The 65,797-nt window shown below is 33.1% G+C and overlaps 2 protein-coding genes and 1 long non-coding RNA gene across 3 annotated transcripts; 1 reads left to right on the forward strand and 2 right to left on the reverse strand.

Moving 5' to 3' along the window:
- Positions 1–13,534: 13,534 nt before the first annotated feature.
- Positions 13,535–14,040, reverse strand: LOC123661372. The gene is made up of 2 exons (XR_006744332.1): positions 13,870–14,040; positions 13,535–13,611 (listed from the first exon to the last, which is right to left on the reverse strand). It is a non-coding gene; the product is annotated as an uncharacterized LOC123661372 (long non-coding RNA).
- A 362-nt stretch (positions 14,041–14,402) lies between these two features.
- LOC123660629 (parafibromin) lies at positions 14,403–32,837 on the forward strand. Its single transcript, XM_045595688.1, has 12 exons — positions 14,403–14,751; positions 14,834–14,939; positions 15,010–15,129; positions 15,214–15,359; positions 15,500–15,725; positions 15,867–16,038; positions 16,441–16,575; positions 20,050–20,218; positions 20,915–21,032; positions 21,149–21,290; positions 22,437–22,578; positions 32,164–32,837. Exons 1-12 carry the CDS (start codon positions 14,621–14,623, stop codon positions 32,198–32,200), a joined length of 1,644 nt encoding a protein of 547 aa, XP_045451644.1. The 5' UTR covers positions 14,403–14,620; the 3' UTR covers positions 32,201–32,837.
- Positions 32,838–35,451: 2,614 nt separating this feature from the next.
- Positions 35,452–58,822, reverse strand: LOC123665149 (b(0,+)-type amino acid transporter 1-like). Its single transcript, XM_045599495.1, has 13 exons — positions 58,493–58,822; positions 48,869–48,978; positions 47,240–47,336; positions 44,758–44,859; positions 44,421–44,527; positions 44,179–44,314; positions 43,524–43,649; positions 43,052–43,199; positions 41,829–42,056; positions 40,963–41,059; positions 40,315–40,464; positions 38,528–38,696; positions 35,452–37,593 (listed from the first exon to the last, which is right to left on the reverse strand). The coding sequence occupies exons 1-13, from the start codon at positions 58,620–58,622 to the stop codon at positions 37,526–37,528; spliced, it is 1,668 nt and encodes a 555-aa protein (XP_045455451.1). The 5' UTR covers positions 58,623–58,822; the 3' UTR covers positions 35,452–37,525.
- Between the last annotated feature and the right edge of the window lie 6,975 nt (positions 58,823–65,797).

The following is a 65,797-nucleotide window of genomic DNA, read 5'->3' on the forward strand; positions in this document are numbered from 1 at the left end:
ATTATATAGTGATTTAATTGTCAAACATCAACGTATTCAAAGCTTATAGAAAGCTACACTATTATGTCATAAGAACATTTATTTACAAAACGAACGCGTTGGAACTCCTACTTTCTCTGCAAAAACAAACAGCAAAATTCAAATAATAAATTCAAACTTCACTCAATCACAGAGAATTATAAGTATGTCGTAAAAAATATAGCGAGGAGTCCCCTCTTAATAAGCACTGTTACAGTTGTTGCTCTAAGTTACAAAAATTCACTATGAATACCGACCCGCACTGAGATAATTTTATGTAAGAATGCCTTAATAAACTTTTCTAAAAATAGTTAAAAGATTTTCACAACAATATCTCGATATGAAGCAGATCAACATGTAGGCAAGGTAACGAGCAACGAAGCGTACTATTAGCACAGGATGTCGAGCTGCGGATCGGTTAGCAAGATACGCGGTAGGTGCGGCGGCGCGGACGATGCGGCCGGCAGCAGCGGCGCGAGTCGCGACGGCACTGCGCCGGTTGCCCCCGGGCCGCTGCTGTCGCACCAGCGAGAGTGAAAGTGCCAGCTCCATGCATCTCCCGCACTGCGCCCGCGCCTTGCACGCCTGTCCTCGCGAACGCTTCACGATAATATACGATACTTAATTTCTGTTATCTAATACACGTTACGTTTCCCGCTCCTAACGTTTAACTATTGACTATTATTACAACTGCCCGAGAAAATAAATATATAGTAAATTTCAATAAAATATATAATTACGAAACAGTATGCACATTTGCAGTTTTTGAAAATTATGTTAACTAGCTTAATGATACTTCTTACTACGATTACTTTCAAATTTCAGTTAGTGTAGTAAAATGTACAAATATGTGACGTAACTTAAAATATTCTAACTATTCATATTCATATACATAATAACATCTATAATTTGTAAATCTTACCAGACGGAATCTTGTTTACAAAATGATTTATTGGATATTTATCATGTTAGATCTAAATTAATTAAAAGTACCTGGGTGACCGAGCTTAGCTCGGTATTTTTAGTAAATCGTGTTTTTTGGAAATTATATTTAAATACGAATTACATATTGATAAAATATATATAATATTTTCCGATTTTACCGACATAATAATAAGAAAAATATGAACTGGTTATTTAAATAAAAAGTCATGAGTGCAATTAGAATAAAAAAAGGAAAAAAATAATCGATCCCGACCGGCCGATTTCCCACCTGAGCTATTATAACTTTATTGACACTTGCAAAATTTACCTTCCCATTCTAACGATATTGTAGCAATTTTTTCATTGCCTAAAAACAGCGATAAAACGACATTTTCTAAAAATGAATCCTAGCTATATCGATTTATCGCCCCCGAAATCCCCTGCATACAAAATTTCATTAAAATCTTTGAAGCCGTTTCCGAGATTCAGATTATAATGTACAAGAATTGCTCGTTTAATATTAAATTAAAATAAAACTGAACGTTTTATACCTTAATTCCATGATATACGACGATAACTGAAATAGAAGCGTGCCAAAGATCTGTGTCACTTGACCATTACCAGACCGCCAGGGTTACACGCAAGGCAATTGTAACCGTATTAAACACGCAATTTAATTGAATACGATAGAATATAATTAAAACAAGAAAAATAGTGTTTTCATAAAATGTTATCTTATTATTAACATTTTTAAGACAAGTTATCAATGTGTATTAAAAAATAAGCGTATTTATTTTTTAACTAGCTGAGTCCACGACTTCGTCCGGGTAACGTAAAAAAAAAACGTTTGTTCAGCTCGCAGTGCTACAAAATAAATAAATTTTTAAAATAAAAGTAGCCTAAGTTACTCCTTATTACATCAGCTATATGCCAATGAAAGTCCCGTCAAAATTGGTCAAGCAGTTTCAGAGATTAGCCGGAACAAACAGACAGACAAAAATTGTAAAAAAAGTTATTTTAGTATATGTAATACATCCATATGCATTTAGTCAAAAATCGCTCATTTTAATATTACAAACAGACACTCCAATTTTATTTATTTGTATAGATACAGAACATAACATGTGGCGTGACCTTATCCTGCAGCAACAACATTTATTAATAAAACGGTAATCGGAGACAGACGAAATAACAAATAAATAAAGCTCTAGTCACGAAGATCTTGGTCAGGCCGTAACTCAACACGTTCAGTGCCACCGACTCGCCCTGCGTGTTTACGTTAATTTTATTCCAGTGCCGGTGACTCGCGTGGCGAGTTCAGTGCTTTTCGGTAATATTTTCAAAACGCTTCTGTATATTCTGTTCAAAATTACATTGTAGACTTAATATGACATTATTTAAACATTTACATGGTGGCCTGGATGTAAAGAACATTTTTACATTTGAAAGAAAAAAATATATTCTGCAATGCCATGAACTCGCTAGGCGAGTCCAATGCCGCAGATTCTCAAACTTTAACGTCATCAAATTAATAGCTTGGATACTACTTATAATATGAACCTAAAACAGAATGAAAGCATCACAAACATCTAAATAACAGATAAATTACGGTTTTATTAACAGATATGGTTTTATGTTTGATTTTTAGTGGGTTGATGTGGCGTTCACTGTAAATCTAATATCAAATTGGATAATTCTTTTTTTTTGTGTTTGTTATTGTTAGAACAAGTTTCGTTTAGAAGAAAATTAAAAGATTTTTTTTTACTAACATAAGTTTTTTTTTAATTTCATGATATGAAATGTGAGTGAGTGAAATACACTCGAGAGCAAAGAAATCGCACACCCCTACATTTTAATTTTGACCGCAAGTATTTTTTTAATTTAATGTTGTTTGCAAATACAACTTGAATTAAATTGAAGTACACATTGTTAGCTTTCTAAAAACCCATATGTGCAGCTTTGACCTTCGAAATCATTACCATAGCAACAAAACAATAGAATTACCCAAATTCACTCGTTCGGGTAGTTCGGTTTGTAAGACGTTGAGCAGGTATAAAAGGTTAAAAAAAATATATTTTTTCGAAGACAATGATTTGTTAATACAAGGTATTGCCCCCCCCCCCCGCCTGAATAACCGCTTCCATTCGATTTTTCATTTTAGAAATATATTTTTTTACAAACACCTGCGGTATGCTGTCCCATTCTTCCTTGATTGCGGTTTGGAGCTCTCTTAGACTTGTCGGCGGTGCGTTTCTTGCCCTTACTCTTTTTTTTTAGTTTATCCCATAAGTGCTCAATAGGATAGGAAATCTGGCTGTTCAGAAATATTATTCGTATAAAATATAATCTTAAAATTAACCACTGTATCAAAAGTTGAGAACCACTGCCTAAATTACGAAACAAATTTACCTTTTATTTTATCCTTTGAGTTTTTTGCCATGTTATTAAGTTAGAACACACTGAATAGTCCTCAAATACTTTATACTTCCCATACAAACGTTACAGAGACTAAGCCGGCCACAATAATAACAAAAGATAAATTTTACCCTTACATAATGCCAGTGAACTCGCGTGACGAGTCCATTCAAATTATATTGCAGTGCCAGCGACTCGCTTAGCGAGTCCAACGTGAAACGTATGCGGCATCCGCGAAGACATCATGAAAATCGTAGTGGCATTGAACGTGTTAAATTAGTGATAACAAAATTGAAATATATTATGTCAATTGTAAAATATATATTTTTTAAATTATTTTAAAGCTCTCGTTGCACTAAAACAAATATGAATAAGTATATTTACAAAGTAAAAACAGACGTGAAAGGATACAAATAGTTTTTCAAAAAAAAAAGCCTTTATCGCGTTGGATAATACAAGCTACCATACGGTATAATATCATGCCTACATATCGGATTAATTTAATACTAATTTCCTATTATCTCACCCACTAGCTTTCAACCGTGTTAATTTGAGGAAAAAAGATACTAACATATAGCATAAACTAACCCTTCCTTGGTGAATGGACTATCAAACACAAAAATAATTTTTCAATTCGAAATAGTAGTTCTTGGGATTAGCGTCCAAACAAACATTATTATTTATAATATAATTTGACTATACTGAATAAGCGAGTAATGAGTATCGTTAGATGTTTTTCTTCCGAGTGAAGGAAACTCAACAACGTTGACTTGGCCACCGGCCACGGTCCAAGCAACTCACTTTCCAATAAACTAGCCTGATCGCGATACCTAATCTAACGGGATCGTATTACACCTAGCCTTCTACTTGACTCGCCCAGCCATTATAGCTGGGCATCTTTCAATTATTCTACTTAGATACATTAGTATCTGTGATTAGTATATAATGGTGTCAAACTATAAAGCACTTCTCACACGATTAAGAAACGCATTCGTCATGTTTTACTCAACATTGCGATGGCATACCCATCACGACTCGTAATGATAGTAAATTACGTCAAACCTTGGGTTGGATACGGCAATGAGTGGATGTAACGAAATCAGCTAGCTACCTGTCCCGTAATAACAAAAGGGTGTGTGTGCTACAAGAATAAGTTATATATTATTTTAGTTATTATAAATAACTGTTAATCAATTCGTTTACGAATTATTTATTTTTTAATTTATTAAATGATTATTATGAATCACGAATGTGGTATATACAATCCAAGTTCATTTACCTCATATATTTTAAAAACGAATTCTAACAGAAATTTATAACATTAGAAAGTTTCTACATTTGAGAGCTGAAAAATAGAATAGTACATTTTTATTATATTTATCTCAAAAGGAAAATAATTTTATCAGAGTTTACGCCCAAGCAACAGTTTAAAATACACATGAAAGATTATTTCAAAATAGATCACTTATAGTATACGAACTATATATACGTGATTTTCACCCATCTACTTAATGGATAAAAATTGAATAATTACACTGCACAACAAAATCGAACTTGTTTTTTGCTGCATGAGATTTTTAACTGTTGTTTACTAATTTAGGCTCGCTTATTTTAAATCTACTCTCAGATTTTTTTCTAGCAGCTCTAGTTTAGGAGATACATATTATATTTACTTCGTTATAAGTATAGTATTATTTATCATCATCATCATCATTTCAGCCTATCACAGTCCACTGCTGGACATAGGCCTCCACAAGCTCACGCCAAAATTGGTATGAACTCATTTGTGTTATCCATAGTCACCACGCTGGGCTGGCGGGTTGGTGACCGCAGGACTGGCTTTGTTGCACCGAAGACGCTGCTGCCCGTCTACGGTCTGTGTATTTCATTGCCAGTAGTTGGACCCACGGGAAGAGAGGGGGTGGCTATATTCTTCATTGGCGTAACCACACAGCATTTTTTATATATATATACTGTATTATTTACGAGTATGCGTATGTTTATATATATATATATATATATATATATATATATATATATATATATATATATATATATATGTATGTGTGTGTGTGTGTGTGCGCGTGTGCGTGTGTGTATGTGTTTGTATGTATATATTTGTACTCGATAATTGATATCGTTCTAGGTGACATTAATCGTCACTTCTCTGTGTACACTTCCCTACCGCTTTCCCTACGCTGTGTCCTATATGCCCATGGTTGTCTGGAAGAGATCGCTCTTCTAGCGATAAGACCGCCTTTGTACACTCTTTTTTATTTGTAATATGTTATTGTGTTGATTGTTGTTGTGTACAATAAAGAGTATTATTATTATTATTACAGGTACCCCCTTAAAATGTACTCTACATTTGACTGTTAATGTCGCTATCGTCAACGTCTTCCTAGTTTGTTTTTTTTTTCAAAAACTTCGTCCAGAAGGACCTGTGTATACAATCCAAATAGATTTTGTCATATTTGTGGCGAATATACATTCAAAACATTCTGTTTAAATGTATCGGACTTCTTAAAAAATGCCTACATGGAGTAATATCAACGGCCATTGGAAACAAACGACAAGCCCTGGATGCCGAATATAGTGTGTAAAACGTGTGTGAAGTCTGCGATTATGAAAAAATAACAAGAGGGATCCCTTGAACCTCATTAGTCCTATGATTTGGCGTGAACCACTACGACGACTGTTATTTCTGCGTTGTACACAGAACAGGAATTAACTGCCAAAATCATTCCAAGTTGGTTTATCCTACTGTGCCGTCAGTTACTAGACCTGTCCTACGTTCAACTCATACATTAGATACAGACCAATAAACGTGATAAGCATCAGAACAAATATAAATTAAAATATTATACATTAGAACCCCAACCAAGTAGGTACATCTCAGTACAGTATATATCCAGATAATTTCCAAAATTTAGTGCTGAGAAGTTAAAAGCTAGAATTTTCGAAGAACCACAAATAAGAAAATTAATAAACCATTTAAAAAAAATTTGAAAGTATGACAACCGCTGTAAAAATGTCTGGAATGAGTTTGTTTGTCTCGTAAAAAACTTAGAAATAAGAAGTCCATAGACTTTCCTGACCACGTCAAGCAGTTACTATTATACTTTCAGCAACTTGGATGCAACACAGCCATCTAGATCGATTTCCTGAAAATCTTGGAGATTTAGCGAGGAGCAGGGAGAACGCTTTCATCAGAATATTCGCTTCATGGAAGAGCGCTACTGTTGGATTGTCCAGAATAGTAGTAAAACTCCAACTTATTCAAGAAAGTCACATAAAAGAAAGTTTTGTTCTAATTAGATAGTTAAATAAATTGTTATGTATATGACGGGAAACCATGTTTTTATTTTTAATTTTTTTTGATAAAAATAGCTACCCTTCATATCTCATAAAGTAGAGCTGCTAGCAAAAATCTGAGTACAGATTTAGAATCAGCAACATTCCATGCAACAAAAATGCTGTTGTGCGGGATATTATATTCAATATTATTGTATATTATATTCGGCAACCTCAGACTTTTAGCAGGTCATCGTATACCATAAAGGGGGCGTTCATAAAATACGTGAGATGTTTAAGGGGGGGATGGGGTAGAGTCAAATCTCATCTAATCTTACGTTGGAGAGGGGGGCCTCGGCAAATATCACGCAATTTTTTTTCTGACTGAAACAAAAAAGAATTATACCATTTTGGTCCATTTAATCCAGATTGTACATGCTTAAGATTTAGTCTTAAGCGTAATCGTAATACGATTAAGATCATTCTCTAATCCGTTTGAAAGAAAATAATTTCATTCATACTTCGACGTTATACATCTACTGACTGTCTGATTTGTTGATTGTGTCTGATTACTAGTCTTAACTAGTCATAAATAAAAGCACTTTTTTTTTTCTTTTTACAATAACAATCCAACGCGTTTACGTAAGAAACACGCATTTTGAAAAATCTCACGTGACATTGGGGGTTGGAGGAGGGGGTTGAATAAAATCTCACGACATCTCACCAGGGGGAGGGGGGACAGATAATTTAAAAAAACACCTCACGTAATTTATGGACACCCCCAAAGCTCTTAAGAACTTAGAAAATTATCTAAGATTAAATTGAATATGATTTATGAATAACTAACGGATCCATAATACAATGCAACAATATATTTAAAGAATAAACTGTAAGTAATTACACATTGTGTATTGCGTGTGTAACATACTAAGGGCTTGTTTCACCAGTTGTGGATAACGCTATTTTACCGATGATGATATACAACAAAAGTTTTTTAATGTTCTTTTTTTTCTATTCGTAAAAATGAATCTAAAAGCAATAGTTTATTAATTGACGTGAAACAGATCCTAATGGCATAGTCTACCCCCTGCTGTTAAAGCCTAAAAGTGACTTATTTGCTGGATAAATGTTATCCACAACTGGTGAAACAGGCTCTAAATATGAAATATAACGATAATTATGTGTAATATCATAAATTTTTACATAAATATAATTGTATATTTACGTAACAAAGTAATGCCTGATGATAAAGTATCCCGATGAATATTATAGTGAATATTGCTTAATAACGCATCGTTCTCTTTATTTAATAAAACGATAACCGAATCTACAATGACATTTAAAATGTTCTAACAGTAATTTAATCCAAACGACCACTTCGACGGATAATCACAATAAGAGGTTAGTATTTGATTATGATGATACATAGCGTATAACAATCTTTTATCCTATTCAAGAACAACGCACGAAACAATGTAACGAGCACAGCAATTACATATAACTCAGTAAAAACAAAAACATTTTACTGTGTCGACATGAGAACTGCAAGCGAATTAATCAAAACAGTAACCATGTCGAGTATCATTTATTTTGAATTTGATGTTGATAAGTTGATGATAATTCGAGACCAGACTCAAAGGACTCGTTTTGCCTTTCACTTTCGTTAGTAAATATGACGATGTTATAACGGTCCTTAAGCTACCGATGGAGTCAAGGCAAAGTAGTCTAGCACCTGCTGCGATAATTCTATAAATCAAGATCCACGCTTGAGTACACCGTAAGATACAAACAAACGATTATGCAAAGAGCTTAAGGTAATTGAGGAAATAACGACTTGGGCCGAGTACAAATCGGTTCCCTATAACGGATCCTCGGAAAAGAACTTTATGGAATTCAAATGGCCGTAACCGCGATAGATCAGCTGTATTATAAAATTTTACAAATAAAAATATTTTTTTATAAATTTTCTATAATTACTGAGATATTATAAATGTTACTGTACTCGTGAAATGCCGGAACCACAACCAATATTTATAAGATTTTTTACAACAAGCTGTTTAAATAGAATGGCCATATGCAACTTATATGCTATGCTATAATAGCTGTACAATTATAACAAAATTAAAACGATGTCAAAAATATAAACATTTTTAGGGGGACGTCAAGAAATAAATAATAACTTGAGCTCATTAATAACTATCAAATCAATTATGCGAGTCGAATACTACTTAAGAATTTAATAAACCGCAAAGACGAGCACTAGATTCTATAAAAGAAACGACATTGAGATTTACATAAGTATAACGCATACAAATTACGATAATTATTTAAACAATCTTGATAATTATTTTAATCAATAGCATCTTGTAACCTTGAGTTAACATTTGTTGTAATGTTTAAAATGTTCAAATGAATTTCGTGAGAATATTTTGAGTTCTTAATAAGTGTGGTCGAAGAGCTTCGAATATAATAGCACGTTCAAACAGTAAGGAAATGGAAGCTGCGCATTTGAACTCTTGTCGACAGTCGAGGTCCCGTTACAGTGCCTTAGCAGATAGGCCAGAGCACGTTGAGCTAGAATCTATTTACATAATGTGTATTGTGCATATCGCATTAAATTCAATTTGTAACCTATTTATTCAAACAGTAGGTATGGTAATTCAATTAGTACGTTTTATTTTTTAATTAGAAGAAGTTATGTGTGTTTAAAACCTTATTATTAATATATGAGTTTGTTTGTTTGAACGTGCAGAGTTCAAGATCTACCGGTAAATTGTAAAAATTACTTTTCTTTAGTAAGCAGTTTAGTACAATATACCAGTATATACCATTATAGTAGGTAATTATACCAGTAGATTGCGTTCTAAAAAAAGTTTTCCACACTTTAGTATTATATGTAGTTTAATTGAGGTATGTATATACAGTATTCTATAGAATCGAATTGTAAAAATGATCGTTGTTAAGAACTCGACCTCTTTTCGAGGAAAGCAAAATATCTTAAACGCTATTATATGAGCCGTCGGGCGGGACCGGCGCGGCGGCGCGGCGGTTTCAAGCGCTAACCACAGGAATATTAATAAAATAAGTCGGACGAACAGCGCTACGAAGCGGGCTGAATAGCATACATAATATAACGTCTTCAACCTCAGAAAGTAATGTCTAATTCCGATAAAACCCTATTCAAGAATAGTGCCGTTACAAATGGCGAATAATACAACTTAATAGATCCGACATTTGACATTTGTATGTATTTCTCAGCATAATTAGTAATAATTACATCATTAAATATCAAATTAGACTATTGTATTATATATTAATGATATTGCATATAACATTTAGAGCACCGTAAATATTGTTAAGAATAATAATGAAATTGATGTTACACATGTATTTACAAAAAATGTTAATAATATTTAAATGTATTTTTTATTTTTATTATAATAGCATTGATTTTCACCAATAAAGTATTATTTGCGGGCATTCTTCAAGAGTAATTTCACCTATTATAAAGCGTCATGTATTATTTTTAAATTTTATTTTATTATCGACAAATCGTGTCTTTACAAAAACATAGATGTCACCGCTTTTCACTTCACGGCTAATTTAAGTGTCCGGGGAACTACGAATAAACGAAACTTTCACAACTGAATAGAAACTCAAATAGCCCAATCGAATCCGGCAATGCATTGGCACACAAAACACTTAGATGTTTATTTTACTTCGAATGAATCGATTACGATTCCACGGGTAATCGGATGTGACTGTTTTTATAATTATTGGACCCAAAAAATGGTTTACAAATTATTTAAAATTGATTTTAGACTTCATTTAAATACTTTTTACAGATGAAAGTTTTAAGTATACTTTGATTTTGTTTTTAAATATATATCGATGGCTCCTAAGTATACTGAGTCAACTCTACTTCTAATAACTTTATTTTTTTCTTACATAGGTAGATAGGAAATGAAGTAAATGTTATTAATATCTTAAAAAAAATTAATAGTCAAAAGTTGTTAGTTGACTCAGTATACTTAGGAGCCATCGATATGTATTTAGAATTTAGATCATTAATTATGAAAAAAATGTACTAGTTCGTTACCTAACTGTCCAGTTATTTAGTTTGCTTTTTAGAATATATAGTGTACGATGTAGGTATGTAACATAATTTTAAAGATCGAAATAAGAAGTTAGTCCTTTTTTAGTCGATAAAAAAAATTGCGAGTTTATTTACGCGAAATATAGTATTGAGCGTTTGTGTATATTTGTGTATTACATACAATTAGAGTACCCAGTATGTTTTAACTATTACAGTTATTTATAATTTTAAGAACTTTTATTACATTTAATATACACACATACACATTAGCCTATCGCAATCCACTGCTGGACGTAGGCCTCCCCAAGTTCACGCCAATCGGCCTCCGTGATCCCTATCCAGCCTCCACCGGTAATCAAAATAGCCGGGAATAGTGAGGCTGCCAAGAACTAAAGGCTGAAATTTTTGGTACGTATTTATGAATTTTGCCCATAGTCACCACGCTGTGCAGGCGAGTTGGTGACCGCGATGCTGGCTTTATCGCACCGAAGACGCTGCTGCCCGTCTTCGGTCTGTGCATTTGAAAGCCAGCAGTTGGATGGGTTCTCTCCATCGGTCGGCTTCACCAGTTTCAAGACGGTAATGAAACTTTGTTATCCCTTAGTCGCCCCTGTGGGTACAGGAAGAGAGGGAGTGGCTATATTCTAAACCCAGTGCCGTAGCCACACAGCATTAAACATTTTATGCATAAATAAAAAAAAAATATATAAGAGACTGCAGATATATAAATTTTTTTGGTAATTCTTTCTAAAAACAACAAATACGTAATAGTTGCCTCGATGGCATGGGATGGGATACATGCCTCAGCTTCGATTTCACTATGTTGGGCATATTGATTGTGTTAGCATTTCATCATAATCGGAAGTGCCCCCCGTGCAAGGCTCGATGCCACATAAACCATTGAAGTAGGTGCTAGTGTTTTATCCATGTAAGCAAAAATCTTCCGCGGCGTAACTTTGACGAGCGTTGAAATTATATTGGTAACTGTAATCTCTGTTGAATATTTTTATTACTGTTTGAGATTTCAGTAATTTTTTTTACATGCATAATGCTGAAATTTTACTGTTTATAAAGTTTTATTGTTGAACAGTTTTATTTATTTCGAAAATAGCAAATAAAATCAAATCGTTTTCTGGTTTTTTTGTCATCTTTGTTTACGTAATTTATCTTAAATAAAATAAGAACTTAATAGCAAATAGCCTATTTATGGATTATCCTCTCGAACCAAAACAAGATGGTACAAATAGAAGCAATTAGCAACTAGTAATCCATTCCTCCTCCTAGCTATGCCATTTTCTTTATAATTATATACATTGTATTTATTAACTATGTAAATAAAATAACCTACCCCTACAGATACATAGACAATGGAAGTTTCCTTTGTCTGAACACTCTAACCTCATAAAAAAATGTTTATGGAAGAATTAAAAAAAATTATTAAAATAAAAAACATACAAATTAAATGTACATAATAAATAAAAATGATATTAATGGTAGTTAAAATCCTCAAAAATAAGAAGAGTAAAATCCCATCAATGACTACTCTACTCCATAGCATTCCAACTAATACAGAAGACATAAGAATGATCGCAGATGTAATAGTATAAGAGTTTTAATTTATTATTATTACACACATGCTACTAATAAATGCCTTTTGGTTTGTTGAAATTAAATTCTGATTACATTATTACTTTGAGTTACAACTTTGGTGCAATTTATTTTCTTTGCCCAATCTTAACACGTTGAACGCCAGACCAAAAACCATGTTTAGTCCAGTGGGCCGCGACGGACACCATGTGACTGCCATTATATTGGGTCCAAGAGGCCGTGTCGGACACCATGTGTCCGCATGCCCTCGATCACTTCAGAAGCCTCTAGGGAGCCGACAGACAGTGTTTCGACTGTTTTTACTAAGGCAAGTGACCCGCGCGGCCTCACAGTGCAATAAGGCCACATAGCACAAAAAAAAAAATCGAAAACACTTTGAATTTATAGGCTTTTTAACAAATTGTTTCCAAAAATGTTATAGCTGGTGTCTGCCACTTGAGATCTTGGAAAATAATGGGTAAATAACTGTTTCCGTCAGTCGCCCATTATTTTTGAGGTTTTCGCTGACAATATTTGCAGAAAAACACCTTAACAATTTTTTGACGATTCTCGATTTATTGGTGTGGCCCCAGGCGAAAGTATGCTGTCGGACATATGGTGTCCGTCATGGCGTCCAACGTGTTAATCACAAAAAGTAAGCATACAAACACTATTTTAATCAGACTAGTATCTCATCTTCAAAGGTAACATACTCAAACTTAGATTTGTTGTGTTAATGTAAACATTCACATTAAAAAGGCAACCACCATTCATTCATTATTAATTTTCAAAAATAGCATCAATCTGGGATTTTTTACTGATAGTCATTTATTATTACTAAGAGTTGACAAACTACTGACTAAAGATACTTTTGGTTTATGATGATTTGAATTATTTTCTCAAAGATATAACCAGTTTTAATAGTTTTACAGTTAATTATCGTTATTTAATTTTTTAAATAATGGCTAATACAAAGTTGCATTTATAACAACAATTTATATATAAACAGTAAAACATTTAAATTAGATTTTGAGAAATATTAAAATTATAAGTTATCATTTCAAAAAATGTAATTCATTCTTTATGTACCTATAGTTCTGTAATGCTATAATAAATAAAAATAATTTCATATTCATGTTACGCGAAGTAAATACAGGACTATTTCAATATGTATAAAATGTTGAAGGTATAGAACTCACATAATTAAACTTTGTTTATTTGCGGGAATAAAACTTTACTAACAAATTTGTAACAAGATACTGCTTATTTACTTGTAGCTGCAAGAGAAATAATTTTAGTTATGTATTTAGAAATCCAACAACGCATTCATTAATTAGTTAAGTAGTTTGACTAATACGAAGTATCTGTGTATATTTAATCAAAAAAACTGTCTTACATCTTAGCTTTAGTATATACCGATTAACAATAAATACAAAAACAAGTCTAGAAACGTAACTATTTATAAAAGACAAAGTAAAATACTATTAGATTATGTTACCTACTCATAGATGAGACAAAACTAGTGCATAGCTTACCTTGTCCGCATTTCTCTGACTTGGGAGTCGAAGTCATCATAACTTTTCTTTTAATTTACTGTCATATTAACAGAAGTAAGGTAGTTTAAGAAAGTTTCATTAAGTTTAAATAAATGCTAATAAAATAAGGATCGACCGGCAGCCATATTAGAAACCATATTTTATTTTTATTCTGTCAAAATTTTGTTTATGCAGAAGCATATAGATGAATGGTTTTTAACAAACAGATAATTATAATCTATCTACTAACAAGATGAAATGTTTTCTATAACAATTGAAAGTTGTTTAAAATAATAAAAATGAATAAAACTACATTCATGAATACTATTTGCATTACGTTAAGAGACTTGAATTTATGTTTTTAATTTTTTTAATTGATATTTGATTGAAATCTTCGCACAAAATTTAACAATAGTTTTTATTACCTCCCTTCCTTGCTTGTGAAAATAATAGTTAATCTAAATTTTAAGTGTTATATTATAAATATGTATGATTGATTTAAATTAAGTTAGTCTGTTATATTTTTTATCTGTTGTTTTCTGCATTTGACGGCTCGAAACTTGAACATGGAATGTTTGACACGGAGCCAGAATTGATTTAGTGTTTAATTTGCAAAAGTGAATATTTATACTGTGTTCCACGTTTAAGGAATTATGTGTTGTTTATAACAAATGTGTAGTAATTTTTAAATATTCCTAACTACTTTGTACGTTTGTAAAGTGTTTATTAACCCACAAAAAACGACGTAATCATGGCGGATCCTTTAAGTTTACTTCGCCAGTATAATGTAAATAAAAAAGAAATAATTGAACGTGATAACCAAATTATATTTGGCGAGTTTTCTTGGCCTAAAAATGTGAAGACTAATTATCTTATGTGGGGGTGAGTACAGTGCGTTTAATCTTTTATTTAAATCCGAAGTTATCAACCATAATACTAACACTTTTTGCTTTAAAACATACAGATCTGGTAAGGAGGGGATTGAAAAAGAGTATTACACCCTGGAATGTTTGTTGTTTATCCTCAAAAACATACAATTGCCTCATCCTGTTTATGTCAAACAAGCAGCTGTAAGTATTTTTATATGAATGGTAGGTTATTTGTAGCCATTATAGAAATTCATTAAATTTTATATTCTAGGCTGCAAATATTCCACCAGTACGTCGTCCCGATCGTAAAGAATTGCTTGCTTATCTCAATGGTGAAACTGCCACTTGTGCATCAATAGACAAGAGCGCACCATTAGAGATATCAACACAGGTAAAAACTAAACAAATCAATTGACATGGAAAACATAGAAATAGCCTCGTAACTATATTGATTGGTCTGAATTAATACTTTAAGGTTAAACGTACTCATGACAATGATAGTGGCGAATCTGCTGCTAAAAAACCTCGCATTGAGGAAACACATGTACAAAAAGTGCGGGAACAGCTGGCGGCACGACTTGATGCACCTAAGGAAGCCTCTGTTACAGTTGATAACATCAAGTGAGTAATTCTCTTAAAGATAATTGTTTTAATTTACATAATGTTAGAAATACTTTTTTAGGAAAGATTTAAAAAATGCACTGAATATTTAAACATTTTGTGAAATTTTTTTTAATATTAAATTGAAATATATTTTTAAGGTCTCTATCGGAAGCTATGTCAGTTGAAAAAATTGCTGCTATCAAAGCCAAACGTTTAGCTAAGAAAAGGACTACCATTAAGAGCAATGATTATTCTGATACTCTTGGCGTTGTAGGCTCTGACCTGAGAGCCATTCTTGACTATGATGTAGATCTCACTAAAGATATTATAAGTCGAGAGAGGCAATGGAGGACTCGAACAACAGTATTACAAAGTAATGGAAAGGTGAATCAAGTATTTGTAATCTTACATGCAGTAAATAATTTACAGTTGCATGGAAAGAAATTGGTTTAGCCTTATAAAACCATATTTTTAACAACTATTAAAATTGAGGTATTATAATGTTTTATTGTTAACATGTTTCAGACATTTGCTAAAAGTATTTTAGCCCTTCTGGGTAGTATAAGAGCTAGAGAAGAGGGCAGACCAGGAGCACCCCGGCCTCAACCAGTGGTTATGCCTCCACCTACGGTAATACCTGCTCAGCAAACTCAGTACAACAGATATGATCAGGAAAGATTCATTAGACAAAAAGAAGGTAACCTAAAAATATAGCAATAATTGAATATCTCAAATAGAACATAATTGTGTTTGCCCGCAAACGAAAAAAAAAAAACGACTTAAATTACATATACAAGTAATACAACATAGGTAGACGAAAAAAATTAACAAACTCACTAGTCGCCACTATGATTTTCGAAGGTTCCCCTCTCAATTCATTTGGGATGCCAGCATCATATCCTTGTTTTGTTATCATGGTACCTTGGGATATCTCCTTTCCAAAAAAAAGAATCATCAAAATCAGTTCATAAACAATAAAGTTAGCGAATACAAAAAATATATATATATCAATATTTGATTCGGTCGAATTGAGTAACCCCCTCCTTTTTTTAAATCGGTTAAAAGTTATTTTCAATGATAATTGTTTTTTTTTTTTCAGAAACTGAGGGTTTCAAAATTGACACCATGGGAACATATCATGGTATGACATTAAAGTCAGTGACGGAAGGCCCAAGTGTACCTGCTCCAAGTGTTCGGGGATCACAAACGCCGAACCATCCAAGGCAAATGCAACGTAAGTCTTTTTTGTTTCAAAAACACTGGTATTACAAAGCATTTTACTCTCAGAGGCCTATTCTTCAATTTCGCTCAATGCAATTTTTTTTTGTGATTTTTTCTAAGATATTCATTTAAAAGATTATCAGTATTTGCATGAAATTCTTAAGCTGACAAATGTATTTAAATTAATAAGTGATCATTGTTTTCTAAATTAGAATTGATATAATAAACTATCCTTAAAAAGTGGATGTTATGGCATTACCGACTCTTGTAGAACTATTCTAAATTCGAATACACCATTTTTCATTTTTAAGTATAAAAAAAAAAAACAGTTATTGCTAGAAATATTTCGTAATACGCGTTAGCAAGGCCCATTATCCACAGTTATTTCCAGAGAAAATCAATTCGTTATTGTTAAGTTTGCAGCCTTAGTGCCCAAAAGTTTGAACAAAAGAATCGAATTTCATACTTAAATTTTTTTTAAAATAAATCCTAGACTGTTGCAGATAGATTTATTTTTTATTTTTTTCTGGGTTGGCCCTATGCCCCTCTACAAGCACCTGCGGGTTATCCATTAATTACCGGACACCTGTACATATATCGTCCATCTTAATATTTAATCTGTCTTGTAATTTGGTCTTTGTAATTATCATTTCAAAATGTTTAAATTTAACCTCCTTTTTTAAAGACACGTTAGGAAATATTGAAAGCCAGTTATCTTCGCTAAAATCAAACCATTTTTCCAACCATTGATTTCTTAACTACATTAACAAAGCCAACGGTCAATTTTTGTACAATATCGTCGATAGTCAGTAGTGACATCTGTAACAAATGTCAGAATGTCACCTGTTCTGTCACATTCACAACACCACAGCTGACATCTAATATTTCGTTCAGTAATTTTAAATCATCCGTTTTAACTTTAAGGTTTTGTAATACAGATGTACCTACTATGTGTATATCAGAAGAAAATGTAGAAAATTGTTGTATTACTTAACTTTTACACACATTCAAATAGTACAAGTATTATATATTATTATTGGATCAAATATATGAAAAAATATTCCAAAAAGAAAAATAATACTGTGTACCGTTAAATATTTAAGTACCCATAATGAGTATTTTGTTTCACGCATCACAGTAAAGGTTGAAAATAAAGTATTTTCATATACTTTATTTGTATGCAAAAGTATAAAGTCTATTTACCAAAAATAAAGTAGGTTACGTTATTATAAAGTAATTGGCAACTATACCTATAACCCAAGCATTTAGTTGCTTACTGTAGGAACCGACGACCGTGTGTGTACTGTGTAGATATTTATTTATTTATTTAATCGTAAGGTACTTTCAGGATAATTTTTTTAGTATCGTGCTAATTTTTAAATAGTTTGGCATGTGAATTTTATATGTAACTAAGTTAAGAGCCATTTTACAAAAATCGGTAACAATCCGCGATATTGTAATATTTTGACGTCGTTAATCTCAGTATTGGTGGCAAAAATGTAATTTATATTTTTGAAATATAATAGAGCAACCTTTGTTGTAGTAAGATAATAGATGAGAATTATGATTTATATTGTGTGTACAAAATTATTAACCTTTTCATGAGCCGCCTCCCTGGGTAAACGGTCGAAATGTATACTTTGAAGTACTATTTTTCTATAACCTCTTCCTTAAAACTGTATAAAAAATATTATGTTGATACATAATGCAATTTTTTTTTTCCTTTTGTATCTCCGTTAATCCTAAAAAAAATTTAAAATTACAAATATTTTCCAAATAAGTACAATTTTAAAAGCGATATTTTTCTTAAGGTGGATTTATATTTGACTGTCGTGTCGTGTATTTCTATATATTTATTTAAAAAAATATATCTATATCAGCCAGCAGTTACCTATAGCACAAGCACTACTTGCTTACTGTAGGAAGAGACGACCGTGTGTATGTTATAAATATAAAAAAATAAAAAATAAAAATAGTAGGTGTGTAACATAAAACTTTTTGTCGATGCTGTTTAATTTTATAATTTACGTCTGTTTTCCACAAATATTCTGAATTTTTATATTTTTAATAAATTTTGTCACACTGTAAATTATGACACGTCTAGGGAACACCGACGCCGACATTTTAAAAATAAAAACTATACTAGTGCACTCTCAATCACCGCGGATGCTACGAGCAAAATGACGCGATTGGTTGGAACAACGATTGGACGATACACACACGGGCAGTTCGGCTTGACGCGCTGGATTGGATTTTCGTGGCGCGTCGCGGCAGTTAAAACTGGAGCGATGGTTTTACACTCACGATCAAATGTTGGAGAGCGCGAAAAACTGATCAGCTAAACTGACGCGAAAAACTGATCGTCAATGCCCGCCTTTAGAGGTGAGATCCACGCCAAATTCTGCGCAGCCGTCTCTTTCGCTCACACGCGCCAAGCGACTGTTGTTATAGTGTGATAAACCGTATTTGATACTTTCATAAAAATAAAGAAATATGCGAAAATTACTGTAAAATAATAAAATGATTATTTCTGTAAACAAATGTATAATTTAATTTTTTTTCTTCACATTATCAATACAAATACGCATTTAAATCTGTTTGTCTTGTTATTTGTTAATTAATATGTTTGTCGGTGTCATTGAGTTTATAAAAAAACCGGCAAAATTTGATGGTCTACTTGCATCCAAAACTATGCAACTCACGTTCACACTCAGATTTTCTGGGGCATAATAAAATGCTATTTTATTTATATTGTAAATATTAGATTCATACGTTAATTCAAAAAAACTAATCAATCTAAAAAAATTGTTTCTTCAAATTGATTTTTTATTTTAAATTTAAATTTATTGGCTGTTGTTATATAGAATACTTGAAATTTTAACAAATTAATTATGTAAAAAACATTTTATACCATATTTATGAATTTTTATTATACATTAGAAAAAGTAGCACAAAGATCGCGCGGCTCGTACGACTCGCGCGATACGACCAAATGTACCTAAACTTACAGAGCGAAAAATTGTGAAATGGCTCTTAAGGTTGCTGGATAACACTGGGTACATACAATACCTAAGTTTGTAATGTTTAGATGTAGCAAAATTCAAATTGATTCTTGTGTTTGCTGTCTTGACTTTACTGTTCTGTATCTTTGTTAGTTTTTTTGAGAATGAAGATATTTTTGTGACATTCGTTAAGTGCGTGTACACTTTATGGCGATATAAATATATCGAAAACAGAAATGTTTTAACTATCGTCATACATCACGTGGGCGAAGAGTGGGATAATCGAGCATTGAAACTACGTCGTAAACGCCATAATCTTCATTTAATGATTTTCACAAATTTCTTCTCATTCGTCCGACGTGTCAACGTCTACTCACCTTAATTGCGTGACAGTACCGCTAGCCTTAACGCAGAATTTCCTTGTGATTTCCGTATTTCCGTCCTTATGACTACCTCCGATAAATATATGAATTGAATGTGTTCAGAGAACGGGCCGGCAGCGAGCACGCCGGCGCGGCAGCTGCTGCCGGCGGCGGCGGCGCGCGCGCCGGTGGGCGCCAAGCGGCCCTCGCGCACGCCCATCATCATCATCCCCGCCGCCGCCACCTCGCTCATCACCATGTACAACGTCAAGGACATGCTGCAGGAACTCAAGTGAACACTCACTCATTATCCTGTACTTTAATATTTTATTTACAACACAGCACAGCAGGGAATATCTTGGTCAAACCTTAGATCGGTTCGACTGGGGAACTAACTCGACCTTACAGAAGACCATGGCTAAGAAATACTGCTTGCACGTAGCTCATTTATATTATTGACCGTAGGTAAATAAAATGCCCTTCGAGTTCGTGTGGTGAGTGGTAGCCAAGCTCCTATAGTGGGTCGGAGACAGGGTCGCCAATGCGCTTGCGATTCTGGTGTTACAAGCATCTAGGTTGGGGTATCGGCTTATCATCAGGTAGGCCCATAACCTTGTTTGCCATCCTTGTGGTATATGCGTAATGATTAACTAGTGTGTATTTACCAAGCTATCTCCAGTGACATGGCAAAATATATATTCTCTATAATTCTGAACCAACTATATAGTATAATATAAAAATGAATAAATATATAAATCGTTATAAATAATTCTTTATTAGTTTCAAAGGGTAATGTAAAATGTTAAAAATAAAATTCAACCCAGTTACTTTACTTTCAGTAATTTTTACTTTAATAACATGACGTATGAAACGTTTCACTTATATTTTTTTAGTCATCACTAAAATGAAATGACGCTTATATGTTAAGAAGTCTGAATAGTATAGTAACTAAGTGCAGAGATTAAATTTAGTGATTATTCTTCAACAGATTTGTACCGGTGGAGCAGAAAAAAGCAGAAGGAGCAGTTCGTGAAAACGAAGTATTATTACAAAGAAGAAAAGGTCCCACTGGGGACCATGTGCCTAATAATGCAACTACAATAACGGTTTGTGGGAATCCATTTCTTTCAATGCTTCTTAAATATTACATCTAGAAAGAAATTTTATGTTATAAACATATCAAAAGTATTTTTTTTTTTTTTTTATATATCTTACTTTATAGGTACCTTATCGAGTGGTAGATAATCCAGGAAGATTGTCAGCTGCTGAATGGGATCGAGTTGTTGCTGTTTTCGTCCAAGGACCAGCATGGCAATTTAAAGGTTGGCCATGGGATGGAAACCCAGTACAAATCTTCGCTAACAGTAAGTGACCTTTCATACTACTCTTAGAAATCTTTCAACTGCACAGCATTTTAAATACTCTGTACCACATTTAAAATATCAAATTAAAGCTGGATATTAAAAAAATCTCGATCTTCGCTGTGTGGCTACGATAGTAAGGAATATAGCCAACCCCTCTTTTCCCGTGGGTGTCGTAAGAGGTGACTAAGGGATAACACAGTACCACTACCACCTTGGAACTTAAAAAGCCGACCGATGGTGGGATAACCATCCAACTGGTAGCTTTGAAATACACAGGCTGTAGACGGGCAGCAGCGCCTTCGATGCCACAAAGCCAGCCCTGCTGTCACCAACCCGCATCTGCAGCGTGGTAACTATGGGCAAAACACATAAGTTCACGCCAAACTATGTCCAGTAGTGAACTGTGATAGGCTGAAATGATGATGATATAACTAAAAACTAATAATATTGACTTTTATAAAAAAATTAATATGACATTGTTTTCTAAAATTAATCGTAGATTTTTTTATCAAAAAAATTGATAATATGCAAATTGCAAACACAATTCGTAAAGCCAAGTTGACCTCTAAAATTTTATTATTGCATTTATCTATGTACAAATAAATAAAATTGGAGTGTCTGTTTGTAATATTAAAATAATCGCTTTTTATTAAATGTATATGGATGTATACACCGTAAATATACCAAAATAACATTTTTTTACAATTTTGTCTGTCTGTCTGTCTGTCTGTCTGTCTTTCTTTCTTTCTTTCTGTTGTTTATTTCGGCTAATCTCTGAAACGGCTGGACCGATTTTGACGTGACTTTCACTGGCAGATAGCTGATGTAGTAAGGAGTAACTTAGGCTTCTTTTATTTTAGAAATTTATTTATTTTATACCTCTGCGAACTGAACAATAACTTTTTTGTGAAATTCCACGCGGCTAAAGTCGCGGGCACAGCTAGTTTAAATATATAATACATAAAACTTGAACCTGAGTCCAAAGTCTCAGACTAATATTGCGTGGGTATTTTTACGTCTTCATGTGATTCACACTACACTAAAGCTAGTTGCATACTAATCGTTTTTTAAATAATTGCAATAAAATTTGAATTAATAATTTAAAATTACTTAAACAATTATGATAATGTTTTCCGTTTGTTCCAGTCTGCGCGTTCCACCTGAAGTACGATGAGATGAAACTGGATGCGAATGTTGCGCGCTGGGCGGTGACCGTGCTCAACCTCAGCCGCACCAAGCGCCACCTCGACCGCGCCGTGCTGCTTGGCTTCTGGGAGACGCTCGACAAGTACGTACACAGTACACACCGTGTAGACAGCGAACGAGGCGCGCTGGGCGGTAACCGTGCTCAACCTCAGCCGCACCAAGCGCCTACGCGATACGCACAAACACACACACACACACACACGCACACACACGCACACGCACACACACGCTCACACGCACACACACACGCACACAGGTACAAACACAAGCGCGCACTGTATAGACTAATACGCACCCCGAATCGGGGACCGACTAATATATATTACTATCTCATGATGATATAAACCTACGAATAACTGTTTTTTCATCCATGGGTCGCGAGACTACAGGGGTCTGGAATTCTTATCGATTATAATATTTTTGTTCCTTGTTTTTTGATTATATTTTAAATCATCATTTATTGTGGACCACTATAAAAATCTTATTTATGATTATTCTTATTATTGATTATCTGTAAATCTTAAGAAGAAGGGAGACATACTAGGGTAATGGTACAGGTTTTAAAATAATACCAACTATATTAATAAAACAGCATTTAATTTTTAATCCTTGTAAGACAGCAGTGTTTGTTCACTGTTGGACGCTTTTAACTTGTTGCAATGTAATGCGTTACCTAGAAGTGAATACTTATAACATATTGTTGTAGAAAAATTTAAATCGCTCGTTTGGGTTCAATAATTACTGTATCAACCCTTTACTCATATTGTGTACAAAATATTCGCTGTCTATATTCAAACATAGTTGTTAATCTATTTTTTTTTTTTTTACAAAATATGAGTTATTAATGTGACTGCTGTAATAAAGTTCGTAGTTTAACTTGTTCGTAGTGTACTTACTTTTTTTTGGTCATACCAACTCAGAAACCTTTGTGGGTTCATGCACAAAACTTTGCTGAAGATCATGACATGATCAAATGCATAGTTTACGATTCTATAAAAGATGTACAGACAAACATTCATTTGTATATTTCATATTTATATATTTATTTGTTTCTTGTTCCGTTATTGTATATGCTTATTTAGTCGCCCATAATATACCTACCCATGGTCGAACTTGCTTGGATCATGCCATGATTAAAACTAAAGAACTATCATACTGTTTTATTATCGAATCTGATATAACTGATCATGAGAGTGTCGCCTTGAGCGCTAATATTAAGTCCCAGAACTATAACTGTGGTCCATATAGCAGAAGGATCGTTGATCGAGGTGGTGCTAGTGATTACTTAAATAACGTTGAATTAAGTTCCGTATTCACTATGAATATTGCTAATGATATTACAAAATTTATAGTTAATGTTTAGCAGAATACTCTGAATTCCAACACAAGAGAGGTCATTGCGCCAAAGAGAAAAAGAATAGCAAAATCATGGGTCACACCTGATCTGTTACGCTGCTTAAAAAACCGCGATAGACTAAATAAAAAAGTTAAACTGGCTCCTAATAACGATAATTTAAAGTTAAAGTACACATATAAGCGATATAGGAACTACTGTACCGACCTACTTCACAAACTCAAAAGGCAATATGAAAGATCCCTGATTCATGAAGCTGGTTCTGATTAAAAAAAAAACTTTGGAAAACAGTAAGAAACATTACTTATACTTGCAATAGGGTGGACAAATCTACGAACCTACTTTGTGGTGATTATCCTGTTGCTAATGCTAATTCTGTCAATAAATATTTTTGCTAAATCGGACAGTCATTGGCTGAGAAACTCATTCAGCCGTGTGTCGCACCTGCTCAAAGGAAACAGGATTTCCCCCGACCTCCCAACTCTCTTTTGCTTTGGCCCACTGATCCTGAAGAGATAAAGGTCATTATCATGTCTCTGAAAGATGAGACTGCCGCTGGAGTTGATAACATCCCCGTTTGGCTTATTAAGCGTAATTGTAATTTGCTCGATGCACCCATCACCCATCTTTGTAATGTTGAATTAAGCACTGGTTGCTTTACTGAGCAATTTAAAATGTCTACTGTCAAGCCAACCCACAAGGGAGGTGATGAGTCCAGCGTCAGTAACTATAGGCCCATTTCGATTCTTCCAGTTCTTTCCAAAATTTTAGAGAAACTTATGCATAAAAGGTTAGTTTCTTTTCTTGAGTCTAACCATATTTTATCTGATTCACAATTTGGATTTCGTGCTGGTAGATCAACGGAGGACGCAGTGATCGAGATGACGAACACATTAATGTCTGGTATTGAGAATAAACGGAAACTTCTCGTAATTTTCCTAGATCTTGCCAAGGCTTTTGGCACGGTTGCTGTCTCTAAACTAATTTACATGTTGGAGGAAGTTGGTGTGAGAGCCTTATCTCTTCTGCTTTTTAGAAACTACCTGCAAAACCGAAGGCAAAAAGTCAGGATAGCTCAAACAACCAGTGACATTGTACACATTTCATATGGGGTACCTCGGGATAGCATTCTTGGTCCTACATTGTTTCTAGTGTACATAAACGAACTTTGTCGAATGAAGATCCCACAAGGAAAAATAATTTCCTTCGCAGATGATACTGCTTTACCGTTTGACGGCAGTACGTGGGAAGATGTGTATAATGCTGCACAGCGTGGATTTGACAGTGTATCGGCATGGTTAAAAAATAACATCCTGACGTTATATGCAACTAAGACTAAGTATCTAGCTTTCTCCGCCACTAAAAAAAGGCTTACCATCTTTTGGCACAATTCGAGCTCATGTTTGCAACTCCGCTTCATATAGCAGTTCTGTTTGTCCGGTCCTTGAAAGAGTGGACCGTATCAGATATTGGGGGTCATTATTGACTGTGTGTTCACCTTCAAGCCTCATATTTTATCTCTTGTGGCTAAACTGAGGAAACTCATATACATTTTCCAATGCTTTAGACATGTAGCTGATCGGAAGACTGTCAAAATTGTCTACTATGCGCTCTGCCAATCCCTCATAACATTCTGCATCACTGTGTAGGGTGGTTCGTGTAAATCAGCCCTTATTGGTGTAGAGAGAACCCAGCGAGCAATCCTTAAAACAGCAGCTTCACTTCCTCTTAGATATCCGACCGACGATCTTTATAAATCCTGGGATGTCTTACCTGTGAGATTTTTTTTATAACTCATATTTTGTTAAAAAAAGCATTCTCAGTTCTCATACGACCCTAAAATTAAACAATATAATAGACGTAAAAACAAAGTATGCCCCTTTGTCAGGGTTTCAACTGCTCTAGCTCGGAGACAGTACTATTTACTTGGCGAACTTTCTGTATAACAGGGTTAACTCCTGTGTACCCATTTATCACTTTCCAAGACTGAAATGTAAATTCACCATTACCAACTGGCTCAAATCTTTCACATATAATGATACTGAAAACCTTCTTGTTCATTAAGCAGCTGGCTCTAGGTATATAATTGTTTGTATGTATTTTTTTTTTTTTTCTCTTTTTACGTCCATTTTCTTGTGGACCTTTTGGGTCTTTGTATAGATTTGTAAATAAGCTTATATATACCATCATCTACGAGGCCCGTCTCTATTTGAACTAGTTGTGTACATGGTCCTGTTTTCCTAACTTTGGGGGACCTGGTGACTTATAGTACAGGTATTTTATACCATTTTTTGAGCACCAGTGTTTCGCTAATCTTGTTGTCAAACTTTGTACTGTAATTATATCATTAATAAGATAAAGTTTCATTGTATCAACATGACCGTGATGGAAAATAAATCATTATCATTATTTTCGGTAATTTTTCTCAGTCTGGCTAGTTTTTCTGCATTTACGAGTCAAAACCAAGTAAATGCAGCGTGTGGTGTGCTAAAATTATATGTTGTGTGGAATTTCGTGTTCGTCAATTTGCAAGCACTTTCTTACGATTCGACATGTATTTATGTAATTCTAGTAGTTTGAGACTATGTAACGAATGGTTTGGGATGACACCTATGGTGGAAAGAGCTATTGGGATTATGTATACTTTATTTTGGTTCCAAATTCTAGTTACATCATCCTTTCAGTAGTAGTTCAGTATATTTGTTGATTTTTTCAGAAATTGTTCTTTGTAGGTCATGAGTGTTGGGAACAGCAATATCTATCAGGTAGGTTATTTTATTTAATTTCTCTTGGAGCGTTATATCCGGTCTATTGTAGTGGATGGTTCTGTCTGTAAGTATTGCGCGATCAAGATAGAGCTTATGTGTATCCTTTTCTAAGACTGTTAGGGGCTTATATTTGTAATAAGGTGTGCTTGTGTTCTGTATGAGTTTGTGTTTGAGTGCCAACTTTTGGTTAATGATGTTGACTACTTGGTTATATCTATGCGTGTTATCTGTTTGTGTGAGTGTTGTACATGCCCCGGTAATGTGTTGGATGGTCTCTGGTTGAACGTGGCATTTGCGGCATTTATCGTTTGGTATTGAGGGGTCTTTGATTATGAATTTTCTGTAGTTTTTAGTGTTGACTATTTGGTCCTGTATCGCTATTATAAATCCTTCGGTCTCTGGGAATAGGTTTCCTATTTTAAGCCATTTGTTTGAGGCGGCGGTGTTTATGTGGTGTTGTTCTAGATCGTGAGGATGGCGGCCGTGTAATACCTTTCGCTTCCAGCTATCTAATTTTTGTATTTGAGGAGCGTTACTTTGGGTATTTCGAGGGCTTATGTCTTCGTGTAAATTTAGTGGAGTATAGTTAAAATCATTTTGAACTATGGCTTTATGTATTTCGCTGGTCTGTGATTTTAAGAGGAAAAAAACTTTTAAATTGCCGACTTGTTTTTGACAGAGATGATTCAAATCAATAAGGCCCCTTCCTCCATATTCGCTTTTGATGGTCTTTCTATTGCAGATTTTGCGTGTAGATTATTGTGCTTAGTGAGTGTGGTGCGTATCGTCCGCTTTATTTGTTCTATGTCTGTTTTCGTCCATTTTATTATACCAAAGGATTATGTAAGAATTGGGATAGCGTATGTATTTATGAACTTAATGCGATGTTTACCTATTAATTTAGTTTTACAAAGAGCATTAATTCGTTTTTTAAATTCTATTGTTAAAGTGTTTTTGATTTCTGTGTGATCTAATCCTTTAAGTTGTTTATATCCTAAGTATTTATACAAATCGGTGGGTTCCATGGCTGTAATTATATCGGTATCATTAACTACATAATGGCCCGGCCGTATCTTGCCTCATTTTATGTGAAATGTTCTACATTTATCCAAACCAAATTCCATATTAATGTCTTTGCTAAATTGTGCTGTAATATCTATTAATTTTTGCATTTCCATTTCTGTCTTTCCATATAACTTAATATCTTCCATATATATGAGATGAGAGACTATTGTATCTTGTATATCGTATTTGAGGCAATATCCGGCCCGACAACCACGCAGCAAATGTGACAGGGGGTTTAAGACGAGGCAAAACCATAGATTACTCAAGGAATCGCCTTGATAGATGCCCTTCCTAATGATTATTTCTCTGGTTGTAATGTTGGTTCGATTCGCGGTCAGATAAAGTGTGGTTTTCCATCTAGACATAATATCGCGTTAAGAAGTTAATTATTTTCGGGTTTATTTTGTATATTTGTAATATTTTAATCAGACAAGAATGTGGAATACTATCGACAGCTTTTTTATAATCTATATATGTGCTATGTAGGTTTCTATTTTTTGAAGTCGCATGTTTGTGAATAGTAGAATCAATTATTAACTGTGCCTTACATCCCATGTGGCCTCGCCTGCATCCTTTTTGTTCTTCCGCTATTATATTGTATTTTTCAACATGTTTATTGATTTTTGTTGTTATTGCTGATGTTAAGATTTTATATATAGTTGGTAGGTCTGTATTGTCAAGGTGTGGAGAAATCTGTGATTTTGGGAGCATATAGGCTATTTCAGTAGCAATGAAATCTGGAATTTTCTGTTTACCAATAATGATATCTGTAAAATTTTTAGCAATGATCTTATGTAAAGAAAATAATTTTTTGAACCAAAAGTTATGAATTTTATCTATTCCTGGTGATTTCCAGTTATGCAATCTGCCTGTAATGTTATTTATGTCTGTCTCAGTTATTTCTGTGAATTTCATTTCTTCTATTGAATTCCATTTATTTTCTTCTTCAATTATCCAATCGGCTTTATCATTGGGATGTACTATTTGTTCCCAGATGCCTAACCAAAAAGTTTCCAGTTGTTTTTGTGTGGGCTTAAGAGGACTGTTTACTGTATCTATTTTTGTATTGTGTAAGTTTCTGTAGAAAGTTTTTCATTTGCGCTAAACATTATGTTATCACCGACTTACCTTTTAACCGACTTCCAAAAAAGGAGGAGGTTCTCAATTCGACTGTTTTTTTATGTATGTTACATCAGAACTTTTGACCGGGTGGACCGATTTCGACAATTTTTTTTTTAATCGAAAGGTGGTGTGTGTCAATTGGTCCCATTTAAATTTATTTGAGATCTAACAACTACTTTTCGAGTTATATCTAATAATGCGTTTTTACTTGACGCTTTTTTCGTCGACCTACGTTGTATTATACTGCATACCTTTCTACTGGATATATCGATTTGAATAATTCTTTTTTTTTTTTTTTGTTAGAAAGGGGATATCCCTAGTTTAGTACTATGATAAGGAAACCAGGATCTGATAATAGGATCCCAGAGAAATCGAGGGAAACTCTCGAAAATCCGCAATAACTTTTTACTGGGTGTACCGATTTTGATAATTTTTAATTTAATGACAAGCTGATGTTCATCACCCAACAAACATTTACGACGTTGAGTAGACGTTTTGGTGACAACTTAATGTTATTTAGTATAATCGTATAAACGACATTAGAACGTTTACTCGACGGCATTAGGGCCCATTTTATTCAACTTAAGGCGCTAAGAGTTTCGTGTAACAGTCATATAAATACCTATATAGTCGCATAGGAGTCATATACACGTTGGCGATTTGACTACATGTCATGTAATGATAGCTGTCGCGGCGTGTATTCGACTTCGTGTCAAGTAATGGCACACAATATGACGTTTATCTAACGTATTCGTTGTATTATTGTCATTTAAAGATGATACTTTTATATTGAACGAATGAAAAATTGTAACAGATTATAAACATAACACACACTAATTGAATTTGGCAGTTTTTTTGACAGCTGAGTTAAAATATTGTATTTTTTACTTTGTTGAGGTGATAAAACCATTTCATCAGTTACAAACCATTGTGCAATCAAATTTACTGATTAATGTGAGGTAACTTTGTAACAAATTTTTCATGCGCTTTTAAAATTTTAATGTTTTCGTATATTTTTATTAATAATTTATTAAGTGACTGCGTTATATGACAACTATATAACTTCCCGACGTATATACTGCGTACATATTGTAAATGTGTACGCCATGACAGTTGATTTAGGGATCAATAATAAAATAATAAAACGCCTAGCTAACTTATTTCAAATAATTTATATTTTCTGAACAGAAGAATTTACGAGACATATAACTTAGTTAAGTCTGAATAATACCTTTTTTTAGATATACCCCACAATTATGATCCATATTTATGTGGATGTTGATAGGTTTTTATCGAAGATGGACTTCATCGAAATGATATGCGCACATTTGAAATGGCCGTGGTCATTATCATTTTTGTAATACTTTAGGATGTATACAAGTTACACTAGTACACTTATTCGACTTATATATAATGGTTACAAGTACTACGTGTAAACAATTACTATTCGTTTAGCAGATGTTTAAAAGGTAATTATATGACAAAATTAATAGTATTATGACGTTTACACTACGAAAACGTTTACACGACGAAAAGTTGTATATGTAAGTTTTATAGATGTCTTCATAGACGCTATTATATGACGATTGTAAAGAAATGTCGAAATAACGTCTATACGACAATGTTATACGACAAAAAATCTATACGTCTATTTGGACACATAATGCACCATAACATGACGTAGAGTTAAAAAAATACTGTAATATAACTTTAATAAGACTCAAAGTCATATAATTGTTTGATTATATGACAAAAATGTTTGTTGGGCATGTAGTCACATTTAAATTCTATCGAGGTCTGATAACTACTTTTTGAGTAATCTTTGATAACGCGTAGTTACTTGACTATTTTTTCGTCGTCTACGTTGTATTACTTGTCGATGTAATTGAAGTCGGTTTTTTTTCGTTTGTCTGCAAACACAATTATATTATTCCTTTGCCGTGCCTTTTTGTATCTTTTAAGTCTGTGAACTTTTAGTGCTAATTTTTGTTTTAAAGTGTCTAAAAACTTCCGGTTTTGTATTTCTATTTTCGTCTTTAGTGTGTGTGTTTCTTGTTTCAAATTTTGTTTTAACATGCTTAATGATTTTACGGGATATATTGTTATTTATGCACTGTGTGAGTCGTCCACAGTCTGCTCTGTGTTTTTCTATGACCTTTTCTAATCTTATTTGCCATGGTGGTTTATTACAGTCTTTGGGCCTTGTGCTTCTAATATTTTCTGTGATCTTATAGTTAAGTTCTTCGGAGATAACTAAGGCTACGCAATACACTATTGTATGTATGTCGGCTAGTTTTGTGTCGTCGGAAATAAAGCGGAACAGGATGTCATGATTAATGTACTAGCTGAAATAGGTGACAACTGTATCTAAGTTTACGTAATTTTGGTCGGACTAGTGGGTCTATTCCTGAAAATTGTGTTCTGAATTTATCACAAATTTCTTCTATTTGAGTGTTCGTACCTAGGTTATTGTCTAATACCGTATCAATGTCGTTATCCATCATTATAGTAACAAATTCAGTCTGTGTTGACATATGTGATGTCTGAGTGTTATTAGAAGATGTGCATGTTGACTTAGTATTATATGTTAACGTGTTTGTTGGCGAAGTGTGCCTTGTGTTAGGTTTTGGTTGAGTAGAAGAACATGGAATATCATCGTTTGTTGATACACTTCTATTATTATGGATTTGGAATAAAATAAGCTTTGAAATACTCGTAACATCTCGACCAAATTTTAGTAGCTTGGCGAGCTCATGATTAAGAATGAATCAGTAAAATCGGTACACCCAGCAATAAGTTATGAGGTCAAAAAATTCGACCTTAAGTCGCCTTAAAAAATAACATTGTATAGCGACATCTATCGCGCGCCATACAAACTAGAGAAAATTGATGTATCCTACATCGCGCTATCAAAGTTATCAAAGTGATTGAGTATATATACTAAATCCCGACAACCACCGTTAGGGGCGTTAGTCCACGAGACACAACATCCGTCTGGTTGGAGGATCCTCCCTTTTGTGTGGCGGACGAGGGACTCAACACCATGTTTCTCACGCACCCCCAAAACATCATTCTGTCTGAAAAAAAAACTACGTTTATAAATTGTATAAGTTTTGGATCGACAATATTGTTTGTCACTGTAATGATTTGATGCATTTTAGATTACTATGTTGACAATTGCTATTGCTTCTAATAGAATTGTTTTTGTGCAGATTTTTCCTATATTTCTTTTCTTTCTAGTTGTAAACAAAAATACTATAAGAACAAATGAAACATCAACAATCTTAATTTGAATTATTTATTTATCTGCCGTTAATTGTATAACATTTTAAAGATTAAACATTTTTTTTTGTTCCAGGCACATGATGAAGAATAAGCCGCACCTTAGGTTCTAAGTTTGTTGTAGAGTTATAAAATTTTATCCTATAGACTATTATACCGTGTGAATATCCAAACGCCTTAAACGCAGTTAGTCTAAGTCGATTTCATACCATTTAAAGAATATTTTGATCTTTATGCTTAGCTTAATAAGACTTTTAATTTTTCGTTATTAGAGCGCAGTTATTGTCTTTTATTATATTATAATCAATCATTTTTCCGTCAAGAAGATGTTATTCGAAATATAGGTGAAGATAGTGAAATGTTCGAATTGTATATAGTTTTATACATTAACTCTTGACTCTTCATGAACCCTCAATATCAGTACGAAGGCTGATTTCTATTTACTAACTTTTGAATACTATAAATGAAAAAGTTTGTGATAATACATGTTTGTTATTTTCACACAAAAACTACTGGGCCAATTTTCATAGCCCTTCGTACGTAGATACCTGGAGATCCAGAATAACACAGGCTACTTTTTATCCCGACATTCCCACTGGATCGGAAACTACTCGGATGAAACAGCGAAAAGCTAGTGATCGTATAATTTTGCTAAATGTATGTAATGCTTTTGTTAAATGTATGATGCATATTTATAGCTTGGACCAACATATTACAACAGTTATATATATCCCCAAACTGGAGTCTAAACTTTTTTTTTTACAAATTGTCCACATTGACCCAGATTCGTTCCCGTGTTTTATAGATCACATCGAGGCCATTCCATTTGTTGTTTGTGTATTTTAAACGGTATCCCAAATTATTTTTTACTATTCTATTAAATAACATGAAATATATCAAATTACAAAAAAAGCTTGATTTAAATAAATATCTTACAAAGCAAAAGTAATGTATATTCGAGGCCGGTTTAACTGGTTGTGGAAGTTAATCCTGCAAATTAGTTACGAATAGATTTTAATAGCAGGAGATAGAATATCAATAGGCCATTAGAAACTGTTTCTTCTTATTACTTCATCCTATCATAGTCCACTGCTGGACATGGGTCTTCCCAAGTTCGCGCCCAACTTACGGATTTTCCGTAATCTTCATCTAGTCTCAATAAACTGTAATTTAAGATTTAACTTGCGAATAAAAATTTGCTGTTCGTATAGTGGAATTCGATGTGAAGAAAGAATAACATGTCAAACTTATCTGTTGGATACCGTCATACGTCAAATAGTGTTATCCACAACTGATGAAATAAGCCCTTAAGCCTTAGTACAATAATTTACAAAATGTCATCAGTCATTTAGAAATTTAACGCGGTTGTTATAGTGAAAAATTAACGAACCGTAACTTACGCAACAGATTCTGTCATTTCTGATTGTGAACTTTAAATGAACCGAGCAACCCACCCTGAGATTTTTAAAACTAATGCTTTTAAAGATATTATTTATTGGCTAATCGTACAATCACTAAAAATTTTATGATCTGAAACGAGGATGAAATTCTGGAAAAGAAAATTTTTTGAAATAGGTTTTATTAGCTTTTGTTTGGAAGAAATTTTTCAATTAAAATTACTTTTATATCTCATATGAAAGTAATTTAAATTGAAAAAGGACACAGCAGGAAAATGATTGATTGATCGATCCTGGCTGTAACATCCTACTCCTAAGCATAGGTCTTATTCTCCACACTCCAAATTTGAAACAGCCCGACTGGATAAGTACCCTCAGCCATACAGAAGATAAATAATATTGCTCTCAAATAGTTTTGTGTTCCCGTCACATATGACATCTTTTCATGGTTACTTAACAAACAAAGAATTGAATGCATTTTTTATATGTATTTAGTATTTCATTTGTGTATCTTGTTTAAGGTTTCAAAATGGGATGAATATGTAAAGTGAGACTACTAATTATGCACATCCAGTACATATTGACAATATGACTGGGTTATTATTTTGTAGCAAACATTTTGGCATGCACTTAACTATGAAAATGTGAAGTATCTATCACTACTTCAATAAAATGACTAGTATCGAAATATCACGCGAGATAAACCGCGAGGCACACTCATTACATGAACAGAATTGACCATTATTGAGTTCGTGCACATTTGAGTCGGCAACAATCATTACGCGGACGGTTAGCGGCCTCTAATTCAAATGCTATACGACAATAATTCACGTTCGAACATTTACGACTCTCTTAACGAACCTTGATCGAATAAATTACCCTTCAATTTTAATTTGAATAATGTCGTGCTTGTTTTGTTCACGTGTTATAGGAATGTTTGTGAATAATACCAACTATAACATTCATTTTCTCTTGTAGCAAGAAGTGATTGTTCTGTTGTCCTAATAATTGTGTGATGTTTGAAGTAATAGCTGTAACGAACTATCATTTTTAATTTGTATATGAGGAGAATAGTTGTAAATGTTTATAAATAGTTAATTTTCTTTCTCGTTTCCATATAGTAAAAGACAATAAAATAAGTATTTTAATTTTTTTATTATTATTTCAGAGATCTGTTAATTCCTTCTGTTTGTCTTTTCTCTTGTTTTAGAAATATTTTTTTAAGTACCAGTGACCAATGTATGTAGGTATGAAGCTGTATAATTTTAAATACAAGTAATTGTATTTTGTAGTATACATCTAAAATATTTTCTTCTAAATGGTATGTAAATGGTCAAAGATCTGTGATCTTTGTTTATTGACAACAATAAATTGTTGAACATATAACTTTTACTTTTATTTTATTAATATGTATAATTTATTCCATCCCAGCGCTCCTACAATATTGAAGATTATTTTTAGCTGATAGAAAAGTATTATATAGTACTAGTACCTTTATATATGAAATGAAAATAGTATTAAAGTAATATTGTATACTATTTTTATCAATATTATAAAATTTATTCAAACTTTTTTTTAAGTTTTTAATTTAGTGAGTACAATAACACATTATTTCTAACTAAGATTGTATTTTATTTCCGTAAGAATAAATTTTAGTAGATAGGAAAATAAAATAAAAACCCGACGGTGTTAAAATAATTTTAAATAGAAACTGGAAATAAATATTATTGTTTTTAATATGGTCATACTAATTAGATAAACTCTTGAAAGTAGTGGGTGCAATTGCATCAACTTTTATTATTTTTGTTCTGCAATAATATTAGTAGGGATTAATGGAAAATTCCGTTTAAATATACTAATCTCAGCATCTTTTAGTCTGATTTAAAAATAGTCTATTTATTGGGGAAGACTTATGAAAACAAAATGACGTAGGAACGAGCAGTATGGAGTCTAAATAAAACAGCGTCTACGATTTACCCTTGTCTTTATTTAAAATTTCATTTAATTCAATGGTGGTGTATAACAATAAATAAATCTGTCCTTTATTAAGAGTACATAGGTCATTTTATGTATGTATAGGTATTTGATATTTTATCTGTACACAAAAAATAAAACCATCAGTTTTACCCATAACAATATCACATCCCTAGCTGTTTACTTGTGTGCCCGACATCTTACAAGTTACAGATAATAAATAGGAGATAATTGATATATGTAGATACTCTACACAATTAGATCGTTTACAATGGGGCAATTTATGGGATTTCAAGCAACATGCGCTATCTAATGGGCTTAAACACTACTTTTTGAAGTTATACTTCTTTTGGCGCGCTAGAGAAAAATGATGAGAGTAAATTTGTTACGATGCGCGCGTACACCGTCACAAAAAACAGACACCCTGAAGAAACGACGACTTGTGTTAACAAAAAAATTTATAATTATCCATTTCTTTGAATTGCAACATATCAAAAATATAAATATAACTTTAAAAAAAACAATAACGGCGATAGCTTATTTTGCCCCGGTAAGGAATGATGAGACCAATTTTTACCGGTCGCAAAATGTCAGCTGGAAAACGCGGAAATATCAGCTTAAAACCACGCTTTAGTCTTTAATGTGGGATAGTGTAACGATGGCTTTATATATAATACTCATTCTATAAAGTTAATAAGTTTTTAAATTCTCAAAAAAAAATTTAGAATATTATTAAATTTTGCGTAAATTAATTATTTAATGTAAGTAAAACTTACTATGACATATAAATCTGCAAGTTCTTTATCATATTTTTGATATTTCTCTTTTAAAAAATGCGTCCTAAAATTAATTTTTTTCTTTTCATATACTTACCTATATTTCTCGAAATATCAATTTAATACATTTCTTACGAAAACAGATAAAAATATTAATATGTAAAAATATTAAATTTCGCTACCTATCCCTTGTAAAAATATTGCAAATGATAACAATAAATGTAAGTAAAGACGACTTTGATTACTCTAATAGAACTAAGATTATCTACGAATGAGATGAACAACTGTAGACTATGAGTTTAGCACAATCACTCATAGTGACGCGAGAGGGCTTTGAGCCTCGAGATTTGCCACACCTTCAAAAAACTTTAAACGTCATTTCCTTTACCAACTGTAAACGTGTTAAATTATGTTGGACATAATTTCTTATCGATGCGAAAAATAAATCTTTTTTTTACCATATTTTATTATATCTTTGGCAGCCAGGTAGAATTTATCATCATCGTGTAATTATTATTATCGATATACCAAACGACACCAAACAATAAGTACCAACGCACGCTTAAACAATAATATTAGTAAATATCTCATATAATTTATAACAAACTAAATTTCTTAGAAACCAATTACAAAAACCGCTCACATTATTTTATCTTTTGTCTTTTAAAACATTTCTTTTCTTTGGAACATAATTTTAACACTAATCAATATAAGCGCGTCAGTTCCTCTTTAAATATTTGTACTCGTAACAACGTCTTGGCGAAATCTCATTGCAAATGCCCATATAGGAATGATTCGTGCAAACTAATGAAATGAAAAATGTACGTCTTAACTACAAAAAAGCCGAATGGCCTTACAACAGAAAAACGAGAACTAATAGATATAGGAAGTCAAATTACCACGTAAACAAAAGTAAAAATTGATTAAAGATATTATTGCTATATGAAAAAATCTTTTAAATAAAAATAATACAAAAACAGCGATAACATTCACGTTATTAATAATTTTGATGATATAATATATTTTGTAGATATTAAATTTTAGGGTACAATAAGAAACCTGTTATATCAGTCAAAAAATAATTAACTTTATAATACGTTTAAACGGTCAAACTTATCATAAATAATTGTAAATTCCTTGAAAATTGAATTGCTCATTGTTCTTATATACAGCACAACTCTCGACATAAAGTCATAAAGGCCGAATTCGTAAGTTATCTCGACAAAATGACAAGATATAAGAAATTATATGAGAATTAAAACGAGTGCTGTTTATAGTCCAGCGCAGACTGCTAGTATTCGAAGGTTGTTGATGTTGGAACCACTTCCAGTACCATTTGCAGAAACACTGTTATTTTGTCTGGAAACAAAAAAAAATATATATTCAATCTTGGTTTTTAAAATTCATCACATCATCATCATCATCACTAAAGCCTAATATAGTTAGCGCTAAAAATGGCATGAACTCATGTGTTTTGCCCATAGTCACCACGCTGGGCAGGCGGGTTGGTGACCGCAGGGCAGGCTTTGTCGCACCGAAGATGCTGCTGCACGTCTTCGGCCTGTGTATTTCAAAGCCAGCAGTTGGACGGTCATCGGTCGACTATTAAAATTAACTTATAATAATCTATGGTAAACATTACCGCTACAGTACCGCTCGATTGATTCGAGCAAAAAATGTTAAAAAAAAAACAGTTTTCTTGTACGTCAATTTTCTTATTATTGTACTTTATTTTATACTAGCTGTGCTCGCAACCTCGTCTGCGTCGAATAATGACTTTACATGTTTAATGTGATTCTTTAAATTGGCATAATTTTTTTTATTTATGAACCGATTAACATGAAACAAACACTAAATGCTAAGCTTGCCACACTATATTAGTGAAAACCACATTTAACTCGGATAAGCCTTTTCTGAGATTAGCGTGCACAAACGCACAGATAAACAGACAAAAATTCTGACAATTATTGTTGGGTGCGTTGATAAAGGTCCCAATAATATTTTTTCTCATATATCTTAAATTTACAGACATTGACCCGTTACATTTTTATTATATGTATTGATTTACCATTAATGCTACCGTTAGCTTTAGTACCCTTTGGGTACGGAGTGCGAGCTCTATTTATGTAAAAAAAAACACATCTTCATTTAAAAATTATAAAAATTTAAATTGTTTCAATATTTTATCTATTCAAGAGCAAATACAAATACGAATGAGTTTCGTGATTAATTAACTTTTCATATAAGAAAAAGATAAATGTCTGTATAATATACAGAATATTTGTCTACATACCCATAAACGGCAGCGAATATCCCCACTTGACAAACGGTAAGTAGACCAGCAGGCCGCCCAGTATGAACCCGCCTGCGTACAAGTACTCCCATTGGGGCTTGTCTATGATCGGTGCGACCACGAGGTAAGCGGACACTATCAGCACTATGTACGGGATTAATATCGGCACCTAGAAAAATATATAATAAATATAATAAATCTTCTGTTTCAATATAATAAATCAGACTAATTAAAAGTGCTTATCGATATAATAGAATGCAAAAAATTTATTAAAACAATATATCTGTTAGAACACCAATAATAATATGTAGGACTATAATAATATACAGACTATAAACAATTACGGGCACGCAAAAACCTATTCACGTCTGAAAACGGACAGAAAGTGTAATTAAATCATTTAGAATCGAATTATATTTTCAATTTTAACTTTATACAAGATTTTAAATGCAAAAAATGGTTTATACAAACGTTTTGTTTAGAAAGATAATAAAAAAGAGCAATTTAGAACTATTTAAAATTAAAAAATAATTTGATTGCATTACTTTCAAGATCATGTGATGCAGAAGCAAGTGCAAATATGTGTTGTTATAATAAACGTTTTAAATTTAGAATTAGAGTGACGTCACAGAATTCACGGCATTTAAATTGCCCTGAGAATAAAAATAAAAAGTTCGCTACATTACTTCAGAACGTTTAGATTCTAAATTATTTCTTGGTATCATAACCTTACCTATAACACAAGCATTAAATTGCTTGTCTTAGGAACAAGTGTGTGTATTTTAAAGACAGTTATTTATTACTTATTTATTTTATTTTTATAATAAGCATTAAGAAATAGATTCGGTCATTGGAAGTTAGCAAATTTTTAAAATGTGTATTATTTGATTCGCAAAAGATCGAGTTATATCATCATTACATCATTACAGCCTATACAGTCCACTGCTGGACATAGGCCTCCACAAGTTTACGCCACAAATAACGTGAACTCATGTGTTTTGCCCATAGTCACCACGCTGGGCAGGCGGGTTGGTGACCGCAGTACTGGCTTTGTCGCACCGAAGACGCTGCTGCCCGTCTTCGGCCTGTGTATTTCAAAGCCAGCAGTTGGATGGTTATCCCGCCATCGGTCGGCTTCTTAAGTTCCAAGGTGGTTGTGGAACCTTGTTATCCCTTAGTCGCCTCTTACGACACCCACGGGAAGAGAGGGGGTGGCTAAATTCTTTAGTGCCGTAGCCACACAGCACGAGTTATATGTTTAAAACAAAAAAATACATAAATAATTCTTGGGGACAGATTTGTTTAGTTGTATAAGTTAAAGGTATTTTTTTAAACAAGCTTTTATTTAAATGCGCTAAAAAGAATAAAGTAAACTTTCTTTAAAACGTTTACTATCATCATATGAACTCATTACAATTACATACTATATTGCAAATTAAATTAAAGCTTTTAAAAACTGCTTAGATTGACATAGAAATCGTTAGAGATATCGTCTTGAAATATACAATAAGTAATGGGTGTAAGGTAAAAACTTTTTTGAATAAATTAGGTATAATGTTAACAACCTGAGACTGATATACTGGTAGATATAAATTTATTGTATATATTTATATTCCTTATTGAACTTAAAAACACATACAAAAATATTAGTACAATGGCAGGGCGAATTTATCTCTAAAAGAGATCTCTATTATTTTACCCATGTTACATGTTATTATACCATGTTGTGTGTGTTATAAAGAAAAAAAAGTTCTTTACGTAGGACGAGGACTCGAAAAGTTTCATACCTTATAAGGCCTGGGTGCGTGAGGCTTAGTGCGGCGCATGACTATCAGGGCGAGCATGGCGCCGCCGTAGAATATCCACGCGCTGAACGAGAAGAAGTCGATCAGCGAGTCTATCGTCCCGTACAGTACCATCGCGACCGCGATCAGAGACTGCAGGAAAATTTATTATTGATATAGATTCCACACATTTTTATTCGATGCTAAGGGACCGGATACAAGATGACTTTTTTAAAGTCAGTTTGATTGCATGACAAGTCAGTCTTTTTGCGTATCACGAGGAATTTGATGATAATGAAAAAAGGGTTAAACATCTATGCTAAATAATACATCCGACTCACTGGTGTCTGATGAATATATATTAATTGTACAATTAGGTTAACATAGGCAGTTAAATTTTACTGTAGACATCCTATAACGTTTAAATAGTAGATAAGTTTTTCTCGCAATAAACTACTAAAGACTGACATATATTTTATGCTACTAGGTCAGAAAACAAGCTTACAACGCACCCGATGGTTAGCCAACCCTATAAACACTTGCAACACCAGAAGATCTTCTTTAACATTTTTTTTTTCTTTATTTTGAATATGATATATCCTGCTGTGCTCTACCTATAGGGAACGTTATTGATGTATGTCTCATACTTACGTGGAATATCAGTCCCGGCGCTGGAGTGAAACGTCGCACGTGGACGTACGATAGTATATCGAGCAAATGGCCCTCACGTGATGCCGCAAAACACAATCTGTTTACAACAATAAAGTATAAACCAATAGCAGCAGCAGAAATTTCTTCAAATAAATTTTATGACAATCAAAAGTGGAACTCTACAGGCAAAATCTAAGAGGCAAACTTAAAAAATTCATAAAAGGATATCCCTAAATACCAAGCTCTGTGTTATTGTAAGACTAAATCAGTGTTTATTTGTGTTTGCAGGCAAACGAAGAAAAACCGACTTCAATTATATCGACGAGTAATACAACGTAGGTAGACGAAAAAATTGTCAAGTAAATACGCATTATCAAAGATTACTCCAAAAGTTATAATCAGATCTCGATGAAATTTATATGTGACCACATGATTAACATCGGCTTTCGATTAAATTAAAAATCATTGGTACACTCAGTAAAAAGTTATGCGGATTTTCGAGAGTTTCCCTCGATTTATCTGGGATCCCATCTTCAGATCCTGGTTCCCTTATCATGGTATCAAACTAGGGATATCTCCTGTCCAACAAAAAAAGACTTATCGAAATCGGTTCATAAAAGACGTAGTTATTCCCGAACATACATAATACATATTCTCACGAATGTTGATTAAATAAAACTAAAAATATTAATTTATAAAGTATTGTGGTCGACTTGATAAGTGATTTCTGATCTCACTTTAAATATTGAATTAAAATGAATATTGGTTAAGTTTCATGGTTTAAATGAATTTTTTTGTTGTTTTCCTATATAAATTCTCTAATAAACCCAGAGGGTCTTTGAATGTGAGACTAGACTGTAACTCACCTGCCCGCAACAAACAGGGTGCCATTTGCTGATCCGAAGGTAGATATGGTGACGGCGAGCGGCATTAGCCAGGCGAGTGGACCAAGCAGCCGATTGCCGAAAGTGACGGCCACAGCTTCACTGTCGGCCATCTCACTCACCGACATTACGGCCAAATACGACACGTTGACCAACGCATAACACAGCGTCACCAGCGGGATGCCGATTATTATGCTCAGAGGAAGGTTCCTGTTGGAAGGTTTCTAAGTCTCATACTCAACACTTGTGAAGTCAATAGGAGACAGGTAGTTTTATCCAAAAATCTCTAATCAAATTGATTTGTCATGTGTAAAGGGATGCCTAAAATGATTGGAAATTTATTTGGAAATACAAAATCTTACGTCAAGCAAGGGTATATTCATTTGGAAGCAGATACCAATCATTTTAAACTAATTTATTCGGGTTTTTCCTTGCAAGCTAATATGTTTTATGTCCCTAATATATATAATAAATAGTATGCCAACAGTTTAGACAAATTAATAGTAAAAAAAACACTAAAACATAGTTAACTTAAATAAATCGATAAAAATAACTCCATGGTCATAATATTTTCTCCTATTATTATTATCCAATAATAATTTTGATATTCCCACAAAGTCATTTTAAATAGTTATTCGGTTACTCTTTACTAAGCGAAATACATACAATATTTTAGTTTTAATTAGAACCGAAGGCTGAATGTTTGTGTTACAAAAGCTTATTAAGCTATCGTAAACCCGAACTTAAATTTACTAGTTGTCTATGTGGTTCCTATAGCGGTTATATCAATTTATATATCATTAAACGAAATATTGGCGAAAAATGCCGAATAATTATTAGTAGGAAAATGTGAAAATGACTGTTTTTTTATAACGTATACTTATTAGGTACTTTTACAACTTAGTATGAATCGATAATTCACATGTATTAATCTGATTAAACTATTCACGTATTGATAATGTCCAAAAACAGCTTTATGGCCCTACTTCAATGTACTAATCTAATAAATACCTTTTTAAGACATATATGGATTACTTTATGCAGTGTAATATGGACGTTGGAGGAATTGTAAATTTAAATCTTAGAGATAAAATAAAAAGTATGCATACAGTATAAGTCTAATTTCTAGACGTTACTATACTAAAAGATCACGAACAAAAGCTATATTAAAATAAAACACACTAGTTCAAGATAAACTTCCTTACTTGGATGGATTTTTAATTTCCTCAGTGACATAGTTAAGGTTATTCCAGCCGTCGTAGGCCCACAGGCCCGTGTAGAAGGCCGTGGCGATGTTGCCCAGAGTCGCCGTACTACTGGCGAAGTTGGGCTCCTGTAAATGTCGCGTATTACCTGCACCATACGGACACAACCTCCTGTCAGTCTATTCCCAAATATATTTAACCTTTATTATTACATAATTATGAGCCGTGAGTAATGACAGTCGAATGGTTGATATTGTAAATGAAAGCGTATTTGGAATCTGAATATTATGGTCTAAAATTCTAAATAATACTATGGCCTTAATATCAAAAAAATATGATTTTAGATCATGAAATGGCTACTCAAGCAACATATAAACTAGATTCTATAAACTAGGTCAAATCAAATTTTCTGAAGTTGATTCAAATGTGATATGCGCAATGTCTTTAATTAAATATTCGCAGGTGTTATTACCTAACATCAGTTTGTACGCTCCACCGCAAACGATTATTGCAATCGCTACCAGTTTTGCCGCAGTGAAGATATTTTGAACTTTGGTCGCTAAATTCACACTATAGCAGTTGACCGCCAGAATCATTACTAGAAAAAAAAGACATTTTATGTGTGAAGTTCACAAAAATAATTATAATAAACGTAGTATGCTAGAAAACATCCGTAAAAACCGACAAATTACGCTTTTGCTACAACCGTAATATTTTGCTCCCTTTTACGAACCTAAATGTCACGCGGATGACCGTAATAATATTTTCACTAAATTTTTGCTAATTGGCAGGTAACCTATGTATAAATATATTTTTATAGGTCCTATGTTAGCAATATGCTCTGCTGTATAGGTTCGATTCCTTCTTAGGAATAGTGCTATTTATGTACATACCTGTTCTGATCTGGTTTTTTTCCTTGTGTGTCTCTCCATTGTGCCCCGGAGAGCACGCAAAGCTCTTGGTCTCGCTTGTTATCGTAAACACATGTTAGCGATCGTTACAATTTGATCAGTATTTGACAGAACACACATTTGGCAGATCAGTATTGATCAGAAATTTGAATGGTCAGAATTAACTTGGACTCATTTTAACCTAAAATTAGGTCTTAAGATAAAAAATGTATTTACCAATAGAGATGACGGCCACAAGTTTGACAAGAGCATCTGGTGGCTCACATTCAGATACGAACGGCTCTACAGCGTATTTAGCAAAACTCAGGCAGATGATAGCCATTTGAGACGGTTTGAGCACTAATGTCGAAACCTAGAAATATCACCTACCATTAATATTAAGAAATTTTGTATATTGCTTAATATGCTAGGGGAAAAAATACACATATTTATATACATAGAAAGGAAGTGTATATCACCCATGAGAATAGAAATGCAGGAGGTCCTCCGAAAGCGTCCATGAAATACGCGTACTCGGCACCTGACGACGTATTCATCGTTCCTAGCTCCGCGTATGCGAGCGCTCCTGCATATGTTACATTATTTATATTATAAAGGTTTATAGCTTATAGAGATTCAAAATAAACATACAAGAAACGAAAATATTTACTATTTAGTCACATTAATTAGAAAGTTTATTTTTATCAATATTTTTTGTTGAATTTCAAGTATAAGATATTTTTTTTAATGTTTAATAAGTTAGAGCTTTATTGCATACTAAAAGAACATTTTTTGTACAATTATATCAATATTTACCGAGCAGGGAGAGTAGGCCACACGCCATCCAAATGATGAAGCTTATGCCAACTGAGCCTGTGCGCTCCAAAAGCCCAGAGGGCGACACGAAAATTCCAGAACCTTCAATAGAACAATTAATAATTAGCTTTTCAAAAAGTATCTTACAAAAGATACGCAAGTACTGTTAAAAACGTTCTCATTCAGATTTTATGTGTTCTAAATAGTGTACCGAAGAGTGTTGATGGTGTTGTTCTAATTCAAATTCGCATCAAACATCCTTCGTATCTTCTCAAATACTACGTGATTTGGCGAATACAGACGCGCTCCATTAGCACAACTAAAAGCTATCTAAACTAAAATTGAAAAGAACTGAACGATAAATAGAAATCACGTGAGTAAAATACTTCTGAAAAATACTTTATAGATGGATAATATATACAAAATAATATATATATTTGTCCTCATACAAGTCGAACATAAATTACGTAACCCTTGTTCTTTGATTTAAAAATTATACTTCAACGGCAGGTACAAATCAATCAATATTTTGCATTATTTATTCTTTACCCTTGAACTTACACCATGCATTTGTATGATGTGTCTATCTACATTGGCTTACTAATTGTTATGTAGTGTCGTCCTATATTTATTATCTGATTGTGAGGTGTCGTATCCAATTGCAGGCGTCACCTTCCACGTAAACTAATCACTATTGCGCATCTACTTACGAATGAATATTATGAACCGATACACTAGGGAAACTTACCGTGATGTTTGATAAAAATAGTGGTCGGTGAATAAAATTATTATTTGTTCCAAATGTTTTAATGAAACGCTTAACACGTAATTTTAATTCCTATTGTTAAAAAGCATTAGAATGATTTATGGAACACATTTCTGTCTATACAGACCTATGTTACCTATGTAATACATAGGTAACATAGTATGTACAATAGCCATTAAGAGATTAAATTTGTAAGATAGTCATCATACAGACTTGTTGTAATACTTCTTAATCTTAAGACTTGAGAAATAAAAGGTTTCTTAGACATTGTTGAGAGCTTTAAAGATTATCCGTAAAACTTTACAGAAACCAGGCGGTCCGGGTTGCGGTTTTAATTCATTAGAAGCGATAGTTAAAGCCTCTATCTCTACAAGTTTACTTAAGACAGAGTGACTAAGTGACCTGTTTGTTCGATGGCTATCATCATCTATAATATTATATTTAGGACTAAATTCACAGATTACAGATCTGATAAAAGTTTCTGATATGTTATGGCTTTTCACAATTAAACTACATTATATCGATTAGTTTACAGTTGTCTATCATAAACCTTGGTGATGGTCTACAAAATATTAATCGGTAGGATGAAAAACAAAACCCTAAAATAAAAACCAATCGCAGAAATGTTTATACGAGCATAACTGTCGAACGAGCAAATAATTGGTTATATTCTTTTGTTATGTTCGTTATTGTCACTACAATTTTTAATTTTAAAAGAAATATATATCTAATATAAAAAATCGATCATATTCACGAAACAAAAATGTGGCGGTCCGAAGTTCGCCGGGTCAGCTAGTAATCTATAAAACAAACGTTTGTATTACATATTGTATTAAATATGTATGTACACACGTAAATAGATCTTATGTAAACACCATTAGTTACGGAAACTATTATTTGTAGTGTTAGTTGGTCTGGGCTAAAGGTACACTGAGTAACAATATACTTGTTTAACCTCTTACTAGGCTTTTTTTCTGAAAACTAAAACGTTTCAATCTTAAACTTGTATAAAAAGATAATATTTTGGGTTGTTTCTGTTTTATCAATATTTTCCCTTTTTTGTTTGAACCTTAAAAAAATGCAAGGACGTTCTACAAATGAGCCTGTGAAAATTAAATGTATTGAACAAATTGAACCTATGCTTTATAATAGTCTACATAATCATTTTTTTTATCCGTTCCGTGTGAAATGACGCAGATATCTTATGTTATTCTTTATAAAACGTTTATTAAACATATGTTAAAGCTAATTTTTTATCTGCGTCAAACTTTATTAGCTGTGAATATTTATATTTAAGTTACTCTAATGTGTTATTTATGTATGTGAAAATATTGACCTCGAATCTACGTTTTAAATTTGTTTTTAAGATATTCAAACTACAAAAAAATGTCGAAGTTTTAACGCCATTTTATTTCGGACATAACAGATAAGTGAAGAAAGGCATATCGTTTACAATATCACCATCAGTACATGCTTGTTTTGCCAATATGTCTACTTCCTCGTTTCCAGACAAACCAATATGAGAGGGTATCCATTGTAGAATTACCTCCTTTGAATGAGAGGTTAAATCTTCAATAGATTTTATAATCTCGTACGCTATCGAAGTACCTCTTAGTACATTATAATATAAGATCTGGCCAATATCGGTTTAATTTTACAAAACAACTACGACGTGACGAAATTTTATAGTTTTTATAAGAAATATAGCGTACGTACCAATCATAGTGCCAACGATTAGAGCCACCCCACTGAAGAGTCCCACCCGTCTCTTGAGGTGAACAGGGTCGTCCGGAGCTGCGTCCGACCCCTCCAGCTGCAAAATCACAATGTTAAACAAGTTTCATAAGATTTGGTGTTATTTACATAAATATATAACACAATATTAATTGGCACATCGTTTCCTAAAAATTATCCCCCAAAAATTATATATGAAAAAACACTTCTATTTGTTTTAGACTTGTTAGGTGTAGAGAACACTTCCTTGATTATTATCTTTTTCTGAAAACCTTAACCGGTATAAACATTTAGAAGTAATTAACTAATATTGTCGTCCATTCGCTGCCTAATAATATTTTCACAAAAAAAAACAGACAAAAACAAACAGACGTACATGTATGTATACCGATGTTAGATAATTAAATTTATGTCAAAATAAATCGCTGTTTATTTTACTTAAATAAAAAGTAAAAATCGAACACAGCTAAACCACGTCGTTTTTAAAGCTTATAAGCTTAATAATTAAAAGTTTTGCAAGGAGCACCAGTCAAAGTTGGTCCAGATTTATTTTAGGCGTGCGACACTCTACATACATCTTAAAATGCAGAGTAAATCTTTTTCGTCTTGAATAAATGTTTTTAATTGGAATAATTACAAAATTATATCAGTAGCAATTTATCAGAAATTAAATATAAGACGATATAATAACATCACCACTAGGACACCATCGAATCGATAGAATCAAACTGTTAAAATAACTTTTATGATGTCAATGCCCATTGTGACACAACTGCAATAAAATTCTTTACCCCTGAAAATACTCGTCATATGAAAATATGGCTAATATTGCGTCATGTTCATAAAAAAAATTAAACTGTAGAGAGTTCTCGCTGTATTTCGCTGACTGTGCCCATCTTCAAGCATGCCAGTATCCTGGTACATTCTTCAGGGGTTAAGGACGTGATAACTTCAGAATAATAAAATTTATAAGGCAGAGACACACTATTTTTAACTCATTTATTTCAAAACTAAAACAAATGCGAATGAATCAATTTTTTTTTGGTACTAAATTAAAATATGAACGTTATTTTATATTTTCCTTTTTTATACAATTATCAAAAATAATTAACAGGGTTATACACTTATTATTTAGTCATTATTTTATAAAGATAGGTCAGTTACTTTTGAAGATATTGAAGATTTTCTAACCGACTCTTTTTCTTTGCGGTCATTCACGATTCATATTTCACGACTTTAAAATAACATCAATAACGTAAAAAATATGTATAAATTAACTTGAATGAACTGTTTTACACCTCTATACTCGTAAGTGTGATGTGACTATGCCTTTAGCATAGATCTAGTCTACGCTTATGTACTGGATTAATGGCAAGGAAATCTAGAGCGAAGTTATTATCCAGAAGTGGCTGTTCATTAAGGGTATCGACGATAATTTGTTATCATATATCTCATTCAGAGCTTGCAAAAATGTAGGTAACGTACACAAAAAAAATGCTACTCCTTAGCAAATGAATAAGAAAAAAAAAATACCTTTACCTCAATTAAAATGCTAAATTATGTATTGGTATTGCAAAGATTTTCCTGTAATTTTTTATTAACGACCTGTACCTTGTCTCCTGGGTTGGCGTTGCCGTCGGCGAGCGCTCCCGCCGCGCCGTCTTCGGCGTCGCAGTCGGCGGTACACCCGCGCCACACCAATCCGCCTTCGCGTGCACTCCCTTCAACAAAAAAGTATATTTTGTTAATGTTGCTAAATCATAGCTCTATTTTATTAATTAATTTATATTAAAGGATTATTTGTGATACTAGGAACTAATCCGTCTAGTCTTTGTTATAACACGCGATACGTTGATAATAATCTGGAAATAAATATTTAACAGAATATGCAATTTGTATGTATTTTCAAATTTGCTAATATAAAATACAAACCGATGATATAAGAGCTAATAATTAAAGTTCCAGCTTTCAGGTCTCTGAAGCTTGTTTTCAAGAAGTGGGACTATCATTATCGACAAGAATTTATTAGCTGTCTCTTTACCATGATACTTTTTTATTTCAGTGTTTATAAAAATAAATAGATATATATCTTCACGAACTTAATCATCACGTAATAACGTCTAATAATGTTTATGTATGTACCTAAGTCACATGATCGGATAACAGCGAGCAAAATATTTGGCGTCTAGAGCATATTAATTTTTTTATTGATATTGTTTTAGATAATTCTATTTTTTTTATATTTCATGTAGAAACTAATCCATATTATATTACGAGTAGACTGTAAGTAATCATAATGGTGCTAAGTGTACAAAACTGATAAAGAAACGCTGTATGTACTGTATCGAGACGAGAAAATTGTTTTTTTTTTTTTTTTATTTCGAATTGTTATTTTTCTTTGAGATTTTTGTTACTTGCTTGTTAATCTTGTTAAAATTAAAAATAAATTAAAGGAAAGTGATATATACCCACAATGCAATAATCCCCTAAGCTTTAAAACTATACAATTCTAAAGAAAAATCGTAAGCGGAAATCGTTATGAACAAACAAACCAACAAAATACCCGAGCTTCGAAACGTAACATTCTTTACTAGTTTAGACTTCGTCGGTTGGTTACAAAAACTAATAATATCTTTCTTATCTAGAAAAATTGTGTTAATTTTATAGCACTTTAATAAAATCAATGTTGAAAAATAAAAATGTTTATAGCTCTATATATTATGCATTCAGTGCTTTACCTTTCTACAATATATCGTGCAAATCAACATCAAAGTTAAGCTTGTTATTAATGTATTTAGAAGATTTCACCCAAAATAAAGTTCTCTCCGAATCACTGAAGTAATTACAGGCGACATAACGATTGTAAATTCTTTGTTAATGGTTTTGACCGGATCAAAACGTAACGATTACAAAGTGTGTGCCAATACGAAGACCTCCAAAGAAGTGTTTATATTTGATTATTTCATTAACAGTAATTAATTACTGTTGGCACTTGTCTGTCAAACAAAACAAAAATACCTACTTAAGGAGTTCCAAGAAAAAACAGAATCAAAATTTTGCTGAAAATTCTTTCTTCCTTATTTCTTTATGACTTGTATTATTAACCATCTTAAAAGTTTTAAAACTCTTAGGGACACTGTGAATATGAACATTTTTAATTTTGTGAGACTAACCTGCAAATCCTGATACGAGGGTGCGTTTTTAAGTTCGCGGAAGAACGCGGAGAAGTTTGCGGAGAGGGTTGGAGGGGGGTGATTAGGCTCATTAGGATCGTAACGTGTTTAGTGACTCATATTTAGTATAAATACGAGATTTCATTGTTATTAGACTATTAGTCTTTGAGCTATCGTCAACCAAGCAAGATAATCAGAAGTGAAAAGTGAAATATGGAAAAAATCGAATATCGCGCCGTTATAAAGTTCCTTACCAAGCAAGGAAAATCAGTTGCGACCATAATGGATGAGATGTCATCGGTTTACGGTGACTCTTGTCCAGGAAAAACCACGGTGTACAAGTGGCACAGTTTGTTTAAAAAAGGAAGGGAATCCCTTGAAGACGACTCGAGACCGGGCAGGGCATCGAGGTGACCACGCCAGAACTTATCCAAAAAGTCGAAAAACTTGTACTCAACGATGCTGGACTAAAGAAGAAACAACTCGCAGAAATGGTTGGCGTATCCGATACAACCATTTTTAAAATCCTGCACGATCATCTTGGCATGACTAAGGTCAGCGCAAGATGGGTACCGAGAATGCTCACGCCGCAGCAAAAACAACAACGCGTAGAGTGTTCACGTGCATTTTTGGATCTCTGCAATGAAGACAAGGATGGTGTATTGAGTCGAATTGTTACTGGAGACGAAACTTGGGTTCATCATTATGAACCTGAGTCGAAACAAGGCTCTATGCAGTGGCATAAAAAGGGCACAGCACTCCCCAAGAAGTTCAAGGTATCACAGTCAGCTGGGAAACTCATGGCAATGGTCTTTTGGGACTCGGAAGGAATATTATTGATCGATTATAAAGATAAAGGTGTTTCTATAACCGGAGAATACTACGCTTCAATATTAGAGCGATCAAAAGAAGCCATTAAACAGAAAAGACGGGGAAAATTGACGAAAGGTGTGCTGCTTTTGCACGACAATGCGCCTCGTATTTAATAATTATGGTCTAAGATTACGAACTAGACACGATCTTCACCCATCTGTTTAACGGATACAATTATTTTATACCTAATTACTATGTTAAAAATAAATTGGGGTTAAAAAGATATATTTATTAAACATATGGCTGAACACAGCTAGTATCAATATATATTAATATACCTGTTTATATCTGCCAACCCAGTAATTATGCTAGAAAAATAAAAAACTACCCAAATTTTGCATTTTCTACAGGCTTATACTATCATAATTATACCCATTCGTCTTCGCCGGAATTCTCGTATAATTATCTCTTCTGTACTGTGTAGTATTTCATCCGCCAACACCTGCTTACCAAGGATAAGTTCCAATTCCTTGGTTCACATAGTGAAATTAAAGGGCATCAGAAAAACTTAAACTGCGGATACCCCTTCACAGAACAAACTTTTATAAAGACGTTTTTCTGTACAAACTGTGATGCTATGGAACGACTTACTTGTGGCTATAAAACGTACTCAAAATTTATTTCTATTTAAAAAGTATTTGAAAGCATATTACATTAGTCTATATATGATGATGATGATGATGATGATATATAATTCATATATATATATATATATATATATATATATATATATATATATATATCTATTTTTACTTATTTATATTTATATATCACCTGCCTTTCTGAAAAGCAATATCCCTCTCATTATCAGGTTGTCTGGAAGAGATTACTTTTTTCATCATTATCATCATTACAGCCTATACAGTCCACTGCTGGACATAGGCCTCCACAAGTTTACGTCAAAAATAACGTGAACTTATGTGTTTTGCCCATAGTCACCACGCTGGGCAGGCGGGTTGGTGACCGCAGGGCTGGCTTTGTCGCACCGAAGACGCTGCTGCCCGTCTTCGGCCTGTGTATTTTAAAGCCAGCAGTTGGATGGTTATCCCGCCATCAGTCGGCTTTTTAAGTTCCAAGGTGGTAGCGCAACTGTGTTATCCCTTAGTCGCCTCTTACGACACCCACGGGAAGAGAGGGGGTGGCTATATTCTTTAGTACCGTAGCCACACAGTACAGATTGCTTTTTTAACCGACTTCAAAAAAGGAGGAGGTTACTCAATTCGGCCGGAGAATATATATTTTTATACTCAATGTATATTTTTTTATGTATGTTCGCGGATAACTCCGTCATTTATGAACCGATTTTGATAATTCTTTTTTTGTTGGAAAGGAGATATCCATGGTATGGTACCATGATAAGGAAACCAGGATCTGATGATGGGATCCCAGAGAAATCGAGGGAAACTCAAAAATCCGCATAACTTTTTACTGGGTGTACCGATTTTGATGATTTTCAGTGTGATCGAAAGCCGATGTTTATCATGTGGTCACATTTAAATTTCATCGAGATCTGATTACAACTTTTGGAGTAATCTTTGATAATGCGGGTAACATAATTATGTACATCGCCGGCAAGAAATTTATGTGGTTGGGGGGAAAGAGGGGGGTGGGGCGTGGGAGGGAGTGTGGGTTTTTCACCCCTCCCGGACAACTATTTTCGTGTAAGCCTCGTTGTTACAGAGATATCATGGTTGAAGTTTTAAGGTTCAATTTTTAAATCGGAAAAACTTAACCTAAGAATACTGGGTGAACCGATTTTGATAATTTTTAATTTAATCGAAAGCCGATGTTTATCATGTGGTCACATTTAAATTTCATCGAGATCTGATTACAACTTTTGGAGTAATCTTTGATAATGCGTATTTACTTGATTAATTTTTCGTCTACCTACGTTGTATTACTTGTCGATATAACTGAAGTCGGTTTCGTTTGCCTGCAAACACAATTATTAGCAATAAGATCACCTGCTTGTACAATTTGTGACTATAATTGCTTGTAATGTGAATTTTGTTCTTTATTTAGATGTGCAATAAAGTATATTATTAGTATATTATTATTATCGGTAGATATTAATTATAAACCAAATGTAATTTTAAACGCATCGGTGTTTTTTAAAACATGTAAATATTTTTTATTTTTCAAATAGCTTAAGGACTAGTATATATTCTATCAGAACTTTTAGGTTTTTGTTAATAATGTAAGAATTTGTTTAAATATATATTTATATATACGTATTTTATATACAAACATATTTCATGTCACGAACCCATTTTATAGTTATTGTAGTAAAAGCAGTTAACGGTTTGTGATTTAAAAAAAAACATAAATTATGGTTTTTTTATTTTTATAATATCGTCATATAAGCACATAATATTAAAAAAATAATAATACATACATTGTAACCGGCGCAAAAGTTAGCGCAAGTATTTATAATCGATGAAAATGTCAAATCTACAAATAAAATAGCGGTCAAACAGATCTGATATCCTTACTAGCTGTGCCCGCGACTTCGTCCGCGTGAAATTTGACAAAAAGTTATTATTCAGTTTGCAGAGTTATAATATAACTAGCTGTGCCCGCGGCTTCGCCCGCGTTGAAATCAGTTTGTCACAAAGTTTTCCCGGCAAACTTCCAGTGAAACTCTCATCAAAATCGGCTTTGCCGTTCTGTAAACCTTCCTCTTAAAGCCCTCTCTCCATTTGTGAAACCGCATGAAAATCCGTTAAGTAGATTTTGAGGGAATCGGTCACATACGCTTTTGGGAACTTTGTTTTATAATACACTAACTGTTGTCCGCGACTACGTCCGCGAGGTTATGAAGATATGCATTACTATTAAGATGCTTAACGCAAATTATTTTTTTATTTCAGTCACTTGAAATGCTTATCACTCTGAGTAACTTTTTCAAAGGCACAATTTAGTATAATTTAATAGTTATTTTTATAAAACCTCTCTATACACCACATTTTTAGTTTTATTTTCAGGCTACAGTATGAATAACCTATCAGGCGAACTTGTTGCTACTGTATATGTTTCATACAAACTATCAACCCCAATTAAACCCCCTTAGCGATGGAATATCGCAAAATCCGTTCTTAGCGGACGTCTACTAACTATAATCTACCTCCCTGCCAAATTTCATCTTTGTCCATCTTGGATGGATGGACCATCCAGCGGTTTTTGAGTTCTCGTGATGTCAATCAGTGACCTTTCTCTTTTATATATATAGATTACGATGTATTATTTAGACACTTCCTCGCCATCTATAGAGCATACATTTTAAATTTCAAGTCTCTTACTTTAATAACATATGTCTTTCATATAAACTTCCAACCCCCGTTTTATCCCCTTATGGATCGAGTTTCGTAAAATCCGTTCTCAGCGGATGTTTACGCCCTATAAGGAACCTATCTGCAAAATTTCAAGTTTGTAGCTGTTATAGTTTCAGAGATTTCGTGATGAGTGAGTCAACCTACCATACCCCATTTCAACCCCAAAAGGGAGTTGATTTCTAAAGATACATTATTTGAACACCTTTTCAACATCTATAGAGCATACATTTTAAATTTCAAGTCTCTTACTTCAAAAACATAGGACTTTCATACAAACTTCCAACCCCCGTTTTATCACCTTAGGGGTCGAGTTTCATAAAATTCGTTCTTAGCAAATGTATATGCCCTATAAGGAACCGACTTGCCAATTTTCAAATTTGTAGCTGTTATAGTTTCGGAGATTTCGTGATGAGTAAGTCAACCTACCATCCCCCGTTTTAACCCCAAAAGGGAGTTGATTTCTAAAGATACATTATTTGAACACCTTCTCACTATTTATAGAGCATACATTTTAAATTTCAAGTCTCCTCCTCCAAAAACATAGGATTTTCATACAAACTTCCAACCCCCGTTTTATCCCCTTAGGGGTAGAGTTTCATAAAATTCGTTCTTAGCAAATGTATACGCCCTATAAGAAACGTACCTGCCAAATTTCAAGTTTGTAGGTATTATAGTTTCGCAGATTTCGTGATGAGTGAATCAACCTACCATCCCCCGTTTTAACCCCAAAACGGAGTTGATTTCTAAATATACATTATTTGGACACCTTCTCACCATCTATAAGGAATACATTTTAAATTTCAAGTCTCTTACTTCAAAAACATGGGACTTTCATACAAATTTCCAACCCCCTTTTTACCCCCTTAAGGGTTGAATTTTGTAAAATTCTTTCTTAGCGGATGTCTACGCCCTATAAGGAGCCTTTCTGCCAAATTTCAAGTTTGTAACTGTTATAGTTTCGGAGATTTCGTGATCAGTGAGCCGACCGACTATCCCCCGTTTTAACCCAAAAAGGGGTTGATTTCTAAAGATACATTATTTGGACACCTTTTCACCATCTATCTATAGAGCTTACATTTTAAATTTCAAGTCTCTTACGTCAAAAACATGGGACTCTCATACAAACTTCCAACCCCCATTTTACCCCCTTAGGGGTCGAGTTTCGTAAAATCCGTTCTTAGCGGATGTCTACGTCCTATAAGGAGCCTACTTGCCAAATTTCAAGTTTGTAGGTGTTATAGTTTCGGAGATTTCGTGATGAATGACCTTTCGCGTTTATATATATTATAGATGAAATTTCTAAAATAAAAGTTGCCTGTGTTACTCCTTACTACATCAGCTACCAAGTCCTGTCAAAATCGGTTCAGCCGATTCAGAAATTAGCCGGAACAAACAGTCAGACAGAGAGACAAAAATTGTCAAAAATGTTATTTCGTTATATGTACCGTGCATACATCAATATGCATTTAGTAAAAAGCGGTTATTTTAATATTACAAACAGACACTCTAATTTATTTAGTTGTATAGATGTATAGATTACCACATCGGTTGAGTTTCGATTTGATGACAAATCTGCAAGCACTAAGTCACTCTACACGCCGGACGCAACGTAATCAAAACATAGACACTACAGTACGAACATCACGTATGCCACCTACATATATTTCTGGAATGTTTTCAAGAACATTTTATTTGACATTTGACATTGTACACATGTAATAACAATTTTTTTCAGAAAACACACACTCAGAAACAGACATTAATTTTAAAAATACGTAACAACAACGGTATTATTAGGAATGACTATTGTATTAGTTTAGGTCCTCAGTCAACTGTTACGCACCTAATTACAAGAATATTTATTAGAATCATTTTCATCACAAATCATATAATATCTCCAGATCTAATGATTATTCGTAATACACTCTTTTGGTAAGCTTGTAAAGATACTCTTGTTTTATTGCACTTTTTACAGGTTGTTTTTTTTTAATGAGTTTAGAAGTGATTTATTATAATTTCTATGTTCACGTCTACTTTTTATCCATCCTAGTATGAAGTATTACATCTGGCGACGAATCGAGGTGGCCTTGTTAATAAAACTGAATCGAACTCAAAGGCCCTCGAACAGAAGTCTGCGCTATCACAACTGAATCTTCAAGTGCTCTGCTAAATATTTGTTACCAATTAGTATAAGCTCAGTACTAGAAGCGAACAACTCAAAAAATTTCATATTTCGAAAAATATCAGTGGCATGCATATCCGAGTATCTAATATGAAACAGCGTGGCGAATCAAACTCTAATTGTTCTTGAAAAATTAGCGCGTATTAAAATAAGCATTTATCTAGTATTGGGACACTAAAACTGCAAAGTATATTAAACATAAAACAATCTTAAACATAAAGCGTGTGTCCTAATTTTGAAATGGCACCCGAACGAAAATAGAAATCTAAAATATTTCCAAACCATTGCGTAAAGTTCATTCATTCGAATAATTCAATATGCTTGGATAATTCAGTCAACAGAGTAAATCTAAAAATAATATCATGAGTAAAGTTGCGATCATTATTCGTATTTCAAAGCTTTCATAAAAGTCTAGCAAAAGTTAACAGTGTTATCTGAAGTTCTCCCAATGACGCAATACTCGTATACTGACCGTCACGTGCCTACCAGAATTATATTTCTACGTACGTCCTACGAAAAGTTTATATAATAAATCACACAATCGTAAAACGAGAATTTTATCGCTTGACATCTACCGTACAAATACTCATTGTTATTTTGAGATTTGATATATTTTTTTTTTTAATTATTAAAAAAAAACTTGATGCTATTTACAAAATAACATTAAAAGAAAACAATAACAGAAAAAGAAAAGAAAACAACCACATTATTGTTCTCCTCTTCGACTATCAAGTTACATTGGTTGCTGAGAGAAATTACCTGCAAAGATTTAAAAAATAATATGAATGGTTTCGAGGTTTGAGCCTTTTAAGAATATTAAATATGAGTACCAATATTCTTAATATTCTACTGTTGCTCTTTGGTTTTTGAAATATGCTATAACTAACTCTACACACGTGTAATCGTACCTGTATAATAAATTATATGAATGCTATAAATCTATCAACTAAAAATAATTCCTCTACATGTATTTGTGTACATAATAAATTATGTATGCAACTATTTGATACAATTATAAATACTATAGAAAATAAATAAAGTCCGATCAAATAATTTGTGCAAGTCGTTTCTGACACGCCAGTGCTGATTCAGAATTAATATACAAATCGTTTTATAAGGGATATAACTTTTCATAGAGTAACCTCAGTTTCTTAGGAATGGTTTTCATTAATTTAACGATTAAAGTAGAATAAATAATATACAATATTTTTATTGTATTGTAAAATGAATTAATCTCTTGAGTTTTTAGATATGTGTATGACTGAAATGATAAGATCAAGTGTTTTAACTAGATATTATCTTAATTCATGATATTAGAGCACTTTCAATATATATTTTTTAATTTTATATTGCTACAGAATATATGAATATTCAGGATCCCATATCAAAGGGGTCAAAAGTATGAACATACTCGTAGTTTGACAATTAATTAAAAGGACAGGTTTTGCTACCGTGAGTAAGTAATAAAAACTAAACGTTTCAGGATAGACGTAGCAAAACCCAAACATACCCTACGAAAGCAAGACGATGTAAAAGTTATGTATACATATTTATGATTGAAACTAAACAACTAAGAAATACATAAAAGGTTACAATGTAACGTAATTCTTCGTTTTTTTTCGAACATATGTATTAAAAAGTTTAATATATCTTAAATAAAGACAGGCTAAAAAACCTTGATCTGAGAAGAGCAATACTGGTCCAATAGTTCCATTGTGCAACTTGTCCGTATTTTCTGTATATGCCTTCGCACTGACCGAGCTACGTAGCAGTGATGCCAGTTTGTCACGCATCGCATCGCACATACGTTCACGCTGCGACCCCTCCACAGCGCCGGCGCCACAACCGAGAACACAACCTCCACAAAACGAGCCAAATGTCTCTAGTCTCACTTTATAAATATAACTGATTGAATCTGCCTATTATCTTAAGCCACACTTCACAACCACAATTTAATATGTAGCACTGCACTATATGTCCTATATATTTATAAAATATTGTTTATCACGAATTGAGCACTTATTAAAAATTAATAAATTTTGAGCATTGATAAATTTAACGAACCACCAAAAGCTTATAATAAGATAATATAAAAAGATAAAACGTAACTGACATGTTCTTCGTATTTCCCAGAATTTTTATATTTTATTTCATATATTAAAAGACACTTTTATTTGACTCGTATTACATATGATAAAAAATGTCTAAGACGAACAGTGGTTCAGGGCGAACTGGCTATTCCGAGCGCTAGCCAACACGTGGGCGGCCAGCGGCCCGCCCGCCCGCCTATCGCCGATCAATGGATGAGATTCGACACCTGACCTGTCCCTTAATATCTACGAAATACAATCCACTTATAATCTAACAAATAGACACGTTAGCGAATGAAAAAAAAGCGTGTAAACGTTGTGGCGTACACGCCATTACGACTTACACACAACAATTTATTACACCTTAATTTTCCTTACTATACAGATATGTGCCTACATTTATACATATAATAAAATGGTAGAAAAGTCAAAACTGTACATTAAAAATTTTTTTAAAAGAATATTTGGGGTGTGATCTATAATCGATACCGAGGCCAAAAATATAGTTTTTAGAATTTTTGTCTGTTCGTCTGTTTGTCTGTATGTATGTCCGGGATAAACTCAAAAAGTACTGCATGGATTTACTTCAAATTTGGCACGAATATTATTAAGAAGTCGGGTCAACATATAGGCTACAGAATATCACGCTATCACCTACGGGGAACGAGCAGTGAACCTTTATTTCTTCAACGCATTCTGTAACAACGTGTAATCTAACGACGCATATTTGAATGATGTTGTTATTATGTTAATAACCATGCTAAAAAGCTAGCTTCATACTATAAATAATGACAATCTGTAGTATATTTAGTATCAGCATTGCTCCCGTGCGAAGCCGGGGCGGGTCGCTAGTACATATATACATAGAGTATTCGACTCACGACGTTCCTTCAAATAGGGGGTTCTGTAGGTTGTAATAAATGACATCCGGAGTGTTCTCCGAACCGGATCAGAAGTATATATATATATACCACGCTGGGCAGGCGGGTTGGTGACCACAGGGCTGGCTCTGTCGCAACGAAGACGCCGCTGCCCGTCTTCGGCCTGTGTATTTCAAAGCCAGCAGTTGGATGGTTATCCCGCCATTGGTCGGCTTTTTAAATTTCAAGGCGGTAGTGGAAGTGTGCTATCCCTTAGTCGCCACTTATGACAAAGGGGGTGGCTATATTCTTTACTGCCGTAACCACACAGCAGTGTTTGTAGTCGCTTAAAACACCGACAGTTTGTGGGTTCAAATCCCGCTCAGGATGGATATTAGTATTTGTAATACATATTCCTTTCCGGTTTGGATGTCTGTCCTTGTGGATCAGCCCGTCGTGCTTCGGAGAGCACGTTAAGCCGTGGGGCCCGGTTGTTATCGTAAATACCTGATAGCGATCGTTACTCATAATAGGGAACATATCCACCAACCCGTGGTGGAACAGTCTGGTGGAATAAACTACAATCCTACGTGGAGAAAGGGGCCTATGCCCAACAGTGGGATGATATAGACTGAATGCATGCATGCATGCACTCATAGTATATCATATCCGCCAACCTGCAGTGCAATAGCGTGGTGGATATGTAGTATGTAAGTGAGTATGTGTATTTAGTGTTCTCTATGTCCAGCAGTGGGATGTTACAATGTCATTAACATTTATATATGAAAGAAATAAGTATGTAATTATTTTCTAAAAATATTATATGCTTGATAATAATTTTAATAATAATCAACTACCTATCTATCGCTCGGTAAGTATAAAAAAAAATATGAAATGTAATTAATTATTATATTATTCTTAAATTTTAGCCCATTCCCACTTTCCGACCTTAAATTGCCCGTAAATTATTTTTCCTTTTATTATTGTTATATTGCCTTACCTTTTTTAATGGGTTTCATCCTGTTCTATTTCTTTTTTTACTTTTACCATTTTCAAAGGTATAAAATATACGAACGTAATAAGGAACAATTATGGAATATTTGTATCCACAACTAGATGATTTGGCAACGTAGCAATAAATATACATGCGATAACCAATTTGTGTCTGAGACTATTGTTCTGTTTTATTAATTAATTGGTTCGAAAATATACTTGTAAAATTGCTAATTATTTCACATATTACGTACTAGAACAAATAAAGAATTAACAAGTTAAAAATTGTTTCCAATTCTCAATGATAACAATGTTCAAGTATATTTCTCGAAACGTGTACGAGGTACGTGTCGGATAACAAAACGTATTGAACGTTTAAATTGGAACTTATAAATAAATAATAAATATCTACACAATACACACACAGTCGTCTGTTCCTAAAGTAAGCAACTTAATGCTTGTGTTATAGGTAACAGCCGACTGGTATATAGCTACATATATTTTTTTTTTCGATAACATACTTATAAATAATACATATATAAATATATAAATAAATATTTATATTACACCCAGACTCGAGGTGGGAATCGAACCCACAACCCTCGGAGCAGAAAGCAGGGTCACTACAAACTGCGCCAACGGGCTAGTCATTGACTCGTCAACTTGAAGGAAGGGACGTAAGACTAATTGATTGATGGACTGACAACTTACCACTCAATGTATACGACTGTTTTATACAAGTGTCTTCAAATCAAAAACTACTATGTCCTTGACAAAGCTTTAAAGGTTTTACATTATTATAGTACAGAAGTATTAAAATACATTTTATTAAACTAATAGTCTTATTATTCGTATGAATGACTGTCTCATTTATACAAAGATATCAATATCTTATAATAAACTTATAATAGAGATAAAGTAGACATTATCTTGAATATTCATTGAATATATGTAAGTTATTTTATATCCGAATTAGGTAATGAAGGAAAGTGCTGCCGACAAAGTTTCTTAAGTAAGGGTAAACGACCGCGTTTAGAGATTCTGTGAGTAAAATTTGTAGACGTTTTGTCGCCAGAGTAACTATGTCCTTTTTGTCCTTGAGATGTTTTTCATATACAAATGAAAATATACAGCTAACACTGCGCGAACTTTGTCTTGCAATAAATTTATTTTTATTTTATATTTTATGTACAAGAATTCAGGAAAATTTTTCAACAATATTTTTTTTGTTCTTATAAAAGATGTAATATAAAATGATACCATACGTCTTGTAGTAAAAGAAATTAGAAAACATATTTATCATCGTTCATCATGATTACGTACTATCGTTAATAGTAAAAAAAATAGACAAAAAAATTAATGAAACTTAATATATTTTATATCAATTTTAATTATTTTGATAACACGGTTATTAAATTCAGTTGATTGCTTAGAACAGGTATATTAAAATTGAAAGAGACGTATAAAATGAAGCTACAAGACAGTGTCACGATATGGTAGGTATAATTAGAAGCGACCATCGTTTATTCTGAGACTGTGACGCTACAGGACCTCATATAACACGGTCTTAAATACAGTAGCTAGCCATCTGTCCCGATTAAAATGAGACAGTCTTGATTTTAATCATTTTATTCCAGGTATTACAATTTGTTCTTTTATTATCATTACAACAATGTTTGATATAAGTAACAGTCTATAACAACGTAGTATTATTAATTGTTATAATTGTGTTTGCTCGCAAACGATGAAAAACCGCGTGGGTAGACGAAAAAATAGACAAATAAAACAAACGGGGTGAGCTAAATAAAACCGTTTAATATACGCGTTATCAAAGATTGCTCACAAAGTAGTCATCAGATTTCGATCAAGTTTAAATGGGACCGCAAAACAAGCATTAGCTTTTGATTACAATAAGAATTATCAAAATCGGTACACCCAGTAAAAAGTTATGAGGCATGGATACAACGTAGGGTGTCGAAAAAACACTCCAATAAACACCACGTGATCACATGACAAGTACCTTGTTTCGAATGCTTAATAGGAAATTTTGATCGATATGAAAGTGATGCAGAATTAATAAAATTCTTTGTACCTCCTCACTATTAAAATGTATTATTTAAATAAAAAATTACAAACCAAGCAAACCTATAATTTTCTGTTTAAACGCAAAGAGACAAGTAGCTAAATTCCCCAACTGTCCCGATTGTGTGGTTACTCTTTCTTTAAACGAACGCTGAATTTCCTAATAACTATCTATCTGGTTGTTTTAAAGCGCTCATTTGAACTAATTATTCAATTAAGAAGATGATAATTAAAAAATACATAAATTATTACTTTTTTGTATAATAATAAAGAAACAAAACTTGATATTTTAACTTTTAAAAGCTATGAAGCAATATTGTTCAATTAAAAGGCATATCACTTTACAAGCAACTGTATCTGCTGCTACATAATCACCGAGACAATATCATTTGCAGTTGCATTTAAAACAATATAATTATGTTTGTAGAATAAAATAGATAGGTAAGTAAGAAAGAATATTTTCAAAGTCACTCAAAGGAATGGGATTCGCTACGGACCAATCAATATGTTTCACGCATGCGTCAAAACGAGTTTAAAACATTTTCGTAAAATGAAAAGCGTAGGCGGCTGATGTTTCTATTCAAATTAAATCAATCACTAAAATAAATGAAAATATAAAACACTTTCACTGAATCACAATTTATGTGTATGTTATTAGTTAACATGTGGCACACAGTGGCATATGTACAATGAATTATATTTGTGGCAGTCAGGTGGTGAAAAAAAGAAACGAATAATTATTAATTATTTGTTAATTAGGTAAATATTAATACAATAATTACCTTACCCAACTATCTAATCTAACTATCTTATCTAACTAATGACTGCTTTAGTCGAAGTGGGACTAAAGAGTGATCAAAATAATATTACAATTAATAAAGATAAATTAAAACATTATAAATTAAAAAATGGGGCATTGAAGGGCTAATACGGGAAAGTCGTAAGGTCGCCTGAGAAGCTTTCATGAGTTTGGTAGGTTAGCATATTTGTGGGATTAGGGCTACGTAACTAATGTATAATCATTTTTGTTGTCAGTAGTTATTTATTAATGAACTATTTTTATTTACTTACACAGGTAATAAATTAAAAAAAAATACAAAAACAAACTTCTCTGTTAAAGCTGTCCAACTTTGGAACTCTCTTCCTATTAGACAAATTCAATCGCCATTCTCCTTCAGAAAATAGCTTAAACTACACTATTTGTCACTATTTGTCTTTGTATGATATATGTATTTATAGATGTATGTATTTTATATATGTAAGTATTATGTATGTTTGTTATTATATATTATCTATATGTACTTTATTAAAATATTCTAATTCGGACACCAATTATTTGTTTACTACGAGTACCTAACTGCAGTTTCTATTTCATATCCTATACCCAAAGGTTGTCTGGAAGAGATCGCTCTTTCAGCGATAAGACCGCCATTATACATCTTTCATTTTGTTTTTTTTTTTTGTTGTGTCTTCTAATGGTATAAAACAAAGAGTATTATTATTATAAGTTTAAACGATACTTAGAATAAATTAAATATAAAATTCTGTATGTAAATAACAAAACAGAGGATATTTGTAAATAAATGTGCTTTCGCCTACAAAAGAAGCTTAGCCTACTCATCTACACTGCTCTACTGCAGCGATTAAGCTAAAAATATATTATAGAAATTCGTCTGAAACACAGGTTCGCGATGTTTTTCTTCATCACCGCGTACTAAATTAATTTTAAAGACTAACTTAATACCTGTAAACTTGGCGATGCTAACCCTGATATGAACAAGTGTCCGTCAGTTTGGATCTATGTATTCTTATATTGGATCATCTCTGATTACACATTTATAATTACATACATACTACGCTTAATTGGATATCAATTAAAGTCAAGTAAATTTCAAGTTATAGAGTCTTAGATGTGCGAAGTCAGTCCAAACATGAACCGACAAATACATATGTAAGGTACACGTAAAATCAATCTAAATTATGTTCAGTTCTTTGAAATGATGGTGTCAACTTTTAAAACGTTTGTTTCTAATACCTACTAATACTGATAATACCTGGATGACCGAGCTTAGCTTAGGTTTTAGTACTTGGTGATTGTCAGGAGGTCGATCTCATGGTGTTTAAGATTTACAAAATTCTATAGATTTTATACCCAAAACGAAGCCACGAAAATCGAGATTCGTACGAAATCTCAAATATGAATTTACTTAAATGCGTTTATTTTAATATTACAAACAGACACTCCAATTTTATTTATTTGTATAGATAACTCTGCGAACTGAATAATTATTTTGTTAAATTCCACGTGGACGAAGTCACGGGCACAGCTAGTCAAATAAATAAATTTCTAAAATAAAAGTCGCCTCAGTTACTCCTTATTACATCAGCTATCTGCCAGTGAAAGTCCCGCCAAAATCGGTCAAGCGGTTTCAGAGATTAGTCGGAACAAACAGACAGACAGACAAAAATTGTAAAAAATGTTACTTTGGTATATGTACCGTGTATACATCCATATGCATTTAGTAAAAAGCGGTAATTTTAATTTTACAAACAGACATTCCAATTTTATTATATTATATATATTTTATTTATTTATTTATATAGATGTTGTTTAAATGTTAAATTTCTTTTAGATGCAACACTACAGTACGTTACAGTACACATCATAAAGTAAATACAGTAGATACCTACTCTTAATTAAAATAGACGGTGGCTATTTGGCGCCTATTTTATTCGAAGCATGTCAGTCATCAATGGCATTCAGTAGTTGCGTTTGATGTAGAGTGCGGACTCCACATCAAATATGCACATTGGAACTTATTTGTTACGTGGATATTTTTGTTACAAGAGTATTTTTTTATAAATCTGTGTACTAAGTTTTTTTTTTATAAATCTTTATACCAACGAATCTTTTCTGTTACATTTATATCTACTAGGAAATTTCAAGAAATATAT

Source organism: Melitaea cinxia, chromosome 2 (assembly GCF_905220565.1).
Source record: "Melitaea cinxia chromosome 2, ilMelCinx1.1, whole genome shotgun sequence".
Lineage (NCBI taxonomy): Eukaryota > Metazoa > Arthropoda > Insecta > Lepidoptera > Nymphalidae > Melitaea > Melitaea cinxia.

Coding starts and splice junctions, on each gene's coding strand:
- LOC123665149 (XM_045599495.1), bottom strand. CDS start 58,622: ATGTGCGATGCGATGCGTGACAAACTGGCATCACTGCTACGTAGCTCG. Junction 44,315..44,420: donor CTGCATTTCTATTCTCATGG/GTGATATACACT, acceptor TGATATTTCTAG/GTTTCGACATTAGTGCTCAA. Junction 42,057..43,051: donor GAAATTAAAAATCCATCCAA/GTAAGGAAGTTT, acceptor ACCTTCCAACAG/GAACCTTCCTCTGAGCATAA.
- LOC123660629 (XM_045595688.1), top strand. CDS start 14,621: ATGGCGGATCCTTTAAGTTTACTTCGCCAGTATAATGTAAATAAAAAA. Junction 15,130..15,213: donor CATTAGAGATATCAACACAG/GTAAAAACTAAA, acceptor TAATACTTTAAG/GTTAAACGTACTCATGACAA. Junction 21,291..22,436: donor AGTACAAATCTTCGCTAACA/GTAAGTGACCTT, acceptor CGTTTGTTCCAG/TCTGCGCGTTCCACCTGAAG.